The following is a 72,089-nucleotide window of genomic DNA, read 5'->3' on the forward strand; positions in this document are numbered from 1 at the left end:
CAGAGACCGACACAATGCGGGCGTTGATGCATGGCATAGCAGTGCTGATGACTTGCTTGGCCGGCACGTGGCAGTGAAACGGCCGATTGGGCCAACCTGGAAATTGTAAGGTCTCCTGGAAAAACACGTATTATATGTTGTAAAAAAAAGAAAAGAAATTGTAATTGAACTGGATGATTGTAATTCTATTTCTGCATGGGCAATGATTGTGTGAACTTTATGTAATAAAGAGAAACCATTATGTGTCATGTTTTATACTGGTATAGAGTTATGTATCGATTTTTTGAAGATAATATCTGTGTCGGAGGGTACTGCAACCGCCACAGACGATACCTATTAAATATCAAACAAAGATGATGTAAATGTATTAAACCGTGTATAAATAGTAGTGATCGAGCATAAATTTCTCTGTCGTCTTTTTGGAGTTATGTGAGCAGGAAGAGCCTGTGACCTTATATTGTATGCTTGTGTAGCATTCTTTTGTCAAGATTGAGAGAAGGACGCCATTAGGCATTGATTTGTAAAGGTGTGTAAGAATTTAATCTGTCTAAATGTTTTGAATAGAGTTACTTCGCGAAAACTTGCATTATGATTTGTAATAAGGTTGCCTGGTATTTTATTCCATCCTTTAAAGACATTTTCAGCTATTTAAATATTATTCGTGGTGCAGAGCTGCGCTACGAACGAACGAGCCGCTGCCGCGGCGCATTCAAACTGCATTAAATGAAACCAATCATACCGCAAGGAAGCAGACAGGTAATAGTGAACAAAAATTATTTCTTTCGGGATTGCAGGGCAGAGCAGCAGACTTTATGATGTGTTTTAGAGGTGGACGTGGGCTGCGGATGATGTTATATTATTAACAGTGCAAAAAGATAATTTACCTTCATGACATAAAAGAAATCTTGCTGAGCGTAGTTCTGGTCTGGCAAACTTTATAGTAAAAACATTTTTTCTCTGATAATAGTCTCATGTTCTCGTGTTAGTCGTGGTACTTACTGGTATTTTAATTTAAAAAAAAATTCCACTGCAAAATTTTGATGTTGAACAAACATTGCGTACTGTAACATCAGTATTGATACCGAAATAATTTTCAGTAACCTTTTCAATAACTGTAAAGTAAAAAAGATATATTGAACTTTATAGCGAGTTACAGTAACGAAACATTCTTCCTTTTATAGAAAGCCAGATCCACAATAATAAGAACATAACATATTTTGTTTTGTTGAAAATTAATGAGCCAAAGAAAGCCAAAGCACAGCATCCCTAAAAAGTATTTCAGGGTTCTTTTCGTAGGAACATATTTTATCTCATCCTTTTATCAATTTATTAGTTGCTATGCAAGCAATAACGAAGGAGAGTGAAAAAATACACTGACGGAAAAAAAATCGCTACATCAAGAGGGAGCTGCGCGAAATAAAGAAAAGTTGATAGGCGTGTTTCTACAACTGGAAGATGATGTCCATTTCGCGTCTCTTGCATAATAGTGGCGCCAGTATGAGGATGCAAATCAGGATTGCTTTAAATACACGCTGTAACGGTCGTGAACGTTAGTTACATTTGAGATAGCATGTGGTGAGTTTATTTTAGACAACAGTGCCTTTAACGTAACAAAGCCTCACTGAGTTTGAACCACGTCGTATAATAGGGCAACGAGAAGCTGGATGTTCCTTCTGTGGCAACGGCTGTCACGAGGATGTACGGTCACAAGAAGTCTACTATCGAAAAGCAACGTAGCACTATCTAGAGGGAAGACCTGCGTGTTCGGCGCGTGGCTCTGACGCATCGTACTGCATCTGCAGCATCAATTTGAGCAGAGGCTGGCACCACTGTGACACAACGAACTGTTACACAGATTACTTAGAGGACAGATCGGAGCCAGACGCCGTGTAACGTGTATTTCGCTGGCCCCAAACAATCGGTATTTGCGACTTCAATAGTGTCAAGCGAGAGCTTATTGAAGGACAGGGTGGAGGTCTGTTGTGTTTTCTGATGAAATCTGGTTCTGCCTAGGAGCTAGTGATGGCCGTGTGTTGGTTAGGAGGAGGCCAATAGACAAATCGAGGGCCTGCAACCAACCTGTCTGCGTGCTAGACACACTGGGCCTAGACCTGGAGTTGTGGTCTGGGGTGCGATTTCGTGTGACAGCAGGAGCACTCTCGTTCAGAAATGGTTCAAATAGCTCTGAGCACTATGGGACTTAACATCTGTGTTCATCAGTCCCCTAGAACTTAGAACTACTTAAACCTAACCAACCTAAGGACATCACACACATCCATGCCCGAGGCAGGATTCGAACCTGCGACCGTAGCAGTCGCGCGGTTCCAGACTGAAGCGCCTAGAACCGCTCGGCCACACTGGCACTCTCGTGGTTATCCCGCTGAACCGAGGTACTACTCAATTCTACAGAAAATCAAAAATTACAATCTCACCACAGTTATTTAAAGGAAATAGGAAGCCCGTGATCACTGGTGATGGACAAGCTTGTGATTGTTTTACAATTTTAATTTGACTCGAAACAGACTTTATTATAAACTTCAACTCGCACATTTGCCCTCTTACTGATGCAATATACAAATCTTCACTTTAATCGAATTACATAAACACGAATGAGAATCATATTTTGCGTCCGCAACCAAAAACATAGATAGTAGGCGCGGTGAATAATCAATCATAAACAATCGTTCTTGTTTAACAATATCTCAAAAGACTAATAACACTATGCACTTCCAACCCAAATTTACGCAGCCACATAACACCATAACTTCATTAAAAAATCAAAGATCTTAAAGCTTAATAAAACTGAACTGCCCACATAAAGGTCCACGGTGAAACATGCTTAAAACTAAAAATGCAAAGTGGGCCAACCAAGGTCGCAAAACTGGCACACAGGAAAAATAACAAGTTGCACATTCATTAAAGATACACAAATGATCAACATAAGTGTTAAATAAGAATGGCTAGTAATAACTCAACCAGTAAAATGACTTACAGAAACGCTAATATTAACAAAGTGACCTCACTTAACTAACGGACATAATGACTCAGAATGATTCCCAAATTGCACTTTAGAGAACAGCGTTAATGCCCACAGCAGTATTTGGAAGCAATAACGCTAGGGCCAGTAGTCAATAAGAGTATTCACTCCCCACGGCTTGTGCACAAGCTCACTAGCAGGTGGTAAATATTTATATATAGTCGGACCGGCCTCACAATGAGCGGTGCTGACAAAACCGCATCGACTCCAGGAAACGAGCAGACTTAACAAATGGCCTGCAGCACAAACGGTTCAAATGGCTCTGAGCACTATGGGACTTAAATTCTGAGGTCATCAGTCCCCTAGAACTTAGAACTACTTAAACCTAACTAACCTAAGGACATCACACAGAAACATGCCCGAGGCAGGATTCGAACCTGCGACCGTAGCGGTCGCGCGGTTCCAGACTGTAGCGCTTAGAACCGCTCGGCTACCCCGGCCGGCTCCTGCAGCACAAATAGATTGCAATGAAAACAAGGTCAAATCACAGCCACACTGCAATATATAATCAGCATGCCCCTAAATTCTTAGGGAGCAATAACCTAACATTACCCGTCTCCCAGTAAATTAGCAGGAAACTTAGAGATTACTTCCAATTGCCTTAAGGCATTTTCAACATTAAATGAACATACCAAATCCTGTCGTGACAAATGATTAAACCATTAACTCTACGGCTGCCGGGTGCATACACAACAGCAGCCATTCCCAAAGCGATCAATATGTCCTAAAACAAGTTAAAATTTGCATGAAAACCACTTAAAACACACACTCCACAGATGATGAGAAACGAAATGAGGAACATCAGCGTTCTTAAAAAAGCCACTGCGGAACCAAGTTCAGAACCATCTGCAGCAGCTATTCATGCCACAATAAGTTTCAACAGTCTTCTTACGTAAGTTGGAGCTTGCAAATTACGAGCTGGGAAGCTGTTCAACGTGAGACGACCAACCCACTACAACTTTTCACGTCAATGCGCCCAATGATCGGCACCGTACATCCGGCGCGACAAAAGACAAAGACGGCGAGCACGGCGACGCCCATGCACCACGATTAGGGACGCAGGCTTGTTTTCAACACAAGTTGGCTCGTTGAACGACGACCGGAGACTCTGCCGTCACACGTTCACCCGGAAAAACCGCCAGGGGGAGCAGTGAAAGATAGCAAGACAGCCGAATATCGGTATCAGCGATGCAAGTAGGACACCCAAGCGCCAGCCACCACACACCCTGTTTGCAAGTTTCTACGTCAGTCTGGTAAATTGACGTGTTGTTCTACCATTCATGAACAGCATTGCACTGGGTGTTTTCTACCGGATGACGCTCGCCTACATACCACTGTTGTAACCACGTATGTTCTATAGACTGTCGACATGTTGCCTTAGACTGCTGCCTCCAATCGAGCACGTGTGGGATATCAGCGGACGACAACTCCAGCGCCATCCACAAACAGTATTAACAGTCCTTCTATTGGCAGACCAAATGAAACAGGCGAGGAACTCCATACCATAAAATGACATCCGGTACGTGTGCCACACATTGCATGAGGTTGCGATTTTTCACCGTCAATGTATTACAGACTTCTAGGGGTTGTAGCGGGGACTAAGTAGATGAAGATTTGATAAGAAACTATGTCCAGGATTGTCCCGTGTACACATGAAAGAAGTTTGAATGTCGTATCACTTTCAAATCTCCCACTTCACGAACGCACACTGGCTGAAAAGAGGGCCTGCCGTCAGGTCCCTGTTGTAATTATGACATCACATAGCACATTCGTCCGACTATAGGAACGGCTGCAAAAAATTGGTACGTTCGATAAACGTACGTTGGCTGTGGTGCTCCACGGGCGTGCTGCACTCTCGACTTCGAAGAGGGCGTCCTTCGTCAAGCAGAAGAGAAACCGAGAATAAGTATTGTCCATGGCATGTGCTCCTACAGCACACGTGTCACTTCAGTGTCTCCGCCGTGTGCGTGGCGTGAAGAGTGAGATTTGAAAGTGACCCTATCCTCAAACTGATTTTACATCCAAACAGTACTTTTCCGGACGTGGGTTCTTTATGAAAGCTTCGCCTACTAAGTCCCCTCTACAACCTCTAGAAGCCTGTAACAGGAATTTAGAATCACCCTGTATAACTGAAGCCACTAAAGCCAACAAGACATTATTCTAAAGTTATTATAGTCAGCCTTCAAAGCGAATAAAAGTTCGTTGTTAATATTAAGAAGTTCAAAGTGTGAGATTTGCACCATGTGTAGAATCACTAAGGAGCATGACATTTGAATTAACACGATAATATGTTATGCATACGCAGAACTACCTGACAGAGCTTTCAAGTGACAGTCAGTATAGAAGTATTTATTTCGGGTGTGTAGTGATAGATCGAAGTTAATTTTTAATCAGCAGTACCACCATTCCAATCTCATGACTGTTCTAAATGCAAGAATGTGAAACCATCAAGACCTACTGCAGCTACCATTCATTGCCCTACTCGATAAAATATATTACGACAGCAGCACCAACGAATAGAAGGTGTGCGTGATGCTATATAGCCGATTGTGTTTAACAAACAGCTAAAATTTCTAAAACTAAAAAATTCTATACAGGATTTATAGCTGAGTTAGCACCCATTCTGAACATAACATCCAGAAGATCATCTCATCAAAAACTGTGCCCAACGTTTGGAAGAAAGTAGAGGTCACAACCGCCTACGACAAGGGAAACAGAAGTGATAACTGTGGTGAGATTGAAATTTTTGATTTTCTATAGAATTGAGTAGTACCTCGGTTCAGCGGGATAACCACGAGTTATTTAAAGGAGACACTTGTTAAATTGCCTTCCAAAATTTAATTAGATTTCCATGATCCCTTGATCCCTTGATGTAAATTTCATCCTTCCTATATTATTTATTATTTATTATATATTAAAACATTCAGCCCACCTCTCACAAATAACATTAATGCATCTCTACCAATTTTTTCGAATAGATAGAACACTCTGATCCCTCTCTCTGCAAATAGAGAACTCATCGGCCATTTTAATTGCCTTCATGTACGAAAACTTAAGCTCTATATGTAAACTGAAGGTGGAGGGAAGCGAAATGAATGGAAAGGGAAGTGATTACTGATGTCAGCTGCATCGATACATTACACGGAATCAACGACGACGAATGAAAATGTACGCCGACTGGGATTCGAACCCAGGATCTCCTGCTTACTAGGGAGGTGCATTACCCACTGCGCCATCCGGGGCACAGTGTTAGGGCAACTGCGCCGAGCATCTCGGCACGCTTCATGGTCAAATGTCCGAAGGAACAGACACCACACATTCATATAATTGATTTGCCTAGGTGGGCAATGCATTCACCTTCAATGCAGATGCACAGGTACATCAGAAATCCCGCGTGCGTCTCACAATAGTGAGCGTGGAGGAAATGGACAGGGACGCCAGATAGGCGGCCCTCAGTTGGAATCTGGCTCAGCTAGGAGGCGTGCCGAGATAGTCAGCGCATGTGCGATGAATACTGTGTCCCGCGTGGCGTAGTGGTTAACACACCTGCCTACTAAGCGAAGCATCCCGGGTTCGAATCCCAAGCCCATTTTCACTCGTCGCTGCAGATTATGCGTGATGTCCCGATGCAGCTCAGAACCCCTTCCCTTTTCTTTCCCTTCTCCCTCCCTTCACCTTCATTTTACATTTTCAGTTTACATATGATGTATCACAGTTTCAGATTCCGCTTGGTGTCACATTCGTATACTTGTTGAGCTCGTCATGAAAGTAGCTTCTTCTATATTTACAACTACATCCATACTCCGCAAGCCACCTGACGGTGTGTGGCGGAGGGTAGCTTGAGTACCTCTACCGGTTCTTCTTTCTACTCCAATCTCGTATTGTTCGTGGAAAGAAAGATTGTCGGTATGTCTCTGTGTGGGCTCTAATCTCTCTGATTTTATCCTCATGGTCTCTTCGCGAGAGGGAGCAATATACTGCTTGACTCCTCGGTGAAGATATGTTCTCGAAACTTCAACAAAAGCCCGTACCGAGCTACTGAGCGTCTCTCTTGCAGAGTCTTCTACTGGTGTTTATCATCTCCGTAATGCTTTCGCGATTACTGAACGGAGCGCGCTGCTCTCCGTTGGATCTTCTCTACCTCCTCTATCAGCCTTTGGTACGGATCCCACACCGGTGAGCAGTATTCAAACAGTGGGCGAACAGGTGTACTGTAACCTACTTCCTTTGTTTTCGGACTGCATTTCCTTAGGATTCTTCCAATGAATCTCAGTCTGGCATCTGCTTAACCGACTATTAATTTTATCTGGTCATTCCATTTTAAATCACTCCTAATGCCTACTGCCAGATAATTTATGGAATTAACTGCTTCCAATTCCTGACCTGCTATACTGTAGCTAAATGATAAAGGATCTTTCTTTCTATGTACTCGCAGTACATTACATTTGTCTTCATTGAGATTCAATTGCCATTCTCTGCACCATGCGTCAATTCGTTGCAGATCATGCTGCATTTCAGTACAATTTTCCATTGTTACAACCTCTCCATATACTACAGCATCATCCGCAAAAAGCCTCAGTGAACTTCCGATGTTATCCACATGGTCATTTATATATATTGTGACTAGCAGCGGTCCTACGACACTCCACTGCGGTACACTTGAAATCACTATTACTTCGGAGGACTTCTGTCCATTGAGAACAACATGCGGCGATCTGTTATCTAGAAACTCTTGAATCCAATCATACAACTGGTCTGATAGTCCATGTCCTGTTACTTTGTTCATTAAACGTCTGTGGGGAACTGTATCAAACGCCCTGCGGAAGTCAAGAAACACGGCATCTACCTGTGAACCCGTGTCTATCGCCCTCGGAGTCCCGTGGACGAATAGCGCGAGATCGGTTTCACACGATCGTCTTTTTCGAAACCCATGCTGATTCCTACAGAGTAGATTTTTAGTCTCCAGAAAAGTCATTATACTCGAACATAATACGTGTTCCAAAATTCTACAACTGATCGACGTTAGAGATATGGGTGTATAGTTCTGCACATCTGTTCGACGTCCCTTCTTGAAAACGGGTATGACCTGTGCCATTTTCCAATCTTTTGGAACGCTACGCTCTGCTAGAGACCTACGGTGCACTGCTGCAAGAAGGGGGGAACCAGCTATAATGAGCAAACGGAGCCTAAGAGCGAAAAATTTCACTACATTTCATAACTTTGCAGCTTCCTGTAACAGAGGATGTGGCTTTTCTCCAGAATTAACATTACAATTACCGAACAAATTTCGTAGCAGGTTTGTTTACAAATGAGCTTCGACGCAGCTGCAGCTGGACTCTGGTCAGTCTAACTTCCTGATCCATGTCTTACGGAATTATTATAGCATACGTTTATCGCTTGCCAAAATCCAAAAATGCCATAACTAGTAGTAGTAGTAGTAGTAGTAGTTGTTGTTGTTGTTGGTGGTGGTGGTGGTGGTTGTTCGAAGCGTTGTTCGTCTGCCACACTAATGCTAGCAGTTCTTCTAAGTGACCGTGAACGTGCTCTTCGTTCTTCCCCGAAAGTATTAATCAGCTTAGCATGTTTGCCATCTTTTCGTTAAGTGTTCGGAGCCGAGGTTGTAACATAATTAGTCAGAGAGCACTTCTGAAGTCCCTGCAGGTAGCAGAGTAGAGGCAGAGTATCCACTTCCAGGCTTCTCCTCTCATGGTTTACTAACACTTCTCGGAGAACAAAAGACGTTAGCGATTTTTCCATGTTGCCTCAGCAATAACTTGTTTTTCGCTTTCGTTGGGTAGTTAATGGCATCGAGCACGCTCTCAGTTTAGCTGGTTGTCTTCTCCGAATGAAATATTTTGTGCCTAAAATATGTTTCATTTCCCTTACTAGCGAAATCATACTATTTTGTATTATCTCTTGTTAAGTCTAACGATCGAAACATTCAAATACAGACATCTGTTCTTCAAACGCAGTACGTTTAATACTCTCTTCGACAGCTACGGTGAGGTGGGAAAATGGAGAGGGGAGGAGAATAGCAATCCGCTCTCAAATTCCCATTTTTTGGTAGTGCGTGGACTTTTCTATTTCACATTACGTTAGCGCAGGGATGGCTAACAAACCTACAGCTGATATGTTTCTTCATTCTTGTGCAGTTCTACATAGCACTTAGTAGGGACACGCAAGTCGCCAAAGTGGCGTTCAACAGAAAGACTTGCAACAGTCCATTTAACCACACGGAATAATTATTATTTTCTGTACGTACAATTGCGTTTGTACGGAACCCTCAGAGCGCGAGTCCTACTCGCATTTTCCCTCTCCATCATCATCATCATCATCATCATCATCATCCAGAATGGTTTCATGCAGCCTGTCACTGTACCATCCTGTGCCAACCTCTCAGAGTAGCATTTCACCTAAAGGTTTCGAACATTTATTGCACATATTCCAGTGTATGTTTACAGTTGTTACACTCTACGACTCTAACACCTTTTAAGTTATTCCTAGCACTTTCTGTGATCCTGTCCCTCTCGTCAGTGTTTCTCACATATTTTTGCTTTCCTCGTCCATTCTGCTGTGGAACCTCATTTTTTATCAGCACAGTTAGTTTTCAGGATCCTCTTGTAACAGCATTTCAAACACTTACTTCGGGATTTTCCCCTACCCTTGGTCCTTTTCCGCACAAGTCTTTGTTCTGAACCAAAAATTCTCAGAGATTTGTTCCTCAACTTAGGTCGTACGTTTGATCCTAGTGAACTGCTTTTAGCGAGGAATGCACCGTATGCTGATGCTGTTGCTGCTTGTTGCATTCTTCTTGTTTAATGCGTCATGCGTTATTCTGCTCCCAGCTACGTGGTCTCCAGTTTTGCTTTTAAGTTTATCGCCAATCTCATTTCTGCTACTCCCAATTACTGGCTGCACGCTCAGGCGCACTATTAAACTTTTGGTAATTTAAAGACAGAATTACCCACATTATCAACATGGATACTGAAGACTGACTATTGAATGCCGTAACTATTTCATGAAAGCGTTCAGCGGCGCACTAGTTGTTGTAAGACGGGGCGTGAGTGGCGCCTTGTTTATGTTCATTACTTGTATACACAGTAGCGTCCTCGTCCAATTGAGGGCACGCAGCCAAGCCGCCAGCCGCCTAAAGCCGACGTCGCAGCGTTTATAAAGCTCAGCTAAAAGGGGAACATCAGCAGGGAGTAGACCTATAGTCTTACTGCATTTTCGAATATATATATTCGAGTAACCGCGAATGTCGGTCTGGGGACGACCTAAAATGTGTGACCGATACCAGAAGAAAACTTCACAGGCCAAGATGACTAAAAAAAATCATTTCATTCGATGAAATGTGGTGTCAGCACAACTCTGTCGAAACCGATCATCCAGTAAAACACTTTATTAGCGATCTTTGCTTGTGGTGGTGGTGGTGGTGGTGGTGGTGGTGGTGATTAGTGTTTAACGTCCCGTCGACAACGAGGTCATTAGAGACGGTTTTGCTTGTGAATTTTTCTTCAGTTATCAAATTTTCGACTAAGTTCAGTTACTGCCGAATTGCTTGGTACGCACAGGATGTTCTGTGACTGCACGATCTGTTTTCCCCTGTGTATACTTTTCTTATAATTACATCAAATTCTGGAGACTGCAGAATCTGCAGCGGTTCTGATCGGCCCATTTTCGTCATGAAAATCTGTTACTTTAAGATGGCTAGGGGAAAAGAATGGCTAAAGACTCATGTCGGAGGACCTTTTTGACACGCTCTTCTTTAACCTATGGCTGAAACACAAACTAAAGTGGTGCTCTCTATTTTCCTTTTTTTTTTTTTTAAACTTACTTTCTTCCGCTGCAGACCTCTATAATGTATCCTATCCCTTCGTTGATAATGTCCTAGGATCCCAGTAGTCAAGCTGTGCATGCCGTCCGCAGTTTTCACCCTTGTTTTATAATTGCATGCTTCTCGCAACTAACAGCATATTCCCAAAAGGTAAAATAACGTGAACAGCTTCTCAAGTGTGTTTTTGCTACTCAGTAACAAGGAAATATACTTGCAGAGTCAGTAATAATTTAAGATGTGATTAATTTCAATTGACGGTGAATTCGAACATGAATAAGTAAACTTTGCCACCCACTTTGGACAGAGTGCGAAGTAGCGTCGTCACTGCGGGATTGACAGATGTCAGAAGTGGAATATTTTATTGTCTTTCATTGCTAGCTTCACGAGGGTGCGCAATTTGGACCGATCAGCTGCTGTCGCATAAATATCACACGGAAGTAGCTGATTCGTATATGTGCGTTATAGAGACTGTCATCTTCGGATGTGGTACATCAGAACATGTTTGTAGCAAATACTATGAAATCAAATTAAGGCTGTTGTAGTACAATGCAAGGAGCAGAAGGAAAGTTACACACACAAAACAGGTAGTAAATATTTTGTGATAGTTTCTCATACTGTATTAATATACTTATGGAAGATCTCAATTACTAAGAAGATGGTAGGGGAAGGTGTGGTAAAGAGGCATCACCATCCCCCCTTCAACAGCTCTGATGTCTGCCGAGAAGTGGTCATAGTAGTTCCAACATACATCGCCATTGTGGTCAGTGAGATTGGCAATGGAAGCTTGTTCCGTTATATTTTAGCAAAAACTGTTTTTGAGCTATCTGATGGAAGGTATGTGATTTTTTTCTTGTTATCTCACTTTTATGGAGAGTAATAGTAGTTTATAATATCGATATTTAAACAACGTCTTTTGGCCGGCAAGTATAGTTCCATGTTATTTCTTTCAGACGATTAGTACATTCTGTGTATCACTACTGCAGACAACGCATCCCATCGGGAAAGTGGCCACATTACTCATCGGGAAAAGCGGCCACGGTGTCCAGCCCCGATAACAGTTACTTTCAAAAACTTACGCAGAATACAATAGATAGAAACTGACTTCTAAACCGTTTTATAAACAAAGCAATCATACGCCATTCTGTCTCTTTGTTGCAATTTTTTAATTATCTTATTTAAAACCGTCTCTTCTGTTTGGCCTAATACGAAAGTTTTGACTGAAAAGAAGTCTGCTGAAGTCGCTTGGTATTCTTTCAGGTAATACAGCATGAAGATGTCTGGAAAATATGTCTGACAATCAGAAAAATAAGCATTATCCTCTTACATACAGAAGATTCGTCACTATGTAAGGCTTCAATAAACGCTTATAATTCCTATATCTTACGTCTCTTGCACTTCAAATAATTGGCGTGACGCCTTACAATGCTCAGATTTAACAACCACGGTTTGGAAAGTAAAAAAAAAAAGTTTGAGGACCACTTCCTCAGTGCATAGCTCACCTAAGCCGACATATCGAGGCAAGATGTCGGTACCATCCGGCTTCCATTCTGAGACATTGTGGAATGTCATTACGCACGGAGAATCTCAAGGATCACAACTTAATTCTTATCGTGAATTTGCGGCGTCCCTGATTCGAAATGCTCTTGCTGCCAGAGTTTTCCAAAATGCCTTTTTTTATTTACAAGACGGTGGTGGGAACCCACTCAAGGGTACGTCCTAGTATTTTTATGTACTTCTGTTAACTTTCCATCTGTTTGTAGACCAAATCGAGGAACAACATACCTCGTGGCTCTCTTTCCTCCACTGTGAAATCTGTTCCAGTGTGTAGGCTATAGAGAGACCTGTGGAAATCACGTTGCTGGACTCCATGTGACCAGACGATGAAAGTATCAACAACGTAACTGACAAACGGTTTACAGGCGTTCCTCCAAGAGACTTCTCTCGAATTTCTTCGCAAATATATCAGCAGCCAAAAATGACATAGGAGAGCTAATTGCTACTCCGTCTGTTTATGAATTCATCCTCATCCTTTAAAGTGGAGAGGCAACGGCCTTGCCGCAGTGGATACACCGGTTCCCGTGAGATCACCGAAGTTAAGATCTGTCGGGCGTGGCTGGCACTTGGATGGGTGACCATCCAGCCGCCATGTGCTGTTGCCTTTTCGGGGTGCACTCAGCCTCGTGATGCCAATTGAGGAGCTACTCGACCGAATAGTAGCGGCTCTGGTCAAAGAAAACCATCATAACGACCGGGAGAGCGGTGTGCTGACCCCAAGCCCCTCCTATCCGCATCCTCAACTGAGGATGACACGGCGGTCGGATGGTCCCGATGGGCCACTTGTGGCCTGAAGACGGAGTGCTTTAAAGTGGAGCGACTGCAGGCAGCATTTTACTGAATCTGCTAAATCTAAAGAGACCAGTCGAAGGTCCGGTGAGAGAGGGAGGGGCACACTTTACTATATCCATGTTAAAGACGAAAATACGAGAGAAAATCAGTGTTGGAACTTTGAATGTGCGAAGTATATAGGAAGCAGGAAAGCTGGCAAATATTATCCAAGAAATGACACGGCTCAGAACTGATATCCTAGGTATAGCAGAAAAATGATGGCCTAACAATGGAGCGTGTTCTACTGCTGAACGTACTCACTTTTGTTTTAGAAATTACGAACGAAATCATAGAAAACAAGTGAGCGCTATAGTCTCAGAGCGTTTTTCCGAGAGTTCTACAGATTTTGTCCGATATCACACAGATTTACCATGTTAAACACATTGTCTAGCTAGTGAGCCTCAACAGCACAAGCGTACGCATCAACTGCTGATACAAATGAGCAACAGGTGGTCTCGTCTATGATCAAGTCAAGAACGTACTTAGCCTCACAAGACTTCGCAGAGTTAATATCGTAATAAGAGATCAACTCCAAACTAGGAAATAACATATTTGAAAGTCTGGTAGGGTCTGGTTGAAGAGCGCTGAAAGAGGTGACGGTCCGCTACAATTCTGCCGGGAAGAAAACGTTTAAAAAATGGCTCTGAACACTATGGGACTTAACGTCGGAGGTCATCAGTCCCCTATAACTTGGAACTACTTAAACCTAACCAAGTTAAGGACATGACACATCCATGCCCGAGGCAAGATTCGAACCTGCGACCGTAGTGGTCGCGCAGTGCCAGACTGAAGCGCCTAGAACCGCTCGGCCACACCGGCCGGCGAAAACGCTGAAGTCACTAATATCTGGTTCGAATTACCACCTCGACGACTGTATACATGAAAATCTCCAGCGGACAACGAAGACTTAGTTCGTAACTAGATAGACTATATTTTAATGAACAAGCGTCCTGGTACTTTTGTCATAAAAGTATCCACTTCTGAAACAAATATATTATCCGCCGATATACTACTCGTAACTTCTCTAAAAATGAAACTCTTAAAACACAGTAGAAACCATAGTTCTGCAAATCAGTGTAAAATTAGACCATAATTATCAGTGCCTAGCGAAGGAAGAAACGAAAGACGTTCTAACAGATGGTATTTCCTGATGGAGAGAAACTAAGCAGGAATTACCGTAGGTAAAAACAGCAGTTTGTGAACCAACTGTCTTTCGTTCCAGAAAGCAAATTGTAAATATCTTTAACTGCAGATAGCTTTACTTAAGCGAAACGCGTCTGCTGAGAAAAACATTTTCTTATAACTGTAACCACGCAACAAAAATACCCCCAGTAACCGTAAATCACATACGGTCAATATGGCGAAACAAATGAATATGAGAAACTCAGGAAGTGTAGTACCCAGACAGACCTAACTGCAATAAAACGCGTGAAGTCTAAGAGTAGAGCAGCAAAAATTGTTAATGTGACATGTGACAAAGGTAATAAACTGGAACAACTAGTTCTCATAATGGCATTCTGCGGCGCTATGATTATGCAAACACCAGACACTGTCAGCGTTTAAATTTCAATGGCATGCAGCAAAGAGAATGCTTTACGTAATATTTAGAAGTGAACGGCAAGCGCGAAGAACGTACATACTTGAGCAAACTGATAAGCGTCATAGTTCGTTCACAATCACTGTAAGCAACTTTGAATGAAAAGTATTATACTGCTTAAACCGAGGCCTTCTTGAAACTATTTTCGTCGAGAGTATAATCACTTCCAATGAAGGAGCCTGTAAGTACTATAACTGCACCGAATATAGTACACTGTTTACATCTCATCTACCACTACTTACATATAAACTTCAAGCTTGGGTGTTGACATGTCAGATTAGGACACTTTATATCTTACATATTTATGAGTTAAACAGCAGGCAGTAAATGTTATTGACGTTGAAATGAACATAGCGACGGTGAACATTCATTGCTGCAGGCGTCGCGTAACCACTCCAGGAACGGTCACTACGGATTTAGCTAATAGCTACGTTAGAACCGCTTGTTTCCATTACAGCCTCCAACAACCAGAAGAATCTATTCACATTAAACTCTTTTAAAAGAATTTCTGGGTTTCTCTTTTCTATGAATATTTCCAATCCCTCCAATACATTCAGCCTTTGGCCTATATCTGCGGTGCCAAAACTCTTCAGTCTTACCTGAAGTATGATTGGTTGCCTTCAATTGTTCACCCAGTGCTGTGCGGTTGTAATGAAGGTTACAGTGTTCTTTATGGCGTATCGAACGGTCATCACGTGTGGCCGGTATACGTACTTTGACAATTTTATGTATACCTGACCTACGTATTTGTACTTACGCACATTTATTTTTTATGTTTGACTCCGGCGCTGTACAGAGCCAGATATATTTCGCTGTCAAATTTCTTTAGATGCTCGCGTATAGCCAGAGGAACATGTCATGGGAGAAAACTTGTTACTGGTGGTTTCTCAACAGTTTTAATTTGTAACGGTCGCTGATTTCTAGCAGGCGATGCCTGCGCTTGTTAGATATGAAATTGTGTGTTTAAGTGATTGAAACTCGAGTGCAGTAGTTATCTTTCCAGTTACATCGGTGGAAGAAGAAATTCTTACTGTACGATGTAACTGACACTTGTCTATTTCTCTGAAATGGCGTGTTTCTATTTCCCTGTGGTGATTTAACGCAATGGGAGAAAAAGTTAATTCACTTCATCTGGCTTTCGCTTTCTTCCGGTGCCGTAAAACTAGTTTCAAAACAATCAGGCAAAAATTGTTTATTGCACAACTCTGTATAGTTATCTGCGTAAAAAAATTTCTCATCGAAGGAGAGGTTGAAAAAGTGGTGAGACTGCCCCTAGGATTCATGATTATATGAAAAACTTACGAAGGTGGCACCACGTGCTGAAAAATAGTGTAATTAATACTAAATTTCTCCATGTACTTTCGTGAGATGAGTAGATAATGATATTTATTAAAAGCTCTAAAGATGTATACACTTATGAATACTTTTAGAAAACCATTCCCATGTACTCGGTAACGATATCTTCTTTAATTGGTAATTAAGTGTCTCGATGTCTAAAATGTCAGCAAAATTTTGGTATTTTCGAAGAAACACTGCTTGTGAAACAAAATATTACTTTCACATAAATCCAAACTGCACAAGTCTTCACCTTCACAATCTTGACAAACAGTAAAGAAGAGTCAACGTTTACAGCAACCGGTATGCACCCGTCAGCTAGTCGAGATTGTTTTCATAGTGTCATCTGCGTTCTCTCTCGTAAGATCTGAATACTACTTTTTTAAGTAGCCCCTCTTGAGATTCGTGTTTTAGCGTGTCTAGGGAACAATTCACCCTTTTCTCTCTTAACGGTTAGTCATCAACTTGTAGAATTTCGTCAATTGTATGTGAAATATTCTTTACGTGCTTGTTAAATAGATTTAGATTTTCATTTAAATGATAACCAGGTGCAAAGGAGTCAATTTAGAAAGGACAATGGATGATTTTTCATACCAGATTTGCTAATAATTAGACCAATTAGCCATTTACTTTTCCTTTGAGGCAGAAACATTACAGAACAGTATACTCCATTCTTGAATGATGAAGTTTTCGTACACCGAGGATAATCTGAACTAAATTTCAAATATCACTACCACAAGATTACTGCATTTCCATGCAAAGAAAGCAGTTTTTGAGAGTATTGTCAATATTTGAGTTCCAATACATTGGAACCGCTGACTTGAGTGGATGAAACTATTTTTCTCCTTTTTTTAAAAAAAATCACGTATCTGCGCGGAAGCTTTGCAGATCTGACGGAAAATGAAGCTCTAAGTTGTGACTGCTCCAATTCAGTTCTCTGTGCAAGTGTGAGACTTTAGCTGGCGAAACTAATGTAAAGTTTCACTGTGCAACCATGTTTTGCACTGAATAGCAGTAGTAATTAGAACTATTTTGTAAAAATTTGTTTCAAGTCTCAACATTTTATTCAATTCAGTCCGTTACTAGGCGAAGAACGTTTATCGTTAAGTCTACTGGTTTTCATTTACACCTTCAGTATCTAGAAGCAGTCCTCTCTCGACGGGTGAACAAAGATTGCCAGTAACAATCTCCATTACGAACGGAAACCCCGGTAGTGAAGGGTGTTGAGAGAATGCAGTTCACTGGAGACATTTAGTAGGGATGCTGCACGGATCAGTACTTTTAGATACGCTCTCACCAACTGGCCCTGCCATCTCGCTCTGCGCTTTTGCAAGATACTTTGTCCCAAGTCAATGGGACGTTGACGTTGATAACCTTCCTCTCTTCGTGCATTTTCCACTGGAGAGATATATATATATTATTTCTACATAGTTCGCTGCAGATGGAATGGCAGCAGTTTCACGACAACACCATAATTTACTGCAGATTATTTTTCAGAATGTGAAAACTAAACCACCCGGTACCACGTTGTTTAGCTGACATAACGGGTGTTTTAACAAATTTACCTACAGATCGAAAACGACAAATTGTTTGAAGAGGCATTCATTTTGAAAAAAATATTATAAACTAGGTTTCGATTGTCTTTGCAGCAGTTCTCTTCAGGACGACTTATTTCCCCTAATGTGTGTGGTCTTTAAATGTCCCAACGCGCCTTACTATGTAGCTGTCTCTCGTAGCTTCCAATGACTAACTTTGTATATGTTACGTTTATCAGTTTCGAAGAAGAATGTAACGCGGAGTCGACTTGACTGTACCGAACAATCTAATCTGTGAAAATAATACTAATAATCAAATTAATTTCTCGATACGGCAATACATACACTGGAGTAGGCTAATATCAGAGTACTAATTGTAGATGTGAAATTAATGAACAAACTGTGTGAAGACAGTAAATATACATGTAGAGGAAGATTTAGTTAGGTTTTCGTGCATAAACAGTGAAAGATAAGTCTCTCAGTCCGATTTATTATGACTCAACAAATTTAGGAAGGAAAAAAATCGGGTGTCATTTTACATTTAAAAGTTACGAAGAAATTACTTCTCCGTCAAATTTCACAGAAACTTCGTATTTCTTCATCTGACTTGAGCACTTAAGTCTAATTTTACGTCCATGCGTAGTCATCCCCATTTTTCACAATCTGACTGACACACGAATAATACTTCAGAGGAATGAAAACTTGTCTGACTATATATTACATTCCTCGTTGATTCGTCAAACGACATATTAAATAAGACCATGTTCGTCGTCGCAGCGCAGCTTCTGAAAAACTTCTTGAATGCTCCTGCTAAGACTAGCCTCCGCTTTGGGCAGGCCCTCTTCCAATTTCTTGGTGACTGACGACATAATTTGTGAATAAAACATGTTCAGCATCCCCATTCCTGTCGCTTGCATTTTAATCTCTCCGGGTATGCTGATCTTCACGTCCAGTAGAACGAGACTGCACGTTTCACCACCGACGTCCATTGAGACCCTGACCGTTACTGAACTGTTGAAAACTTCCCCACTAATATGACCTTTGGCCGAGAAAGGGCCAGCCTTGAGATCGTACTTATCATAACCGAACTCCATTTTTTGCAGTCCCGCGCCGAATTCCATTACTACATTGTTGCCATAACGGGATATGCTTACGTTTCCGACCCGCCGTAGGGAGGATAGATCCCTCAGCCAGCCTTCTGTGGCATCAAAGCGGACTGTAAAACCAATGGGGCCGACACCCTTGAACTTGGTCTTGTGGACATCTGGTATCTTGACTTGCTGCTTTCCTCGTTTTATAGTCTGACTTCTGAAGACGCGGAGAATAAAATCGGCGACCGGCTGAACGAAGTCCTGTTGACAGGTGTCGAGCCTCGGACCCATCTGTTCTCTCGCATAGGGGCTGACATCGCCGCTCAACGGGTGCACACCGGACACGCGGCCAGATTGATCAGTTGCAGTCACGACAGATTGTTGCGTTGTGCACATTTGACAGGCAACGAAGAGTAGTGTGAGAAAGCTCAGAAGTCTCTTCATTTTCGCCACCTGAAACAGAACAAAATACTAGTGACTAACGAGATAAAAATCAAAAAATGGATTACAATGGAAGCCTGTTAGCTTAACGTCCCCTGAATATAAATTTCATTAAAAATTGGACGTATATTAACTACCAAAGATTTGCTAAATATTTGGTCATGATATTGTTTAAGGTGAAAACAAAGTTTTTCACCCTGAAAACTTCGGCTTCATAATAACGGAGCACTCTCTTTCAGTTTGACGACTAAATTGACGATTGCTTTGCTCAAGGATCAACACAGACATTGACTGTATACAGTTTATTACGGTGGTCTTAGTCGGATTTGCAGACACGTGATTTGAATTACGTTACTTTTGAATGTGCCTTGCTCCGACCATAACTTACAATCTAAACTGCTGCTTCTTTCAGGCGCGCATTACTCCATCCCGTCTAGAGAAGTTAAGCCACCTCACTTCAGACGGGGGGCAAAAACAAAGGGAAAGAAAAGCATGACACAGATGTTGAGGTAACAATTTTACGTGCGTGAACTCTGTCCACAGACCCTGGCAGGCCCATCGGCATCGACCGACCACCGTGCCATCCACCGCCAATGGTGGCATTGGAGGCAGTATGGAGGGGCGTAGGATTAGCACACCGCTCTCGCAGCCATTGTCAATTTTCGTAACCTGACACGGAGTTTAAATCAGTTGCACAAAATGTCTGGAGAAAAATAAAGAAAAGAAAGCTATTTCACGTTGATTCTACGCTAAATATCAACTACTCTGACTTAACAAGCCATTAACACATTATCAAGCCATTGATTAATTTCTATGCGAGTAGCGTGCTCTGCATGGAAACGAGAAACTAATAGTGCATCTGAAATAAATTGTACTGATTCAGTTTATATGGAATTTCAATGTCTCTTTACACGGCACAATATGCTATTCCCATCGCTCTATGGACTTATCGGTAGTGTGTAAAGTGTGCATTATGTGAATTTTCGCTACGCGGCCGAGGGCAGCCAGAGATAAATGACTGCAGCGAGTTAGCTAAGCGCTATCTGGAACGAGCGACGCTTGCTCCGTGGGATAGCATATTTTCTTCGGATTATTTCTCCTCTAGTAAAAGGAAAAGTTTTAATCTATGAAATTTCGTCCGATATGGCAACAGCATCCACTTATGATGTTCAACGATACTGAAATTGTTAAGTGTGGAAATACTGAAAATATATAATTCTCTACATGAATCAAGGTGCATTCAGTGAATTCCTTGATAATGATTGAGTCCTATTTCATATACCAGCAACTTTCTCGACGTAGGATACAGGGATGCGTGGAAGCTGATGGGTTGGTCGAATCATGCATCGCTGTCCTTGATATTCGTGTAAACTTTCGAAAAACTGAATTGCATGTTAATGTACAACATAGAATACCCGATCATCCAGCACACAGCTTCGTCACAGCTCACTGGACTCCCTGGTTCTTAAACCAGAGGTAATATTCCACCACAGTCATTCGCCGATAAATGATTTCAGCGAAGTTTTTCCAGGTTTTTGGGAGACATGAATTGTTCGTACTTAGGTTAGTGTTGTTTAACGTCCCGTCGACAACGATGTTCGTACTTGTTGGATATCAAGAGCTAATGAACCACATTTGACGTTTCACAAAGATTCAACACCAGGTGAATGATGAAGACAATTCCTTTCTGCAAAAATAAATCTAGTGACAGTCAGCAAACATTGTAAATTACATTTAATCCGCTACACCTCTAGTAGACTATAAACATGGATGCCAAGAAGACCAGCAACCGTTTTTTTTGGTCGTTATTGTTCTGACTGGTTTGATGCGGCCCAGCAAGAATTCCTCTCCTGTATCAAACTCGTCAGTAACCTACGTCCTCTATTTGCTGGATGTATTCCAATCTGTCTTCCTTTACAGTTTTTACCCTCTACAGCTCCCTGTAGTACCGTGGGAGTCGTTCCCCGATGTATTAACATACTTCCTGTCATCCTGTCCCTGCACTGTCAGGGTTTTCCACATATTTCTATTTGCTGTTCTGGGCAGAACCACCTGATCCTTACCTTATCAGTCCACCAAATTTTCAACATTCGTCTGTAGCACCACATCTCAAGTGCTTCGTTTCTTTTCTGTTCCACTTTTCCCACAGGTCACGTTTCACTACCGTAAAATGATGTCCTCCAAACGTACATTCTCAGAAATTCTTTCCTCAAATTAAGACCTTTGTTTGACACTAGTAGACTTCTCTTGGCAAGGACTGCTCTTTTTGACAGTGCTAGTCTGCTTTTCATGTCCTCCTTGCTCCGTCCATTACTGGTTATTTTGCTGCCCAGGTAGCAGAATTCCTTGACTTCTGCTACTTTTTTTTTAAATTGTCAGCCAGCATTGAATTATGCAGGTATGTTTAAACGTTCTGGTTACATATAGTATAACAATAGCGCTGTAGTCATTATAAAAATGTTCCTGGATGCAGGTCACCACCTGGACAGCTCTTCTTCGGCTCAGATAAATTTTTATTTAGGAAGATGTCTTACTGCAAAAATGTTCTTAAAGCAAATATTTTTCTGTTTCATGAAATCTGTAAATGGTCAGTACGATGCCATATTTAAAGATCAGTTGCATTAACATTTAGTAAAATGACATTCCACATCATTACAAAAAGTGACAATGGAACGTCCAACCAATACAACAGCAATTGTGAGGTCATGAGCAGATGGGTTCAGTCGTTGCTCTGAGATCGTAAATTTAATAAATTCACTCTTGAGTACGTAATTGCTTATATTTTGACAGTGAATAAAAATAGTGAATAAAAACGAAGTAACGTTAACTGATGAGCGAGAAAACGAACGAGATTCAGCCGCGTAACGTATGGCTATAAGATGACCCTGCATGAAGTACTGAAAATCTGTCCAGATGGTAGTAGGCAGTGCTCCAGATAGGTGCCCGGAGCTCTCCCCAGTTGAGAACGTTTGAAGAATTATGGGCAGGGACCTCCTATAGCCAACTCGGGATTTCAACAATTAACGCACAAGTTGGACTATCTAGCACGATCACCCTCAGGAGGCCATTTTTACCGTTAATGTTTGGGGCACCACGCATCTTTAATAAATCTATGTCGCAGGAAACAATGTCGTCCTGGACTTCAGCGAGGAAATGTTAAGTTTCCATTGCTACATGGATGTCAGCTAAATGCCACTGCTGCTATAATCTACCATGCCGCATCGACAATAGATCTGTTGTAGCATTTCATGTGTTACCTATTGCAGAAAAGATCGAATGTGGCCCAGCGCGTAAATACTTAGTTGTGCACTCCGTATGGAAACCGAAATTATTGGAGATGTGTTGCTGTGCAGTAAAGAGGGAACTGCGTAGATACCTAAGACATGTGTATTTAGTCAGTGACAATTATCCAACTATATCCTGGAGTCTAAAAATGTTGGTCAAAAAATAAGTTAGAGTCTTAAGGTGCACCTGTCGTCTTTCAAACTAATGGTCAATAACGAAATGCTTCACGTTCCAGTTACAAGATCTTTTGCCATAATGAAGCTTTAATAGAGATATGGGCCGTAGAACTTTTCAAAGACGATCAAGTTACAAATGTTTTTACGAAGTGTCTGGCACAAATGGTTCAAATGGCTGTAAGCACTATGAGACTTAACATATGTCATCAGTCCCCTAGAACTTAGAACTACTTAGACCTAACTAAGGACATCACACACATCCATGCCCGAGGCAGGGTTCGAACCTGCGACCGTAGCAGGCGCCCGGTTCCGGTGTGAAGCACCTAGAACCGCTCGGTCACAGCTGCCGGCGGTATGGTACAGTTGAGGTTGTTACCGACTAATGAAACTTAATTATTGCCTGCCTTCGTGGTTGATAATCAGCTAGTTCTTTTGTGAAGTACGTATTTTAACCCTTAATGTTTAATGAGCATATCTTAGTTATGGGGGGGGACAGTGATTTACGTGCGCTCCATGCTGTTTCTCTGGCATTCAGCCACCCTCGGGAATCTTTTTAACGTTTCAGTTCGTGCTGCTTAGAACTATGATTAAAACATATGTGCGTATTAAAACATTAAGGTTCAAGACTTTGTAAAAGCTACAAGAAGAACGAATGGCAAAATCTTACAGACGTAATATTGGATATGTTTTATCAGTACACCTCTTCTTTTAGTCGAGCGAAAAGTTTTGTTGTTCTGCACTATTCGATTCAGTAACTTCATTGGTTTTCCGTTAAACGCAGCTAATCTTTAGCATTCTTTTGTATCAACATTCCGAAAGCTTTTCTTCCCTGTACTGTTTATTGACCGTATTTTACTTTTGTCCGTTTACCGCGGAAATCATTTTTTCGAGGTTTCGGGTGAGACACTGGATGAACTCAGCAGGCTGCCGTAAGTACGAGTAGTTCGATGTTTCAAAGTGATTGTGTTGTGGGAAGTACCTTCTTATAACGTCACTGCCCTTCGTATAACGTTAGATTCATCACTTTTTTTAACTTCGATATGGGATTTCTGCATCATAGATCTACCACGAAAGTACGTTTCCAGCAACAGAAATTTGATCAAGATGACTGTCCTCTGACACGCAACTTTAAACAACACGAAGCCGCTGTATCAGGAGTCAATGAGGTACTGCTTGTATGTATGTCTGAGAACACCGCCCAGTCGCAGCAAGAGAAGACCACTAGAGGAGCAAACGCTTCAAATGGTTTCTGTAATTTACAGCTATGTAGTAAGACTGCCGCACGAAGCAGCTGTGGTGAGAGTAGTACATTTTACGCTTACGCTCCCCAGAATATGTATCGCTGTGCTATTTGTTGCCTGTAATTGTTAACTAATTGATTAGCCATGATTTAGCTGTCAGATACTATTTCTGTTATCTATTGGGGTATTTCGCAGTTCCATAGGTCATTTGAAGGCGACAAAGCAGTCAGAAATGCAGACCACGCTCTTTACAACGCATGAATATACTTTCTACATCTACACGGATACTCTGCAAATCACATTCAAGTGCTTGGCATAGGGCTCATCTAACTACCTTCACAATTCTCTGTTATTCCAATCTCGTATAGCGCACGGAAAGAATGAACACATTTCCGTACGAGTTCTGATTTCTCTTATTTTTATCGTGGTGATCGTTCCTGCCTATGAAGGCCGGTGTCAACAAAATATTTTCGCATTCGGAGGAGAAATTTAGTGATTGGAATTTCGTGAGAAGATTCCGTCGCAACGTGAAACGCCTTTCTTTTAATGATGTCCAGCCCAAATCCTGTATCATTTCTGTGACACTCTCTCCCATACTTCGCGATAATACAAAACGTGCTGCCTCTCTTTGAACTTTTTCGATGTACTCCGACAGTCCTATCTGGCAAGGATCCCACTCCGCGCAGCGGTATTCTAAAAGAGGATGGACAAGCGCAGTGTAGGCAGTCTCCTTAGTACGTCTGTTACATTTTTTGAGTGTCCTGCCAATAAAACGCAGTCTTTGGTTAGACTTCCCCACAACATTTTCTGTGTGTTCCTTTCAATTTAAGTTGTTTGTAATTGTAATACCTAGGTATTTAATTTACGGCTTTTAGATTAGACTGATTTATAGTGTAGCCGAAGTTTAACGCGTCCCTTTTAGCACTCATGTGGATGACCTCACTTCTCGTTATTTAGGGTCAACTTCCACTTTTCGCACCTTTTCAGATATCTTTTCTAAATCTGTTTGTAGTTTGTATTGATCTTCTGATGACTATTAGTCGATAAACGACAGCGTCATCTGCAAACAACCTAAGACGGCTGCTCAGATTGTTTCCAAAATCGTTTATATAGATAAAGAACAGCAAAGGGCCTATAATAACACTACCTTGGGGAACGCAGGAAAGCACTTCTGTTTTACTCGATGACTTTCCGTCAGTTACTACGAACAGTGACCCCTCTGACAGGAAATCACAAATCCAGTCACATAACTGAAACGATATTCCATAAGCACGCCATTTCACTACGCGCCGCTTGTGTAGTACAGGGTCAAAAGCCTTCCAGGAAACCTGAAATACGGAATCCATCTGAAATCCCATCTCAATAGCACTCAACACTTCATGCGAATAAAGAGCTAGTTGTGTTTCACAGGAACGATGTTTTAAAACCCATGCTGTGTCAATAGACCTTTTTCTTCGAGGTAATTCATTATGTTTGAACACATGTTCTACAATCCTGCTGCATATCGACGTTAACGATATGGGCCTGTAAGTTATTGGATTACTCCTGCCTTTCTTGACTATTAGTGTGACCCGTGCAACTTTCCAGTCTTTGGGTGCGGATCTTTCGTCGAGCGAACGCTTGTACATGATTGTTAAGTATGGACCTAATGCATCAGCATACTCGGAAAGGAACCTAATTGGTGTACAGTTTGAACCAGAAGACTTGTTTTTATTAAGTCATTTAAGTTTTCACTACTCCGAGGATATGTACTTCTACGTTACTTATGTTGGCAGCTGTTCTCGATTCGAATTCTGGAGTATTTACTTCGTCTCCTTTAGTGAAGGCATTTCGGAAGGATGTGTTCAGTGATTCTGCTTTGGCAGCACTGTCTTCGATAGTATCTCCATTGCTACCACGCAGAGAAGGCATTTATTGTTTCTTGTCGCTAACATACTCCACATACGATCAGAATCTTCTGATTTTCTGCCAGGTTTCGAGACAGAGTTTCGGTGTGGAAACTGTTATAGGCATCTCGCATTGAAGTCCGCGCTAAATTTCGAGCTCCTGTAAAAGATCGCCAAGCTTGAGGATTTTGCGTCTCAAAACGCTAGCAACGTATTTAGCATGTACTACTGTGTTTCTTGCTATCTTCATCGTTCTAAATAGCCACCAGAAAGTAGGTAACTCTGGTGGACTCATTAAATACACGTTAATTATTTCTCATACCAACTCTTATTTGTTTCCACAAGAAAGCAATGTTAATGTGTTCTCAGGTTGACTAACAACGGTACCAACACGTGCTTAGCAGTAGAATTCCTATGATGTCACTCGTGCGTGATGGATATTTATCTACATTCGTAGAAGTCATGTTCAGTGAGAACTCTAGAATTTTCCCTTCAGTATTATGGTCTATTGTGGACAGCACAAAAATTTTTCCTTGAGCCATGTATTTCATAATTTCTTTGATATTCCTTTCTAGAACTATCAGAGCTTGGCGGAAAAGAAAAGATCATTCATGGAATTAACGTGTTGTAGCTGCCTCATGATTTTTCAGTGTTTCTACATATAAAATGATGTATCTAACCGATTTATTTAACCTGTGAAATGCAGTACATTTTTACCCGTCTCCACATTCCTCACGATCTGCTGCATCTTACACCTATGCTTTTTTCATACATATGATCTTACTCTGCTTTGTCTTGCGGACAATTTCAACAAAGCCTAAAGAACACTGGCATGGTCACCCGCAACTTAACTGGTAATTAGAGTAATGGAAGGCAGACAGTACATGCAACTGGATGTAACCACAATATGCTTATATAGTTACTAAATGTCAAATTGAACATACTGTCGCAATGCCCCCTTCATTCAGAAATATTGCAGGTGTCTGCAGTAATGATTCTTGTGAGGTAGGGAGTTAATATCAATGCAATACGATTTCCTTTTACTTAAATACATTTCATCGACATGTGCGGTACCATAAGCTCGCAGTACAACTCCACAATGATCAGCCTCTACGTTATTTTACAGAATAATTGCGATGTCTGTCCGCAAAATAGCGTAAATTCTCATCACGTAAAAGTGCTTACAGCAAAACTTCATTTATACACTCAAAAGAATTAAGTAATTTGATGCTATTGAGTTTTAGATACGTTCGCCATTGATAACCGTCATAGCTGAGTGTACGGACTTAGTAAAAACTAATTCGAGCCGGGTGCAGTCTCACCGTCAGAGCTTCGGCACACACAGCGGGTGAAGTGATTTACGAAATTTTGACAGCCGCGTTTGTTGGTTAAGTACTCAGCCTTGCGGTCGAGGATGTGGTTGCGGGAACATTCCCTTATCTTTGCTAGTCTCTAGCTATAGAAGTTCGGTTTAGCTGTGTTTTCACACACTACAAATCGCTGTGGAAGTATGGCTGATTCATTCAAAACGTTTGAAGTGCTGCCATGGCATATCCCTATGCTACTTTGTATGTTCTACTCCACTATTACTGTGCTCATGGAGGAAGCCTCTCGATATTCCAGTGTTCGTCACTGTGGGCGTCATATCACCATAAATTTTACGAGATTAGCTATCTCATCGAGAGTATGTTACTGCAGACAAACAGTAAACAATTTTTGTTAGTCATTTATTATGTAGTAATCTGTATAGGAGGTGAGTAAGACCTGTTAAATGCTTTCTGGATGTTATGATTGACTCCAGAAACTATTAAGACGAAATAATCTATTAGACATACTGTTTTAAATGTACCAGAATAGTAGGTTCTCAGTTTCGCAATAAATGTTTTGTCTGAACAGTGTACTATACAATGATGACAAAATACTTATTACACCATAAGGCATTTCATTCGGGTGGAAAGCTACGCAATTAGATATCTGGTTTCAGTAACAATAATAAACGTGTTTTCCCCTCACTACTGGGAGTGTTGCTACGTAATTTTTCTCCTGAAGATGACGTGAACCACTGAACTGTAATGGTACAATAAATGACTGATGCAGAGAACTTGTGTTTAAGTATCACTAGTGGGCCTCATGATACCGTTCTTTATGTAGAAATTAATTGCTCTAGCATATCTAGCATATCTAGCACAGTTTTGCATCTTTAACAAAGCTTAAAGCCAATGACTGTCTAGAGATTTGAATCCTACGTTAGCTCAGTAATGTATCAAAACGTTCCAACAGACCGATAAAACATTTTGAAATCTGTTACTTTCTGGAATTAACTGATTTCCTATCAATGAACAAAAACAAAACTAGCTCTACTGCAACCGTACTGAATGATCGCCCTGTCAGTAAACTTTCTCCATTGGTGCTTCTGAGTGTGTCATGACTTGTTTCGAGTAGGCTGTCGTCAATTATTACTGCACTTTAACGTTCTATCCATATGATAAAATCTCCTCGGGTTGACAGATTCATTGCATCGTTCTCTGGTAACGATTCAGCAAGTTTCTTACTAGCCATCTTCAGGCGAAGTGTCGGGTTCACGTCGTCTCCGCATCTTCTATCCATATAATGAATAACTCATTATTCCTACACCAGCCCAAAGCCGCGGCTAGAATAACTGTACAGGTCGCCTTCTTCCGGTAATACTTTCCACGTTGTTGTACCTCTTGCCAAGTCGTCAATACCTTACGCGAATTTTATCACTCATATCTTTAGGGTCACTCGAAATTATGATTGTGTGTTACTAACACGATCCAGTAAGAGTCTACTTAATGATCTCACTAAATATTCTGCGTAATTTATAGAAATCAGTATGTGTGAAATCTTATGGGACTTAACTAAGGTCATCAGTCCTTAAGCTTACACACTACTTAACCTAATTATCCTAAAACACGCACACACGCACGCACACACGCACACACGCACACACGCACACACGCACACACGCACACACGCACACACGCACACACGCACACACGCACACACGCACACACGCACACACGCACACACGCACACACGCACACACGCACACACGCACACACGCACACACGCACACACGCACACACGCACACACGCACACACGCACACACGCACACACGCACACACGCACACACGCACACACGCACACACGCACACACGCACACACGCACACACGCACACACGCACACACGCACACACGCACACACGCACACACGCACACACGCACACACGCACACACGCACACACGCACACACGCACGAGGGAGGACTCGGGCCTCCGCCGGACCAGCCGTACAGTCCATGACTGCAGCGACCCAGACCGCTCGGCTAATCCCGCGCGGCATGAGGAATACAATCGTAAGTAGCGGGATGATAGGACATGGTTTGAGACAACAGGGAATAACCTCCACGAAGCTAGAAAGAGCCATAGAGAGCACAAATTTTAGGGGTGGACAGATATTGGAATTTGTCCGACAAATAATTGAGTGCGTTGAGTTATTACTTCCCGAGATACAAAGGTTGAACAGGAGAGGAAATTTTTGCGGTCCGTATCAGTCAAAACGGTAATAAAGATAAATTTAAATGCTCTCAGAAAATATCGAGAAACATAGAATTCGCTTATTTAATATTCGATGGGTCGCTTGCACGACATATAGTAATGAAATGGATCCAGCCAATTAATGGGTCAAAGTCAACTTGCATCTGAACGTGGTTGCACACTGACCAATTACAAACGAATTAACAGAAAGTGTTGTCTTGTAACAGCTGTGATACTTTTGCAATAAAACAAGTGCGTCAGTAAACTATTTCTCTGGTGTACGTAAAGAGTTGGTCGAAACAAAATTTTTAATTTATTTGCAAATTAACTTCACACAGCTAATAGCACTGGACTTCTCAGATTTTGTTGGCAGCATAATTTATCCCTTTCCTGAGCAGTACATCTCCGGAACTGTGAATCCCCCCCTCTCCACTCCCAGTATGTTGAACGTTAAATGAACTATCAGAAAATAATGCCTTTGTGATAAACTAAACGGACACACTGCAGAAAAATGAACACGCGTACAAGCTTAGGAGGTCATAAAGGTGTTCAGCGGTACATATCCTACGACACGAGCTGTTCAGAAATGGAAATGTCAAGAATTTCAGTCTACTAACAGCTTCGCAAAATGAAACTTTGATGACCTTCGAATCCCATTATTATTTTCACCACCACCACCAGCAGCAGCTTAAAAGCTACTAACAACTTTATCTAAGGAGACAGCATCACAGTTTTCCCACTCCCGTTCCCGTCGTAAATTTTCCCCAAACATGAAAACATCTATACTAGTTTCATTCGCGGAACGGTAATTACTCAGTCAAGTAGCAGGAAGAGTCCTATACTGGCAATTATAAAATTAAAAAGAGAAGAAGAGTAAGTAGACTGAATCAAAGTAACACACACACACACACACACACACACACACACACACACACACACACACACACACACACAAACCAAAACTTGCCAAATAAAATCACAACAACAGTTTAATTAACGTAGAAAGTGAAAAGATGTAGTGCACTATTTGACTAGCGCAGTACGAAGCAAATTGAATAGCAGCAATAGATTTTAGTCGCCTTAGTTCAAGAATAACTGAAAACGTAAGGACGCTTTTAAATATCAGTGAAAATACGTACGAGTATTATATAACTTCGAAGACTGCTATAGATGTTGGCAGCTACCAGAGTACAACCGCAGTGAGACGCGAGACCGAACTAACTGGCGCGCTAGCTTGTGCGCTTCGTCAACGCTAGCAGCTTAACACATCACACGTCATGTGCCGGAGAGGAGCGCCTTATTATACAGCTGTGGCGCAGCGGTCCCATTTGAAGGCCAAGGCCGCGTGCCGTCTCACTTAAACGCCTCACAAACGCACCGACCGACCCCCAAATTGGACGTGTGTAGGCGTTTTGACCGACCGACCGAAGAACTATCCTTGTTAGGATGTTGAGCGAGTAGGACGACTTGACAGCCGACATCTGTCCCCCCCCCCCCCCCCCTCTACACCAAACACATTGACTGGGTGAAGTCGGACGAAACTTCAACGACAGAGTTTCTGGAAAAATTTAAAGACTGCGGATGTCACGCACAGAGAATAAAAATCCTTCGAACTTCTGTATGTATTCAGGTTTTACTTCCGATGCTTAGCGGAAATGAAATCTAGAACCGAAATATCGACATTCAACGGACGTTATTCATGAAACATTTGCTTCGTTACTACGAGTGTTAAGAAATTCGATCCTACATCCAAGCCCTCTACTATGAAAAGCAAAGTGTGGCATTCCTTTTTTTTTCAGTTCTAACAGTTTCTAAATGCTGTTGTATTTCTTGGATGACATGTGCCACCTTTCTTCTTTGAATCTTAAATGAGTTTCTTAAACTTACAGGTCACCTTTTATGCTACACACATAAATTAATTAATAATGTTTACATGAACGTATCTTGTTTTATTTTCTTCGCTTTATCATGATGTATTTGCTCAGTGAGCTATAAATCACACTGCAGGTTTCGCGAATCATTTTTGTTAATAATTATGGGGATACAACAGCAGTGAAAATGAGATCCTATTAGTCAGTTTCATGTTCCAATGATAATTTTGCATAAATCGCAGTGTTGCGGAACAAGTCATTTTACATTCACATCGTAAATTAATTTGTAAATACAAACCTCTGCGAGTGGCTGGAAATCGTAATGGAGCTAACAGCCTCTCCTCGCAGCTTAAAGCCTTACACATGACAGTATTTTTTTTTTCGTAAAGAATGATTTTATAATGTCCAGCAGCTCCGAAATGTACGATCCATCCATTCTTCGATGATTACGCAAATAATTGGCTCTCAGCTACTTTAGTAACAGAGCGTGGGTAAATTTCTTTCCTTGAATTATCCACTTCTTTGCCTGCAAAATTCTCTCGGCCTTTTACGGTTTTGTTACCTCTAAAAGAGCCAAGGCAAACCTCAATTTTTTGTTCTTGGGCAAAGCCAAGCGGGATCTCGTAGAACATATATCCAATGACCTACTATAAGCAAATCATAACATCAGGACGCCAAGTGCTGTTGATCGGGACATGTGTAAGCTGTCACAACATTGATTGGTCGGTCGGTCGGTATAGGGGGGCCTTCGTCCGTGTCTCAATGGAGCGGTGTGTGTGTGCGCGCGCGCGCGCGTGCACGTGAGAGAGAGAGAGAGAGAGAGAGAGAGAGAGAGAGAGATAGAGTTGATAACTAGCACCCGCGTAGGCCTACTTCCTAGATATTGCCATCCAGGAGAAAACCGCTCTTGTCATGTCAAAAGCGATCCTCACCTTGCTTCGCGTCCCTTCCCGTAATACTTTATTTCCACGTAAGAGAGTTGGGCTGTGAGAAAGCGTATGAAGGCCACTACACAGACGTCAATTTCTCGACCGACCGTTTTCGTGGCAGCCGACCCATGTCCCGACCGACTGTCCTCAAGAATTACGGCGCCACAATGTTTTTGTGATGTGCTTATCTGAAGTTCATTGAGTTTGTTTTACGGGACCCCCTTTGTTTTTACACAGAAAAAATTTAGGTTTACCTTGGCTGTTTTACAAGTAAAAAAAAGCCCAGAGAAACTGTGGGCGAAGAAATGGCTTTTTTTTGTCATCAGCCTACTGACTGGTTTGATGCGGCCCGCCACGAATTCCTTTCCTGTGCTAACCTCTTCATCTCAGAGTAGCACTTGCAGCCTACGTCCTCAATTATTTGCTTGACGTATTCCAACATCTGCCTTCCTCTACAGTTTTTGCCCTCTACAGCTCCCTGTAGTACCATGGAAGTCATTCCCTCATGTCTTATCAGATGTCCTATCATCCTGTCCCTTCTCCTTATCAGTGTTTTCCACATATTCCTTTCCTCTCCGATTCTGCGTAGAACCTCCTCATTCCTTACCTTATCAGTCCACCTAATTTTCAACATTCGTCTATAGCACCACATCTCAAATGCTTCGATTCTCTTCTGTTCCGGTTTTCCCACAGTCCATGTTTCACTACCATACAATGCTGTACTCCAGACGTACATCCTCAGAAATTTCTTCCTCAAATTAAGGCCGGTATTTTATATTAATAGACTTCTCTTGGCCAGAAATGCCTTTTTTGCCATAGCGAGTCTGCTTTTGATGTCCTCCTTGCTCCGTCCGTCATTGGTTATTTTACTGCCTAGGTAGCAGAACTCCTTAACTTCATTGACTTCGTGACCATCAATCCTGATGTTAAGTTTCTCGCTGCTCTCATTTCTACTACTTCTCATTACCTTCGTCTTCTCCGATTTACTCTCAAACCATACTGTGTACTCATTAGACTGTTCATTCCGTTCAGCTGAACATTTAATTCTTCTTCACTTTCACTCAGGATACCAATGTCATCAGCGAATCGTATCACTGATATCCTTTCACCTTGTATTTTAATTCCACCCCTGAACCTTTCTTTTATTTCCATCATTGCTTCCTCGATGTACAGATTGAGGAGTAGGGGCGAAAGGCTACAGCCTTGTCTTACACCCTTCTTAATACGAGCACTTCGATCTTGGCCGTCCACTCTTATTATTCCCTCTTGGTTGTTGTACATATTGTATATGACCCGTCTCTCCCTATAGCTTAGCCCTACTTTTTTCAGAATCTCGAACAGCTTCCACCATTTTATATTGTCGATCGCTTTTTCCAGGTCGACAAATCCTATGAAAGTGTCTTGATTTTCCTTTAGCCTTGCTTCCATTATTAGCCGTAACGTCAGAATTGCCTCTCTCGTCCCTTTACTTTTCCTAAAGCCAAACTGATCGTCACCTAGCGCATTCTCAATTTTCTTTTCCATTCTCCTGTATATTATTCTTGTAAGCAGCTTCGATGCATGAGCTGTTAAGCTGATTGTGCGATAATTCTCGCACTTGTCAGCTCTTGCCGTCTTCGGAATTGTGTGGATGATGCTTTTCCGAAAGTCAGATGGTATATCGCCTGACTCAGATATTCTACACACCAACGTGAATAGTCGTTTTGTTGCCACTTCCCCCAATGATTTTAGAAATTCTGATGGAATGTTATCTATCCCTTCTGCCTTATTTGTCCGTAAGTCCTCCAAAGCTCTTTTAAATTCCGATTCTAATACTGGATCCCCTATCTCTTCTAAATCGACTCCTGTTTCTTCTTCTATCACATCAGACAAATCTTCACCCTCATAGAGGCTTTCAATGTATTCTTTCCACCTATCTGCTCTCTCCTCTGCATTTAACAGTGGAATTCCCGTTGCACTCTTAATGTTACCACCGTTGCTTTTAATGTCACCAAAGGTTGTTTTGACTTTCCTGTATGCTGAGTCTGTCCTTCCGACAATCATATCTTTTTCGATGTCTTCACATTTTTTCTGCAGCCATTTCGTCTTAGCTTCCCTGCACTTCCTATTTATTTCATTCCTCAGCGACTTGTATTTCTGTATTCCTGATTTTCCCGGAACATGTTTGTACTTCCTCCTTTCATCAATCAACTGAAGTATTTCTTCTGTTACCCATGGTTTCTTCGCAGCTACCTTCTTTGTACCTATGTTTTCCTTCCCAACTTCTGTGATGGCCCTTTTTAGAGATGTCCATTCCTCTTCAACTGTACTGCCTACTGCGCTATTTCTTATTGCTGTATCTATAGCGTTAGCGAACTTCAAACGTATCTCGTCATTCCTTAGTACTTCCGTATCCCACTTCTTTGCGTATTGATTCTTCCTGACTAATGTCTTGAACTTCAGCCTACTCTTCATCACTACTATATTGTGATCTGAGTCTATATCTGCTCCTGGGTACGCCTTACAATCCAGTATCTGATTTCGGAATCTCTGTCTGACCATGATGTAATCTAATTGAAATCTTCCCGTATCTCCCGGCCTTTTCCAAGTATCATACACTTTCTCTATGTGTTCATCTTCAGCTTGCGACGTCGGCATGTATACCTGAACTACCGTTGTCAGTGTTGGTCTGCTGTCGATTCTGATTAGAACAACCCGGTCACTGAACTGTTCACAGTAACACACCATCTGCCCTACCTTCCTATTCATAACGAATCCTACACCTGTTAAACCATTTTCTGCTGGTGTTGATATTACTCGATACTCATCTGACCAGAAATCCTTGTCTCCCTTCCACTTCACTTCACTGACCCCTACTATATCTAGATTGAGCCTTTGCATTTCCCTTTTCAGATTTTCTAGTTTCCCTACCACGTTCAAGCTTCTGACATTCCACGCCCCGACTCGTAGAACGTTATGCTTTCGTTGATTATGCAATCTTTTTCTCATGGTAACCTCCCCCTTGGCAGTCCCCTCCCGGAGATCAGAATGGGGGACTATTCCGGAATCTTTTGCCAATGGAGAGATCATCATGACACTTCTTCAAATACAGGCCACATGTCCTGTTGATACACGTTACGTGTCTTTAATGCAGTGGTTTCCATTGCCTTCTGCATCCTCATGTCGTTGATCATTGCTGATCCTTCCGCCTTTAGGGACAATTTCCCACCCCTAGAACAAGAGAGTGCCCTGAACCTCTATCCACTCCTCCGCCCTCTTTGACAAGGCCGTTGGCAGAATGAGGGTGACTTCTTATGCCTGAAGTCTTCGGCCGCCAATGCTGATTATTTATCAAAATTTAGGCAGTGGCGGGGATCGAACCCGGGACCGAAGACGTTTTGAGTATGAATCAAAGACGCTACCCCCCTTTTTTTTATCTGCTCGGGGCGGCCGTCGTAAGACATCCGATGAAGTTCGTTGATGATCGATTAACTCAGTTTTTTTTATTACAGAGGGTACGTAACCCTCTGACCGAACATGCTGAGCTACCGTGCCGGCGAAATCTCATCACTGGACAGTGACGCTGCTCATTACGCTAAACCAACGACAAATCATTTTGTTCGTTTTCGTTCGTTGTGTCTGCTCGGGGCGGACGTCCTAAGACATCCGTTTAAGTTCGTTGATGATCGATTAACTCAGTTTTTTTATTACAGAGGGCGCGTAACACTCTCACCGAACACGCTGAGCTACCGTGCCGGCGCTCCTAGACCACGGGGCCTAAGAAATGGCTAACAACAACAAAAAATGGTTTAAATGGCTCTGGGCATTAGGGGACTTAATGTCTGAGGTCATCAGTCCCCTAGACTTAGAACTACTTAAGCCTAACTAACCTAAAGACATCACACACATCCTTGCCCGAGGCAGGATTCGAACCTGCGACCGTAGCAGCAGCGCGGTTCCCTACTGAAGCGCCTAGAACCTCTCGGTCACAACGGCCGGCCGGCCAATGCCTAACACAAAGAAAGAAATTCACCTACACTCTGTCACTTAAGGACGTGGGGGTCGATGATTTTCTTAACTATGAAAGAACAGACGAAACATGCTTTTAGGAGCTTCTGAGCATTCTTAACAAAAACAGGAGTCAGCCATGAGAGCGGCTATAATGTGCAAGGAGAAGCTGTTAGCTACATTACGGTTCCAAGCCACTGGCAGCCGCGCGGGGTTAGCCGAGCGGTCTAGGGCGCTGCAGTCATGGATTGTGCAGCTGGTCCCGGCGGTGGTTCGAGTCCTCCCTCGGGCATGGTTAAGTAGTGTGTAAGCTTAGGGACTGATGACCTTAGCAGTTATGTCCCATAAGATTTCACACACACAAGCCACTGGCAGAAGTTAAGAAGACCTCAAATTCAGTGCTGTTGTATCCCCACAATTATTATCTAAACTGATACCTGAAACCTACAACGTGATTTACAGATGCCTGAGGAAATATATCTTGTTAAAATGGAAATGAGCGTTTGGAGTTATTGGCCGGGAGGCCCCTTGCGGGGCAGGTCCGGCCGCCTTGGTGCAGCTCTTATTACATTCGGCACCACATGAAGCAAAATAAATAAAACATGTTTATGTAAACTTTATTCATTGATTTACGTATATAGCATAAAAGATGCCCCTGTGAGTTTAAGAGACCCATTTCAAATGAGAAGAAGAAACGCTAAAAATATATGAAGGTAGTATCTGTTCCAGAAAGAACAGATACGAAGCGTGTTTTTTAAGTAAGGCCCGTTTTGTTGTAGATACTAGTAGTTCGCGTGCATACCGCAACGAGCGCGTGCATCGTGTACCGGCATGCCTCGGGAACAACTGTGCTCAGTTTCAGCTCTGTAGCTAACCTGTACGGTTTTGTTCTGTGCTTTAAAATGTTTAAGACTATCAACTCGCCTGCCGCGAGTGAGGTTCGCTCAGTGATACGGTTTTTGTCAGCAAGGAACCTGTCTGCTACAGAAATTCATCGACAGTTTTTCGAAGTGTACGATGGCACTGTTATGAATGAAAGCAAAGTGCGTAAGTGCGTACGAGAATTCAAGGATGGCCGTGACACCTCAATGATGAGGTCCGCTCCGGTCGCCCTTCTTTGATTACAGACGATCGGGTGGTTTCAGCTGAAATGAGGATTCGTGAGAAAAATCGCTTCACAATAACAAGTCTCTCCAACAAATTTCCTGACGTGTCGAGATCAGTGCTTTACAACATTGTTTCTGAACATCTAATGTTTGGGAAACTGTGCTCCCGTTGGGTCTCGAAACTCCTAACAAAATGGTTCAAATGGCTCTCAGCATTACGGGACTTAACAGCTGAAGTCCTAAGTCCCCTAGAACTTGGAACGACTTAAACCTAACTGACCTAAGGACATCACACACGTCCATGCACGAGGTAGGATTCGAACCTGCGACCGTAGCGGTCGCTCGGTTCCAGACTGAAGCGCCTAGAACCGCTCGGCCACACCGCCGGCCGAAACTCCTAACAGTGGACCACAAAAACCAGAGGTGTGAATGTACAATGAAGTTCTTAACTCGTTATCATGAAGAAGCTGACGGCTTCTTGAGTAAGATCGTAACTGGAGACGAAACGTGGGTTTCGCATATCACGCCCGAATCGGAACAACAGAGCATGGCATGGAGACACACACATTCGCCTGTAGAAGTGAAGGCCAAACAGACTCTGTACCAGCACAAAATCATGGCGTCAGTGTTTTGGGATAACATGATGTTTTCTTGGTCGACTTCATGCAACGAGGAACCACTGTCAATGCAAAAGGATACTGCCAAACCCTGAGAAAGCTACGCAGAGCGATTCAAAACAAAAGACACGACATACTGACGAAGGGAATTGTCATTCTACATGACAATGCAAGACCTCACACTGCAGGTCAAACCCGCGATTTATTGGACAGTTTTGGCTGGGAAGCTTTAGACCAGCCACCCTACAGTCCTGATCTTGCGCCGAGCGTTTACAATCTGTTCCTCCACCTCAAACAACACCTCAGTGGCAACCGTTACAATGATGACGACGTGAAAACAGCAGTGAACTGTTGGTTATCGGAGCAGGCGGCAAGTTTTTATGAAGAGGATATAGTTATGAACTGTAGATTAAAACTGAAGAAACTGCAAAAAGGTGGGAATTTAAGGAGATGGGACCTGGATAAACTGACTAAACCAGAGGTTGTACAGAGTTTCAGGGACAGCATAAGGGAACAATTGACAGGAATGGGGGAAAGAAATACAGTAGAAGAAGAATGGGTAGCTTTGAGGGATGAAGTAGTGAAGGCAGCAGGGGATCAAGTAGGTAAAAAGACGAGGGCTAGTAGAAATCCTTGGGTAACAGAAGAAATATTGAATTTAATTGATGAAAGGAGAAAATATAAAAATGCAGTAAATGAAGCAGGCAAAAAGGAATACAAACGTCTCAAAAATGAGATCGACAGGAAGTGCAAAATGGCTAAGCAGACATTGTTAGAGGAGAAATGTAAGGATGTAGAGGCTTATCTCACTGGGGGTAAGATAGATACTGCCTACAGGAAAATTATAAAGAGACCTTTGGAGAAAAGAGAACCACTTGTATGAATATCAAGAGCTCAGATGGAAACCCAGTTCTAAGCAAAGAAGGGAAAGCAGAAAGGTGGAAGGAGTATATAGAGGGTCTATACAAGGGCGATGTACTTGAGGACAATATTATGGAAATGGAAGAGGATGTAGATGAAGATGAAATGGGAGATATGATTCTACGTGAAGAGTTTGACAGAGCACTGAAAGACCTGAGTCGAAACAAGGCCCCGGGAGTAGACAACATTCCATTAGAACTACTGACAGCCTTGGAAGAGCCAGTCCTGACAAAACTCTACCATCTGGTGAGCAAGATGTATGAGACAGGCGAAATACCCTCAGACTTCAAGAAGAATGTAATAATTCCAATCCCAAAGAAAGCAGGTGGTGACAGATGTGAAAATTACCGAACTGTTAGTTTAATAAGTCACTGCTGCAAAATACTAACGCGAATTCTTTACAGACGAATCGAAAAATTAGTTGAAGCCGATCTTGGGGAAGATCAGTTTGGATTCCGTAAAAATATTGGAACACTTGAGACAATACTGACCCTATGACTTATCTTAGAAGCTAGATTAAGGAAAGGCAAACCTACATCTCTAGCATTTGTAGACTTAGAGTAAGCTTTTGTCAATGTTGACTGGAATACTCTCTTTCAAATTCTGAAGGTGGCAGGGGTAAAATACAGAGAGCGAAAGGCTATTTACAATTTGTACAGAAACCAGGTGGCAGTTATAAGAGTCGAGGGACAAGAAAGGGAAGCAGTGGTTGGGAAGGGAGTGAGACAGGGTTGCAGCCTCTCCCCGATTTTATTCAATCTGTATATTGAGCAAGCAGTGAAGGAAACAAAAGAAAAATTCGGAGTAGGAATTAAAATCTATGGAGAAGAAATAAAAACTTTGAGGTTCGCCGATGACGTTGTAATTCTGTCAGAGACAGCAAAGGACTTGGAAGAGCGGTTGAACGGAATAGATAGTGTCTTGAAGGGAGGATATAAGATGAACATCAACAAAATCAAAACGAGGATAATGGAATGTAGTCGAATTAAGTCGGGTGATGCTGAGGGAATTAGATTAGGAAATGAGACACTTAAAGTAGTAAAGGAGTTTTGCTATTTGGGGAGCAAAAAACTGATGATGGTCGAGGTAGAGAGGATATAAAATGTAGACTGGCAATGGCAAGGAAAGCCTTTCTGAAGAAGAGAAATTTGTTAACATCGAGTATAGATTTAAGTGTCAGGAAGTCGTTTCTGAAAGTATTTGTATGGAGTGTAGCCATGTATGGAAGTGAAACATGGACGATAAATAGTTTAGACAAGAATAGAAGCTTTCAAAATGTGGTGCTACAGAAGAATGCTGAAGATTAGATGGGTAGATCGCATAACTAATGAGGAGGTATTGAATAGGATTGGGGAGAAGAGAAGTTTGTGGCAGAACTTGACTAGAGGAAGGGATCGGTTGGTAGGACATGTTCTGAGGCATCAAGGGATCACCAATTTAGTATTGGAGGGCAGCGTGGAGGGTAAAAATCGTAGAGGGAGACCAAGAGATGAATACACCAAGCAGATTCAGAAGGATGTAGGTTGCAGTAGGTACAGGGAGATGAAGAAGCTTTCACAGGATAGATTAGCATGGAGAGATGCATCAAACCAGTCTCAGGACTGAAGACCACAGCAGCAACAACATTTTAAAATTAGTTGAGAGGTATGATACGTGTTTCAACAAACTTGGCAGCAATGTCAAAAAATAGATTGAAGTATATACTTTCTGAAAATAAATTTACTTTTTTGAAATAACCTTTCGTTTTGTACTTATGTTCAAACGGACCTTACTTAAAAAACAAAAAAATGGTCCAAATGGCTCTGAGCACTATGGGACTCAACTTCTGAGGTCATGAGTCCCCTACAACTTAGAACTACTTAAACCGAACTAACCTAGGGACATCACACACGTCCATGCCCGAGGCAGGATTCGAACCTGCGACCGTAGCGGTCTCGCGGCTCCAGACTGTAGCGCCCAGAAACGCACGGCCACTCCGGCCGGCACTTAAAAAACACGCCTCGTACCATTGATGACCATGCAATTCTCTAGAATGAAATGCTAACTAAATCGACACCCTAGCTGCAAACAGGCGTTGGTATACACCATGGGGGACATGTTGAAAATGTGTGCCCTGACCGGGACTCGTAGGGGGATCTCCTGCTTACATGGCAGATTCTCTATCCACCTGAGCCACCGAGGGCACAAAAGATAGTGCGCCTGCAGGGACTTATCCCTTGCACGCTCCCCATGAGGCCCACATTCCCAACATGTCCACTCCATGGGACTTGGTAGATTAATCTGCCACGAGTAATGAGTGAGATGGGAACACATCAATTAGGCACACTACGAATGTAGTGGAGTGAACATGTTGGGAATGTAGGTCTCATGGGGAGCCTGCAAGGGATAAGTCCCTGCAGGCGCACTAACCTCTGTGCCCTCGGTGGCTCAGATGGATAGGGCATCTGCCATGTAAGCAGGAGATCCGAGGTTCGAATCCCGATCGGGGCACACATTTTCAACATGTCCCCAATGATGTATATCAATGCCTGTTTACAGCTAAGGTGTCGATTTAGTTATCATTTCATTCTAGAGAAGCTGCACGGTCATCAATAGTATCTGTTCTTTCTGGAACAGGTACTACCTTCATATATAATTAAAATATGGCTACCCGGCCATTGACCTTCTTGTGCGAATGCACACGCTATCCCCAACTTCTACAGGACTTAGTAGATAAATCTGCCAAAAAAATGGTTCAAATGGCTCTGAGCACTATAGGACTTAACTTCTCAGGTCATCAGTCCCCTAGAACTTAGAACTACTTAAACCTAACTAACCTAAGGGCATCACACACATCCATGCACGAGGCAGGATTCAAACCTGCGACCGTAGCGTCGCGCGTTTCCAGACTGTAGCGCCTAGAACCGCTCAGCCATCCCGGCCGGCTTAATCTGCCACGAATAACGAGTGTGATGGGCAAACATCTATTAGGCGCACTACAAAAATAGTGGAGTGGACATGTTGGGAATGTGGGTCTCACAGGGAGTGTGCAAGGGATAAATCCCTGCAGGCGCGCTATCCTCTGTGACCTCGCTGGCTCAGATGGATAGAGTGTCTGCCATACAAGCAGGAGATCTCGGGTTCGAGTCCCAGTCAGGGCACACAATTTCACCATGTCCCCAATGATGTATGTCAACGCCTGTTTGCAGCTAGGATGTCTATTTAGTTATCATTTCGTTAAAGACTAAAAATGCTGGTGGCATACAGCGTCTAAAATGGTTCAAATGGCTCTGAGCACTATGCGACTTAACTTCTGAGGTCGTCAGTCGCCTAGAACTTAGAACTAATTAAACCTAACTAACCTAAGGACATCACACATATCCATGCCCGAGGCAGGATTCGAACCTGCGACCGTAGCGGTCGCTCGGTTCCAGACTGCAGCGCCTAGAACCGCACGGCCACTCCGGCCGGCTACAGCATCTAATCAGTACAACATTGAGGGACTTGGTAACTTTCAGAACTATAAAAAAATATCACATTTTGCTCTTCATATCGAAAGGTTTAGATTTAGGCCAGTAAATGAAACAAGTACATTTTGTGAATAAATGCCTGTTGACTGTCTATATTTCGGCTCTTAGGTGTTACTTTCGATACGCATCGGATATAAAATCTAATCTCTAATCTGTCTATATTTTGATTTTTAGATTTAATTCTCAATGAGTTTCGAAATAAATTCTAAAAACCGAAATACTGAAGGTCGACGGATTTTTAATCTTAAAACATATATCTTTTAGTATTTCTGTGTTCCACAAAAACCACTACAGATTCGTTAAGACAAATACGTGCTTCATTTCGTTCAGCTCTATTCCTATATTCCTCACACGACATGTCCCACAAAAATCTTGTCTCCAAATTTCTTCAGTACCTCTTTCGAAGTTTCGTCCGCCTCGCACTCTGTAGTAGAGAGTTTAATTCCACGCGAAGTGATAAAAGAAGAACTTCTGTCGGGGAATTGACACAACATAAGTTGTTGGTGAAGTGTGAAGTGGTAGGGTGGGGGGGGGGGGAGGGGGAGAGGGGAGCGATGCCGTGTGGTCCTACCCGATAAGATAAGTTCGTCGGTCGGTCTCTGAAAACGCCTACACACATTCAATTTATCGGTCGTTCGGTCGGTTGTTGCTTGTGTAGAGCCCTTCACTGATTTTCAACCAATATTTTTCCTAACTGAAAGTGTTACTTAAGATAATTAACAGAGAAATTACACGAAATATTACGATCAAGATACTGAAGGTTTCGTTTATCGTGGTATGAAGCTGCTTAGTGCTGGTAACTGATGAACTACTAGTGGTAGAGTTCGTTAGTATGCTTACATGGAGTTCCAAAAGCAGTTTTCACTTGTGATCGGACACGTCGATTCTAGACATGCAGTTGTGGCTGCCATATTTCATTTTTCACAATCAGCATTAGGTTCCATGTAAGCGCTCTGCCACATTTGAGTCGCGACTGGGTTGTCGTGCTCCTGCATGCTTTCCAAAATCTGGTTTCTGTGAGCGAAGTGATGATGTGGACTGAAGAGAAAGAAGTGTGGGACTGACTAAGAAGTTATTAATTTCCTCTATATTAGACGAAAAGTACATTCTTTCTTATGAGATGAAAAGAGATGGGTGAATGTTGATCGTTTTACCAAATAATGAAAACAGGGATGCTTGTCGACAACGCTGTATACTTCGTAGTGAGCCAGTCTGTAAATTGTTGCTCCCCCTCTCACCCTCTTACCTTCAGTGTAAACTGATAGTTGGTGACAAAACATTCGCTATGCACTGGGTTAATAATGGCTTTTCCTTTAGTAAGCTTTTTAATTCTAAATCTCCAAAACGTTGTTGGGTATTAGTTAGCGATTCGCCCTTCCTCAAGGATACAATTTGAGTAAGTGGGCTAAAACAAATTTGCACACGTTAATTGGTAAAATTGCTGTTATTTTGAGTTCCAAGATAGATATGTTTTGACGATAAAATATTCTGAGTCGTTAGTCCACGTCATATTTCTCTTCAAATTTCTTCAGTGATCGAAGTTTTGATTCCTCCTCTGGAATCTTCTGCGAGATTCTACTGATGTCCGTAGATGGCTCGACACTGCCGAAAGGAGTGCCGCGTTCGCTTATAAAAGACTATTTTCCCACGCATTTTCAAAGAAATGTAATTAACGGGTAAAAATTTCCCGGTTACTATTGGTGGACCGTCGTCGTTGTGTAAATGGTGAAAGCAGATACTGACAGAGTGGGAGAGAGGGTACGGGGGGTGGGGAGTATCCAAAATGTCACTTGTTCTGTCGCTTCAGCCTTGGTTGTTTCCTGTTACGTGAAGGAGATTCCTCGTTATTCTTATTTGCATTATTAGTATTATAGCTTTGTTTGAAGACTGTTGTTTATGGAAAGGCCTCATAGCCGTTGGCCGTCAGTGTTTCCATAAGGAAATCTATCTCTGATCGCAAGTTTCTACCGTCACTGTTGCGAGACGCACGCGGAGACGGAGTATTCACAGCAGCTCGCTTCTGGACTGGATGGCGGTGCGAAGCGGCGTCTAGATGCCGATTTGTGTTGGTAAGTTTCCTATAAACTTTGTGCGCTAGAGTTTTATCCGGTCTTCTGTAGACCAACACACCTATAAACCGGAGGCCAACTTCACTCTCCATCGCCATGGTGAAGCTGATCTTTCGATAAAAGTTGTTCAGAAAATCGAAGAATTTATGTACCTCTTCCTTATTGTGTGTCGATACAACAAACGTCTAATCCACATTGCTGAGCCAGCAAGATGGCTTAGTTCCGTATTACTTAAAGCCTTTTGTTCGAATTGCTCCATAAAAATATAAACTGATAAGAGGCGACACGGGTAAGTCCATAGCAATCCCGTCACGCTGTTCATAAAATGTCCCCTTATATTTAAAGTAACTCGACCGCAAGCATAATTTGACCAGGTCACATAAGTCTCTGGCAATTTTACCCCAGTGATCTCCAAGGTATCTGCTGCTGCAAGATTTGACACGAAGCTCGCCATTGTGTTAGTTGCTGATACCTTTAGTGTGCGTGTTTTTTCCTATAAATGTTTTGGACACTTCATAAAACAGTTCGTTTTTTCCGACGAGATGCTTCTGCTTTCCCGATAAATGCCTAGCTGAAAAGTACGTTAGAGGATGATCCCGTTCTCCGCAGGTCTCAGCAGACATCCTTCTTTATGAATCTTTGGTACCTGTTACTGTTTGGGTGAGAAAGGTAAGAGAGATCTTCATTCTGGAGTCTGACAACAGATTTTTCAGTTTCTTTGTGACCTTGTTCGCCAGATCATATTAGAGGATACAGTACACCAGCTTCACCAGTAGTTCTTCCATCTTCTTGGAATATTCAACTATATCCAAAAAATGGTCGCATTAACTTCATCCACCTTAGTGACCACGATACGTTCATTTCTGTTGAATCCATTTAGAGCTGTCCTTTCTTTGGGTGGTTTCGCTTTACACAGAATTCTTGATCTTTCTCGTCTTATTTCTCCACCTGAACCTTGTGAAGAAAAAGCAGAGATGCTTCGACAGCACTAATGATTCCTTCTGTGGGTAATCTCTTCAAGAGTTTTGCACAGCACAGCGATAGCTTACTCATGGAGTTCCTCAGACGAGAGGTTTACTACCAATCGTTTTGGGTCGAGAATGGCGTCTTTCCTGTGCATTTCAGTCACTTATTAACTAACTCACTTGACGGCCAGAATAATAGAAGCCACAGAGGTCCGATGAGAACTGACAGACATTGAGAAACTGAAATATTGTGAGATAAGTGTGTGAGAGGGAATGTCAAGTATGATGAGTAGAATTAGGATATATGCACTGAAGAGCCACAGAAACTAGTACATATGCCTATAGCGTGTTGTGCCCTCGCGAGTACACAGAAGTGCCGTAACACGATGTGGCACTGACTCGACTGTTCGCCCCTGGTATCTGAGTGGTCAGCGCGACGGAAGGTCATACCTAACTGCCGGGGTTCGATTCCCGGCTGGGTCGTAGATTTTCTCCGCTCAGGGACTGGGCGTTATATTGCCCTTATCACCATCACTTCATCCCCACCGAAGCGCAAGTCGCCGACGTGGGGTCAACTCGAAAGACTTGCACCAGGAGAACGGTCTACCCGACGGGAGGCCCTAACCACACGGTATTTCCATTTACATTGATTCAACTAATGTCTGAAGTAGTGCTGGAAGGAACTGACATCATGAATCCTGCAGAGTATCCATATATCCGTGAGAGTACGAGGGGTTGGAGCTCTCTTCTGAACATCACGTTGCAAGGCATCCCAGATATGCTCGATAATGTTCATGCTTGCGGAGTTTGGTGGCCACCGGAAGTATTTAAACTCAGAAGAGTGTTTCTGGAGACACTCTGTAGCAATTTTGAAATGTGACATGTCGCATTGTCCTGCTGGAATTGCCCAAGTCCGTCATAAATGGATGAAGGTGATCAGACAGGATGCCCACGTACATGTCACTTATCAGAGTCGTATCTAGACGTATCAGGGTTCCCATATCACTACAACTGAGTAAGCCACACGCCATTGTAGAGCCTCCACCAGCTTCAACAGCCCCCAGTCGATTCGCAGCCGTACACGTGCATCCGCTCGCTACTATTTGAAAAGAGACACGTCCGACCAGGTAACATGTTTCCAGTCAGCAACACTCCAACATCGGTGTTGACAGACCGAGGCGAGGCGTAAAGCTTAGTGTCGTGCAGTCATCAAGGGTACACGAGTAGGGCTTCGGCTAAGAATGCCCATATCGATCATGTTTCGTTGAATGGTTCGCACGCTGACACTTGTTGATGACCCAGCACTAAAATCTGCAGTAATTTGCGGAAGGACCGCAATTTCGTCAGGTTCAACGATTCTCTTCTGTCGTCGTTGGTCCCGTTCTTGCAAGATCTTTTTCCGGCCGCAGCGATGTCGGAGAGTTCATGTTTTACCGGAATCCTAATATTCACGGTACACTCGTGAAATAGTAGTACGGGAAAACCCCAACTATAAGATTCTGTGTCCCATCGCTCGTGCGCCGACTATAACACCACATTCAGACTCACTTAAATCTTGATAACCTGTCATTGTATCAGCAGTAACCGATCTAACAACTGCACCAGACACTTGTTGTCTTATAAAGGCGTTGCCGACAGCCTTTTACATATCTCCGTATTTGTATATACATGCCTATACCAGTTTCTTTGGCGGTAGACTGAATTCACCATAAAGAAAATAGGCAATGCAAAAATATTACTTGTTGAAGTGAATTGTGAGGCAGCTGTTTTCCAACAAAGGAGACATCAGGGGAAAACAATAACTTCTTAGGGAAGTTATACGTCTTTTGGACAGAGTCTAACTTTTAAAAAAGGGAAAAAATTTAAAAAAATATTTGGTCAGTGCGATTCTATATTGAAAGACCCCAGGATAAACGAACTGCAAAGTGCGAACGGAATGACTGAACAACCAAACTGGATTTTTAAAACAAAATGAAACACCGGAGTCGAAACAGCTGTAGATTTCTTTAGATGAAACGTATATACACAGCTTAGACGGTGAATCAGTGCAAACGAAGCGACGGAATGTAACGTGGTTGTGAAATAACAGTAGGAGTCAATGTTTAATTGACGTGCCTTCTCCAGTGCATTCAATAAGATAAGTTCCCAGAAACATATTCTAACGTTTTTGGACTTCTTCTTGTTTATCAAGACGAAATCTGTAATTGAAATATAATATGTGTACATTAAGCGAGAACGAGACTACGTTCATAATAAAAAGAAATAAATGTCGATAGTCTCGTTCTCGCTTAATGTAGATGCGTTGTTTAAGTTATATACCCATCCAATGGTGATGCACCATGTGATGATAGATATACATGACTGCATTTTTTTTTAAGTGCGTACGCTGAAAGACAAAATGTGAGTACTATGTCGTTTTATAACTGCCATGTGCATGTTGTTATGTAAGTTAAATGACAGGAATCTGTATGCAAAGTCCGTATTCGCAGTACGGTATGCTCCAGTTAAAAATGTTCAAAGACCATATTTGAAGCAGTGGACTTTAAAATGATAATATTCAATTAAAGCTGACGATGATACCACTAAAATATTATCAGTTTCATTTAATTGCATACAGTCTCGCAATTGTCCCTGACTAAGCAAATCTCGTATGAGGTTTTACACCAGTGGCAGAGCATTATATACCACGCTGTCCGTAGTTCCCCTTAATGTAGTTAGGCCTACTTAAATTTGAGAGACCGCGTAGATAGTATAGAGATCGCACCACTTAGACAAACTCACACACACACACACACACACACACACACACACACACACACACACACACGGCCACACACAAGTGGAAACCCTAGACTATGAACTGGAGTAGGGGGTGAGTATTTAGATTCTTCTAATGGTGCTAAAAGTTTGTGAAACAAAAATGAAAGCTCCAACGGAGGAAATCCAAAACGGACGAAGTTATTTTTGCTGATGACTACCTGCGACGCTTTTTGTCCGGATTTACCTTGGAGAGAAGAGCTTCCGTCATATACAGAAGAAGCTACAAAATTGTAGCGGAATGCACGGATACATTGACGCTTTGTGCAAACATATAGTGAGGTGACAAAAGTCATGGGGTAGCCTTATGTACATATATAGATGGCCGTAGTATCGCGTACGCTCGATTGTAGGCCTTATGCTATGTGCTCAGGTGATTCATATGAAAATGTTCCCGACGTGATTATGACCGCACGCCGGCATTTAACAGACTTCGAACGTAGAACGGTAATGGGAGCTAAACACATGGGACATTCCATCTGGGAAATCGTTAGGGAATTCAGTATTCCGAGATCCACAATGTAACTAGTGTGCCGAGAGTTCCAAATTTCAGGCATTACCTCTCATCACGGACAGCGCAGTGGCCGTCAGACGTAACAGACAAGCGACACTGCATGGAATAACCGCAGAAGTCGATGTGAGTCGTACGACGAACGTATCGGTTAGAATAGGGCGGCGAAATCTGGCGTTAATGGGCTATGGCAGTAGACGACTGACGCAAGTGCCTTTCGCGATTGGTTTGAAGAACATTCTGGACAATTCGAGCAAATGTTTTGGCCACCCAGATCGCCCGACTGAATCACATCGAACATTTATGGAACATAATCGGAAGGACAATTCGTGCATAAAATCCTACACTGGCAACACTTTCGGAATTATGGACAGCTGTAGAAGCAGCATTGCTCAATATTTCTACAGACGACTTCCAACAACTTATTGAGTCCATTCCACGTCTTCTTGCTGAACTATTCATCGCAAAAGGAGATCCGACACGATATTGGAAGGCACCCCATGACTTTTGTTGCCTCAGTGTAATGAAATGTCACTTACTGCATTATAATATTGCAAAAAATGATTGGTAGAGCAGCCACATCAGTTCAGGGACTATATGTAAGGAGAGGTTTAAAGAACAGCCACCACATAAAATTAATCGCAGGTAAGGCAGACGTCAGAACGAGATTCATTGGAAGGAAGTCCATCCTCTAAGGAGGCAGGTTATAAAACCCTCGTTCGACCAGTGCCTAAATACTGCTCATCAGTCGCCATCCGAGCCAAATATGATAAATAGAGGAAATAAAGAGGATGCTAAGAATGGCAGCACGTTTCGTCAGACGTTCATTCACAAAGCGCGAATGCGTCAAGGAGATGTTAACCCTACTCCACTGAAAGACAGACAATATAAGAGGGGCGTTGCGCACCACAACGTGATTTATTGTTAAAGTTCCGAGAGCGTACTTTCCTAGAAGAGTCAACAATGTATAATTTCCTCCCATATATGTCCCTCTCGAAGAGATTGAATTTGTTACAATGATACTATTTACATTGAAACACTTCGGGAAATATGGATTTATCTCGAATGCCACTTTCATGGGCAACAGTGGTGAATAACATAACTTTCAGATATTCAAAAGAAATAGCGAGATTTTTAAGGTCAAGTAACAGTTACAGAGAACATTGGTAGACAGCTTGTCCGCTCTGTGGCAGCAACACCGTAGAAGAGCGAAATAGAGGCGAACTACGACAAGAACCAAGACGGGCAGTCTATAGTCGTCATCCGTAGATCTCTTTTTACAGGGATATAGGACATGTAAAATTATATACAAGTTTAGACCAATTTAAAATAAGATAATTCGTACACACATACATGTACAGACTTCTAGTTAGAGACAATCATTAGATTTACTCCTAGTATAAATTTTTTTTAAATTTTTTTTTTACAGGTGACTTGTTAAATAATGTAATGCCACACGGTTCACTCATATCTCACTATCAATCACTCCACACACACACACACACACACACACACACACACACACACACACACACACACACACACACAAACAACACAAACACACACACTGGTGATCTCTGGGCCATTTTCTGTACCACAGCTTCCCATTTGCTATCTTGAAAAACTGAATCAGCATCCCACTATAATGAGTGAAATGTCCAGCTCAGAAAGAGGAAGAGGTGTTAGCATTGTGCTATGCATAGCTTGGGGGTAAGATTTTGTAGAAAAGGGAAAAAAAGAAGGAAAAGACGTAGTGTGGAGGTGTTATGTGGAATGTTGGATGTTTTATAATCATTATTATTATTTATTTGTATAACATTCTTTTTACCAAACCCCTTCAATGTATAAAACGTACTGCATAACAGGTACTTTTTAGCTGCCTTTTTAAATAAGTGTATTTTGGCAATTACTTTAATCTCTTTTGGTAATTTATTGTACAGTTTTATTGCTTGGTAGAGAATGCTGTTTTGAGTTTTACGTTTAGAGCAGAGGAATATAAGACAGTTTCAGGCAGACAGCCTAAATCATTTGCCCTTACAGCAAAATCAAATTGCAAGAGACGCAGTTGGCTGCCGCATGACCGCCTTTCCAGGTTTTCTGATTGATCATTAGAAGAGTGCTGAGCTGTACTGCATCTCTTCTGCCTCTGATTCAGCATATGTGCCTTACTGCAACGACTGATTACGTAAGGTAAAATCTTATTGAGAAATGTAAAACTAATAAAAGCATATCAACTTCTAGAGGTCCACATTGAGACTAGTACCAGGGAGTGTACACCTTCTCGCAGAATTGGGAAACATTAGGAGGCCATTCTTTGTGAAAACAAACACGACATTTTGGAAAAGCCTGGAAGTATGGAAACTCTGGTGTCGAACGGCAGACTAGTGCACGAGACAACCGTTAGATTTCAAGTCCCAATGTCTCGTTCCATGAAATCGTCTTGGTGGAGGCCATTTGGAAGCGCCGTAGAGCAGAAAAATCCTAAGAAATCGTCATCAACCGTTGTGGGTCTGGTTCACTCATTTTCTGTGACAAAGCATGCCCCCACCTAGTAGGGCTTTCGGAACCCTGTACCCTTGACGACTGCACGACGCAAAGCTTTATGCTTCACCTGGGCCCTTAAACACCGACGTTGATGATTGGAAACATATTGCCTGGTCGAACGAGTCTCGTTTCAAATTGTATCAAGCGGATGGACGTGTACGGGTTGGAGACAATCTAATGAATCCATGGAAACTGCATGTCAACAGGGGTTGTTCAAGCTGGTGGAGGCTCTGTAATACTGTGGGGCGTCTGCAGTTGGATTGCAATGGGACGATACGACTCTGACAGGTGAAACGTACGTAAACATCCTGTCTGATCACCTGCATCCATTCATGTCCACTGTGCATTCCGACGAACTTGGGCAGTTCCAGCGGGACAATGCGACACTCCACACGTCCATAATTGCTACAGAGTGGCTCCAGGAACACTCTTCTGAGTTTAAATACTTCCGCTGGCCACCAAACTCCCCAGACATGAACATTATTGAAAATATCTGGGATGGCTTGCAACGTGCTGTTCAGAAGAGATCTCTCCACCCCCAACCCCCTCATTTATGAACAGCCCTGCAGGATTCATGGTGTCAGTTCCCTCCAGCACTACTTCAGACAGCAGTCGAGTCCATGCCACGTCTTGTTGCTGCACTTTTGCGTGCTCGCGGAGGCCCTGCGCCGTATTAGGCAGGTGTATCAGTTTCTTTGGCTTTTCAGAGTATAAACTACTGTATTATAGCAATAATTAGAAATTATGAGTGTTTAGCTCATTGCTTTAGTATTACTTCCAAGACAATGCAATTAAGAGAAATACAATATCTGAAAAATTTCCTTCGAGAATTTGCAAAGTACATGTGTCATGCAGTTGATTTAAGAACTGTAATCAAAGGCCGGTTTGAGGCCCAGGCGACACAATTGGCAGCTCCAGGCACCATTCCGAGGGGCGTCAGCGGCGGCCAGAGAAGGGGCGGGGGGGGAGTGGAGGTAGATAAGAGTTTAACGACCCTTCGATAGCGCTGTCATTAGAGACGGAACACAAGCTCGTATTACGAAGGATGGGGAAAGAAATCGACCATGCCTCTCGAGACGGTCTCTCCGGGTTTCAGAGAGTTTACCTCTGTTGCGCGTATTTTGCCTCTCCCCCAGGTGGCGGGAGGGGCAGCGCGAATCCTTCAAGAGCGATAGAAGAGTCCGTCTTGCAACAGTTGGTTCCTGGTTCGCCTGTGTGCGATTGCGGGGACTGCGACCGCAGTCGACTGCTTCATTGTCAGTTCACTTTGTAAGAAAAGCTCGCGATATTACTCGCAATGTAATAGTCATGCTGGTGAAACCGTATGTTCTTGCTGCAGGGTGCTCTTCGCAGTAAACTAGACTTATGCCTTGGCTCGAAGTGTCCCTCAGAGCTTGGGCGGATTGAAACACTAGATTCCAGACGGATGGGTGCGACTAGGTAAAGTGTTGTACTATGCTGTCGGAACCACACGGTCGCCGCCGCGCGGAAGAAGGTGCTGACCTATGTTTGAAATTTCCACCTGGCTTCGAGGTGTATGAGAGCCAAAACCAAGGAGTTCTTACGTAATTGGATTTTATCGTGAGCATCGGTTCTTGTAATCTCATGGGAGGGAATGAGTGAAGCCTGTTTACTAGTAACTTTCAGTGGCGCCTGGAGCACCCGTTGGTTAAAGAGCGAGAACTGAGTTCTTGAATTCGAATGCTTTACTTAGGGAAGAGTTTTCTTTGTCCTTGTAAACTGCCTTAAAACAAAAGGGCTGTAATGTGTAGCTATGAAATTTCATATGTGTTTTTCAGAATAGTGCAGTTGTCCCTTTTTTACTTTATTTTAGTTAATTGCTTTTCTTTTTTTAATAAATGCTGGCCAAGGAAGTTTCTTCCTATTTTTTTTTTAATTTTTGGGTCAGTTGGTAAAATAAAATAAATTAATAAAGTTCACTCGAGCGTTAACCTCATTTAAGTGACTGATGTCCTGTAAAATTTTGTTTATGAAAGAGTTTAAATGGTATCTTGTTTCTGTTTTAGGCTAATTGCTATTTTAAGGTTATTCCAGTGTTACTTTCTCGAGGGGCGGCCGCTGTCGGTGTCATGTTTAGGAGGTCTTATGGTACCCGCTTGTGGTTAATGCGAATATTAATTTAAATTGTAGAAAATTTTGATTATTTGTTGTAAATTAATTACAATAAAATGTCAGTTGTTTAACTTATGGCCTCCGGGGATCAGTTAGCTTCTACAAAAATGGTTCAAATGTCTCTGAGCACTGTGGGACTTAACATCTGAGATCATCAGTCTACTTAAACCCAATTAAACTATGGACATCACACACAACCATGTCCGAGGCAGGATTCGAACCTGCGACCGTAGCGGTCGCGCGGTTCCAGACTAAAGCGCCTAGAACCGCTCGTCCACAACGGCCGGCTAGTTAGCTTCTACATTTGAAAGGAAATTGTTCTTCCTACTCTCTTCTTATAATTTCTTCTGGTCGTAGGTTGTGTTGCAAGAATGAACAGCATAGAGACGGAAGTGATGCCAGTTTCTGCAGGACCTGACCATCATTTTTCAGGACAATGCTCAAGCAAGTACAGTGCAAGCTGTTACTGATTTGTTTGACTGAAGGGTCTGCTAAGTGCTATACTACCTACTGCATTCCCCTGACTCAAGCCCTCGTGAGTTCAACTCCATTTCTAAACTGAAGGAAACACTTCACGGCATTCGCTTCAGAACGGCTACAAATTCGTCGAGTGATAGACCGCGGCGCTCGAACTGTCAACACAACTGGCACTGCTAAGAGTATGCGACGACTTCCACATCGCTGGCAACGGGTTACACACAGTGCTGGTGACTACTTTGAAGGTCAGTAAAACTTTGAAACACGTATCTATTTTGTACGAGCTGTAAATAAATAATTGCCACTATTAAAGTTCCAACCTTCGTATATACATGGTAATTCCGAGATGATGTGGCAAACTTTCAGGGATAGTGAAGAAGGATAAATGTATCGATTTGAGGTAAGGGACCGTGGTCCCGAAACTAACGAGTCGAAAGTTATAAGCGAAAGCTGTTCTGATACCTATGACAGTGGAATAAATGCATCGGTACCCGTTGTTGCTAAGATTGCAGGGTAGGCAACTTTCAGAGGTGGCAGAATGGAGAAAAGAAATGCCTAGTAAACATGGGCTGTAAAACATCTCCTCATTGAACAATTTAGTCCTTATTTACCAGACTTTTTTCTTGCTTTGGTCCATACTGCCACCACTGAAAGCTGCCTGCCCTACAGCCATAGCAACAACATACATGTGACATGCATTCCAGTGTCAGAAGTATCAGAAAGAATTTCGCGTATAACTTCCGACTCGTTCGTTCCGGACGAGGGTCTCTTGTCTGAAACTGATGGTTTTATCCTTCTCAATCATCACCGAAAGTTTGTATCATCATCAAGGAATCACGTTGCGTATAAATATATATAAACACGCCAGCGCCTGTATCTTCGACACTCTGTAGCGTCGTTGGACAGGGGTTCCTCAAGACACCTTCTGCATCACCTCGAACTTTGTCGGTGTAATTTTGAAACACCCTGTAAAATAAATTAAATTTTTTTATAAAGTTTATAGATAAATACATAATAAATCCATTGTGGCTCACAGCTTGGTGCAAACGTTTCCACATCAGACCATTTCAGTAACGAACTTGGCAGTTAAAATTGGTCCCGTCTCCAGTAGTCGATCTCAGATCCACAGCGTGATAAACTGAATGTTACCATTTAGCTACAATGGGGGATTTTTTAACGTATGACAGGAGTAAAACTACATTCGGAATATGACTAAAAGCTCAAGGAAAAACAACTAATATCTGAGAGAAAAGAAGGGGGGGGGGCGCAAAATGATAAGTAGCTTATGTGGAAAAACGTTCTCGAACAGACCCTGACTGTAATAACATCAAACTTTCACAGTTTTGACAATATTAAAATGTACAAAGTATAAAATCGAAATGTGCATTCAGCCAAATCAGTATTTCATTGAGCACTAAGATGGTGAACACATGTCTATAGATTATGGGTATGCGAGCGCGTAAATGAAGAGAATGCTGTTTTTGTCAGAGATTTCCGCCTACGTACAAGTAGTCAACCTTTATGTTGCCAATTTCTTAGCTGAAGGCCCTTTCCTTTCTGTTTCGCCGTTTTGATGTCTGTAGCCGGTACGAAGTGTGACCAAAGAGTTAATGAATTTTTTTAATTTCGCGGGCTTTATTACATCTGATTTTCAATTTTTTTGCCTTGTTGGTAGACATGTACCTTATCCAGGTTTGCATTTTCAGCTGTTTTGAATATTTAATTTATTGTTGACAGTCAAAAACGTTATAAATGTTTTCGAGTGCTTAGAGAATTTTTGCTTTCGAAGAAGATGGATCAAAGAATCTGCATCAAATTTTTCTTGAAAAATAAAGTTCAGCACCGCATTCGAAACGTTGACTGCGCCTTTTGGTGAATCTGCTATGAGTAAGACAATAGTTTACGAGAGGCATAAACGTTTCAGAGATGGTCGAGTAGACGTCGAAGACGACGGGCACCCTAGGCGCTCCAGCACATCAATTATTAACGACTGGAAGAAACAAGGAAAATGGTTCTGGAAATTCACCGAATCGCAGTCAGAGACGTTGCTGATGATTTCGGCATATCGACTGGCTCATTCGAAGCAATTTTTTCGATGCTTTGGGCATGTATGCCTCGTGATGACTGGGTGTTGTGTGATGTCCTTAGGTTAGTTAGGTTTAAGTAGTTCTAAGTTCTAGGGGACTGATGACCATAGAAGTTAAGTCCCATAGTGCTCAGAGCCATTTGAACCATTTGGGCATGTAACGTGTAGCAGCAAAAGTTTGTTCAGAAATTGTTGAATTTCCGCCAAAAACGACATGGCTTAGGAACTGCTGAATGAATTTGACAACGATCGAGAACTTCTAAAGAACGTTATAACAGGTGAAAAAACATGGGTGTACGGGAATGACATCGAAACCAAGGCCCAGTCGTCCCAGTGAAAACTGTCTGAAGACCAAAGACCGAAAAACATTCCACAAATTCGATCACACGTGAAGCTTCTTCTCACTGTTTTATTCGACTAGTGCATCACGAGTTCCTGCCTTAAGGTCATATGGCCAGTTAGGAATACCATACAGAAGTCACGTGCCGTTTGCCCGGAGCATTCCTAAGAAAACGAACAGAATTGTGACAAAACCGTTCGTGGAAATTTCATCGTGATAACTTTCCCTCTCATACCTCAGTGCTTGTTCGTGATTTTTTGTCAAAAAACAAAATCGTTATGTTGCCTCAGCCACCGTATTGGTTGGACATGGTCCCCTGTGTCTTCTCCCTATTCCCGAGGCAGAAGAGAAGCAAGAAAGTACGTTGTTTTGCCACTGCTGATGAGATAGAAACAGAATTGGTGAAGGAACTGAACACTATAATGAAAATTGAGTTCCAGAAGTGCTTCCAAGATTGGAAAAGGCTCTGGCACGAGCGTATTATGTCCGTGCGGGGATTAGGCTACTTTGAAAGCGACAAATTTGATCCTGATTAATAAATCCTCGTATGGTGAGCCAGTGAATGGGCGCCATTACCTAGCTGCAGTGATCCCCGCAGGGATCAAGACAAAGCCCATCCATGTCCGCAAGCAACTGTTTGCAAGACTCTCAGTTTCTGTGCTAGTTTATTCTCAGAAAGTTAGTGCAAACATTTGTACATCTATTTAAGTTAATATATAAACATTTTTTCTAAAATATTTTTTGGGGGGGGGGCCATGACTCCCATCAATTCAGCCCCCCCCCCCCCCCAACACTGCAATCATCGCCTGATTTCGGGCAGCTTATGAACTCCGTGAAACAAAGTTGAATTCTGAAGGAACATGGAAGCTTCCGCGTCCTGTGTTATTCGTTCACCATCAGTAAGAAGTGTGAAAAGCTACATAGCTTGCATTAATGTACACTGGTAACAACAAATCATCGAAAGAAATTTTTGGGAATGACCTCAAGGATTCCCACATTTTGCCAGTGACGAAATTCTAGCAGAGTTATTAGCCATTACTTTCTCGTGCTGAATATATAATATACATACGAGTAATAGGGTTCACGTTAAAGAATGATTGCGAACTGGTGTTTTTTGATCCTATTGTACTGGACGATACACTGGAAATAACCAAAAGGTTGAGGTACAGTTGGGAGCATAGCGTATCCCTCTCGAACAGCACCAAGAAATCTGTAAGACTTATGATTTGTGAATCACTCCAGCGAAAAGGATAAAGACCCAGAAGAAGGCCGCTGCAACCGTGGCCGAAACGTTGGTTTTTCTCCAGCAGCAGTAGTTTTTTACATTATGACGCGGTACCACACCCAGAAAACTTTTATGTCGAAGGATAAAGAGGTCTGAAAGGTAATCCAGAACGGTGACACAGAATCTGCTGATCAAGATCTACACGTCGCCACCTTCCAAGCAAGACTCTTCCATTTGAACCAGCATGTCCACCACCATTTTTCAGCGTCTGCCACGGAGGTAAGTTAAGTCTGAATTTAATCAATATGTTACGTGATAAGAACGGACAGCAAACCTTTACTCTCTCTTATGATAAAAGTTCGGAACAATACAGCGCACGTCAAATACAGGACATGTCCGCACAAACGTTCGTCTCTGCAAATCCAACAGTCGGAGGAACTATTTATGCATTGTCCTATTCATTGTCTGTTCTGCTCTTATTATTAGCGTTGGAAAAACTCAGTGTACGTGGACGCACAGATGAATACGTCCGCACTGAAATGCACCAGCTGCAAGAACTGTTTACGCGTTGTTCTGTTCGCTATCTGGTCTTCAGAATTTACATGCTGAGTTTTGTTAAGTTATGGATGAATTCCAGCGCGTTCCATTCGAAACCGGACGAAGGTGTGACGATTCACGTAAACTGGGATCGCACTTCTAAGTACTCTGCTTCTCGTACGGTACACATCACATTTCTTGGGAAACTATCCGGATATCTGGAACGGTCGTTGACAGTTTTTCGTAAATGATATAAGTAATTCACTATCTGATTCATTCATGCAATAAACAGTCACATATAGAACATGATTCCTTACTTTTAGTTTACAGTTCCACGCCAAGGTCATGACGACATCGTTCAAATGATTGTGTGACCATGTGGAAGGAAAATTACGGTCTAATGCCGTCAAAAGCACTGAGTTAACAAACACATCTGAATACAGCGAAACTGCTTATTTACTCTTACTCCTAACTTTGTAGTTCCGGGAGCGAACTGCCAGAAGACGACATCCCGCGAAGTGATTTGCAGCACACAGCTTCTTGCAGCGGCGCGGGGCTGTATTTCAGGTTGAGCCAGGCACTATCCGGGAGGACGTTTGTAGACACGATGACGTCAACTGAGACGAAGAGGCACGAATGGCTGTTGTGTGGAGCCCGAAAATGCACAGCTTCTGCTGTGCTACAGGTGCCATTATTTGGAGATAATGTAGCTAACCATAGAACACTAACTGGAAAAAAGCGCAGGTGACTCTTGTCTATAAAAAGGGCGAAAGAACAGAACCTCAAAATTACAGACCATTATCTCTAACATCGGTTTGCTGCAGAATCCTTGAAGATATTCTCAGTTCAGATATAATAAATTTTTTTGAGACCGAGGAGCTTATCTTCACGAATCATCATGGTATTAGAAACATCGCTACTGCGAACTATGGATGAAGGGCGACATACAGATTCCATATTTCTAGATTTTTGGAAAGCATTTGACTTGGTGCCCCACTGCAGGCTGTTAATGAAAGCAAGAGCATGTGGAATAAGTTCACAGATATGTGAGTTGCTCGAAAACTTATTAAATAATAGAACCCAGTATGTTGTTCTCGACAGCAGGAGTTCATCAGAGATAAGGGTATTGTCAGGAGTGTCCCAGGAAAGTGTGACAGGACTGCTATTGTTCTCTATATACGTAAATGATTTGGCGGACGGGATGGGCAACAGTCTGCGGTTGTATGCTGATGATGCCGTGGTGTACGGTAAGGTATCGAAGGTGAGTGGCTGTAGGAAGATACAAGATGACTTAGACAAAATTTCCAGTTGGTGTGATGAATGGCAGCTAGCCCTAAATATGGAAAAATGGAAGTTAATATAAATGAGTAGAAAGAACAAATCTGTAATGTTCAGGTACAGTACTACTAGTGCCCAGTTTGACACTGTCAGATCGTTTAAGTATCTGGGTGTAACACTGCAAAGCGATACGAGGTGGAACGAGTATGTGAAAAGTGTAGTAGGGAAGGCAAATGGTCGACTTCAGTTTATTGGGAGAATTTTAGGAAAGAGTGGTTCACTTGTAAAGTAGACTGCATACAGGACGCTCGTGCGACCTATTCTTGAATACTGTTCGAGTGTCTGGGATCCGTAACAGGTCGAATTAAAGGAAGACATCGAAATAATTCAGAGACGGGCTGCTAGATTCACTAGCGGTAGGTTAGAACAACACGCAAGTTTTACAGAGACGCTTCGAGAACTCAGATGTGAATCCCTGGAGGGTAGGTGAAGTTCCTTTCGAGGAACAGCATTGCGAAAATTTAGAAAAGAGGCATTTGAAGCTGACTGCAGAACGATTCTGTTGCCTCCATCATACATTGCGTGTATGGACCACTAAAATAAGATACGAGAAATTAGTGCTCATACGGAGACATATAGATAGTTGTTTCTCCCGCGTTCTGTTTGCGAGTGGAACAGGAAAGGAAATGACTAGTAGTGGTAAGGGGTACCATCCGCCACACACCGTAAGGTGGATTGCGGAGTGTCGATGTAGATGTAGAACTGGAACAGTGTTTTGCAAAAGCGGTGAACATTACGCTTTACGTCAGCAAACATGCGATTAGTGTTAGTTGATTACAAGTTTGGCTTATAACTGACTTGTATCCTTGAAGGTACTATCTGTTAGACAGTGTAAGACGTAGCTCCAACTGCATTCTGTCCTATCCAGTCATTGTTTTCTGTGAAGGAATGGAATATCTTATAAAATGGAATAGTTTGACTCTTACCAGTAGCTACATTACAAAGAAGAGAGTGACAGTGGAATTTGCTACAACTGCGTTAGCTCTGTCCACAAGGTGAGTAGTAGATGACCTCAGAAAGAAACGGCATTTATTGAAGGAGTCTGTAGTTGGAAAAAGGCTGCATAAAAGTTCAAAATACGGAAAACAGTCTTATTCATTGAGAGTGGTTTGAAATTACTTGGTAATGTGAAAGCAATGCACATGCGATCAGCCAATTCCTGCAAAGTTTGCTAGCTGAACAGGAGAGAGTAAGAACCGCTTTACTAGTAATTATCAGTTCACTCACGTTTCTGAATCGATCAGGACACGCACTGAGAGGCCATAAAACGATCGCTGGAAACCTCATGACACCTCTCGATGAGAGGAAGAAGACGTACCAAAACTTGAGATGCGGCTGAAGCATCATAGCACTGGGTTGGTGCCAGCGATACAAAACTCGCATGAGACATTGTGCAATACATAAGAAATTCTCCATTTAGGGAATTTCGGCACATTCAATGACGGCTGTCCAGGGGCAGTTCACTGTCTGTATATGTTGCGCTGATTCTGACACACTCGATGTAAAAGAACTGTTTCTTGGATTATACGCCAGGGCACAAACGGCTGGCATATACTATCAAAGACATCCTCCTAAGACTCTCACTAGAACGGAGTTTTCTACGCACCCATTGTTTCGATGGTGCAGCTAACATATCTGGGAACAACAAGGAAGGACATTCTTCTTAAAGAGCAGCCAAGAAGCTGTTACACCCACTGCAGTATTCACTGTTAGGATATTGCACTACAGGAAGTTTCAAGAGGTTGTGATCCAGTGTGTGATGTCTGGGAAACTATTAAATATGTCTCAAATATAATTATGTAATCCATAGAAAGGAAAAATATATACACAAATGCTGTTCTACCACCTGGTGTCGACAAGACGAATCCATATCCAAAAGTTCATAAGCCGATACCAATGCGTCTGAACCAATAAGACATATTTCGAGGGGCATAAGGCATCAGAACTGCTGACTGGGTAACTTTAAGGCAGCTTGCTCATTCACTAATCAATAAATAACTCTGCAGTCAGGTTATCATGATCGACAAACTGGTAGCCTTTCTAGCAAAGTAAAGCAGCAATTTACTAGAGCTTGAAATGGTACTTTCATTACCATTTTAGAAGCTATTGATGCCTTTTATTACTTTCTAATTGAAATTCAACTTTATTCTCACAACTTATATGAACCTATGTTCCCCCACAACTAAACTACTATGTGCATGCAAACCATATGTTTAAACTAAGGTGCCAATCGAGTCTGATGGCTCCATCTGCAAATAATGGACAACTACAGTGGAGGTCTAATGTTCAACCACACATGAGTGCTATCATTTTCTTAATCACTTCTCTGAATGTCTGGTGTTTTTTTATCTCTGCAGGTTTGTTAATGTGGAAAATGACAGTGTTATGACTGAATCCAGAAAACAGTGACCAAAGTACTGAATGCACCAAGCTCAGTTGAAAGGAGGGCAGTCCTGTTCAGGTTAAAAATAGTATGTGGCTTTCTCAGGTGGGCAAAACCATCTGAATTGCAATTTATCAACAAGAGTAATCAGTTCTGAAAATATGATCTAATTAAGATGGTCTCATCTTATTTAGTAAGTTTTCTCTGACCCTGGGTTCTGGGCTACTTTTCTGTAATTCTCTCCATTTCCTAAACTTCACCAGTATTTTTCCTTCATCTATCTTCCTTTCTCTTCAACACTTATACCAGAAGAAAGCTTGGAAATTTCCTTAACGTTCATGTGTCTTCTCCTGCTGCTGCTTGATGAATAGCTTTTTTGTCTGTCCAACTTTACTGAATTGTGATTTAGTAAGAGTACCGTATTATTATCAAGAAGCTATGAATTATTTTTGAGGTCTGTTACCTTCAACAAATAGGAGAAGGAAATTAGCAAATAATCTCAGCAGTACAGCTGGCGAGAAATTACAGGTGCATGGCTCTATAGCAAAACGAGAGTTTCACAAGGTTTTGAGTTCCTGTTATTCTTCAAATTTAAGAGCACACTTTCATGCACAGAACTATACAGGCAACCGAACTCATTAATACATGATATTACTTCTATATTGTATGGTACTTTATCCAATTTCCTTTATTACATTTACCAAAAGTTAAATAAAATACTTTTTACTCATAACTTAGCTTTTTCAACTTTTCAAGTTAAAAAATAAATAAATAAAATCATCAGCTGTTGAATAGGTTTGGTGTTGCCATCCATTCCATCTTGAGCAAAATTCTACACACACACACACTCACACACACAAACACACACACACACACACACACACACACACACACACACACACACACTACTATTACTGATGGGGTATGAGATATTACATTAACATCACTGTGGTTCTTCTGTTAGGGGTTTGAATAGATTGATTTCCTTCCATATTTTTTTCCAGCATTACTTCATTTTTCAGTTTCTTGATATTTTTAAATTACTCAGTTTCATTTAGCCACATATCATGTTCAACAAAGGAGAGCCAAAATGGATTAACTAGTAGAAGAAATTCTAAACTACTCAAATAAAAAAACATCAGAATTACTGTAATATAGCAGGAAAGCAGCTACTTTGAAAAAAAATGCTACTTTTACTCTTAAAAAAGTCAGCTACTTCTTTTATCTAATACCTTTTTAAAGATCTGTATGCCCTTTTACATCCACCATTTGCTGTATTTATGTATTTCCTGCTTGTATCAATTAAATTCAAGATCACATCCAAGAATTTCTACAGCACCTTGCTTTTTATCTTTTGCCTTTACTATTGCCTCTCCCAAAACCCTCCATTCATCTACAATTGTATTCTTTTCACCTGTTTCAGTCAGTAGCTGCCTAATGTACCCTCAAAAAACACTCAAGAACCTCTGTTCTTTCAATTTATTCAGATGTCATGATCAACAGATATCACAGTTTTTGAAGACTCTTCCACTGTCTTTAGCAAATTGTTTATGCAGATCAGGAACAAGGTTGTACCAAACACACCAAACACTAAATGTTTTAGACACCATATTTAATGTTTCCCCAAAACAAATTTAGTTTCATTCATGATGATTTGTTAATGTTACACTCTGTTTTCTGTTGTTAAAATATGACTGAGAATTTTCTGATATGCTATTGAAGGTTTACACCAAGCTACAGAAAATTTCTACATCATAACTGATCTTATCTAGTTTTAGTAGAACTAATTTTGTGCCTTAATTCTTTCTCTGTTGGAAATCTCTTATGAAAGCCAAAGTGGGCAGGAAAGTTATTCAATATTCAACTATAAGCTACATTATTCTAGAGAACACAAGAAGGAAGAAGTTCATTGACAATCACAGGTCACTAACATATCTCTACTTTCATAACTTGCATTTGAATATTTCAGTCTCTCTGGAAATACACCTTGTTATGGTAACTCAAATGGGGCACTATCATGTCAGCCCAAGTTTAGTTCTTCGGTTTAAATACAATTGAAACTGTAAGAGTTGTGGCTTTTTTCAGTGATTTAATGATTTTTTTTTTATCTCTTTACTAGTGAACTGGTAAGATGTATGCTGGTGTAGTACACATACACAATGTCTGTCTAAGTAAACAAAATTGATCACTTGCCTATTAGTGTTTTCAGTGAGAATTTGTTGTCAGGAATAATTCATTTAATTTAATGATCGGTAAATTTAATCTAATGGAAATCAATTTCACAGCTGCTGTTATCTACAAGTCTAAAACTATTTACGATATTGAGTTTATTCATTTAATGTCTCACAATGCTCAGGATTCTATTTGTTTTGCTCTTGGAATTCTGAAGATTTAGTGTGTTCTGCAGGGTGAATCATTATGTAGTATTTCTTGTATGTATCTTTTTGTCTTGGTTGGAGCTAATTCTCTGCATTAAATGAAACTGTCTTTTTGGTGAAAGATGTATTTATCCTAAATGCTAACTTCCTTGCTGTTAGTTTCCACTATAAATGTCCCTGGCCTGTTATCAGCTTTCTGTAGTACTGAACTGTACATTCTTTCTTCTTATTGTGGTCTATATTTCACTCCTGCAGTATACTGTGCACCAGATGTACATAGAGGAACTTTTTTCTCAGTCCAGTCTCAGTGTTTGAAGTCAGCATAGTTCTATAGCTAAATAAACCCTTCCCACTTGAAAATTATTTTTGTGACTTATATTGTGCTTGCATAGGTCAAAGGTCAGCAGAATGTGATTTATACTATCAGCAACAAAAATCATTAAGAAGTAAATGTATGGGGAAGTGAGTGTAAGAATTCCAAATTCTTTAAAAAGACTTATATAAGATGCGTGGTTATTCACTTCACACATCATTCTTACCGGCTCACTTCTGGTGAATAAATACTTTGTTTACTTTAGGTGCACTGCCTCAGAAGATAATATTGTAAGACTACAGGCAGTGATAATAGAGGGTGTCCAAAAAGTCTTTCCCTGATTACATAAATTGATAACTTACGCTAGAAGTAAGATACAAATATGAAACTGGTGTCTAATTGTTTACAAACTATCAAAGTTTTTCTCACACATCAGTAAACTTCCACATGAGCACCCTTGGTAGCATGTAGCACATCTAGGCGATATTCAATTTCTGTCCACACATTAGCTAACATCACTGGAGGGATGGATTCAATGACTGTAGTTATCCGTTGATGCAGGGTTTCAAGATCTGGTACACGTGTTAGGTAGATCTCACCCTTGACATAAAAAGAAGCCCGATAGGGTTATGTCAGGAGAGCATGGAGGCCAAACCGTTGGCCCATAATGACCAATCCATCGCCCAGGAAAGGTCATATCAAGATAGGCACGGATGTCCAAACCCAATGAGACGGTGCACCGTCTTGCTAAAACAAGACATCGGGGTGATACTGAAGCAGCTTAGGAACAGCATACAGTTGCAACATGTCCATATACACTGCAGATGTGATGGTAGCCTCAGCGAAGAAGAATGGCCCGATAATTCGTTTGTGCAATAGCATGCACCAAACATTCACCTTTGGACTGCCTCTGGTGCACTCCATGACTTCGCCAGGGGGTTGTGAACTCCAAATGCGCACATTATGGTGATTCACTACTCCACTGACAAAAAAGGTTGCTTGGTCGGAAAAGGCAATTTGTCTGAGATAACCATCATCGTCCTCAATACGTGATAGCATTTTGACCGCAAAGTCATATCGACATGTACTGTCATTGGGCAACAAGGCCTGAACGATTTGCACTTTGTATGCATGAACCAATAAACGTTTGTGTAAAATGTCATGGAGAGAGCTTTTTGGCATCTGTAATTCACGTGAGGCCCTGCACACCGATTTCTTCAGACTTCGCAGAAAAGACTGCCTTACAGCTTCCACCCTGTCTGCTGAGGTTCTTGGTCAAACAGACATCAGAAGGTCAGCAACCGATCCTGTGTTCTTGAACTTCTCATACCAGGCTTTAATGCTCTTGACATCAGGTGGATTCCTTCCAAATGTTGTCTGGAAGTGTCTCTGCGCTGTGGTTGGTGATCGTGTTTCATGGTACCACAGGACACACTGTGCCTTCTCCTGATTGGTTAACACAGCTTCTTGGGCACTGAACCTCATCCACTACTTACGTACTGTGAACCTAAAACAGAAAAAAAACTTTGATAGTTGTAAACAATTCGACACAAGTTTCATATTTGTATCTTACTTCTAGCCTGCTTTATCAATTTATGTAATCAGGGAAAGACTATTCAGACACATACGAAATAAGCCAACATCTAGTCTTTACGCAAACCTCAATCTGTGGCTGAACCTCTGGTTACTATTGAAAATCTAAATGAGTTTCTCATCACCTCTACATTTCTCTTTACCTATTCACAAAGACACAAACTACAGATTCCCTTGAAGTATCTGTGCTTGATGCAAATGAAATATTTTTTCTGCAGCCAGTAAGCCATAACACAATCAGGAAGTTTAAGTGCAGTCATATTTACTTGTGAAAATATACCCTGGGTAGCTGTGAGACTGTTGAATCTGATGGAAAAGTGATTGCTGACTATAAGCTATTTTAAATGATATGGTCCATACCAGGTTTACAGTCCAAAATACTTTAAAGTGAACTTTGATATTAAATAACCCTTGGTTTATGGCCAGATTGAATCTCATATATTGTAATTTATGCACAGATAAACAGCTAGCTACATACTACACTCAACTGATTTCCTATAACAAGATCGTTTGACTGCAGGAACATAACACTAAAGCAACCTGAAAGTTGAAGGTGGCATTCCCTAATTACACAGTCCTTGCAGTATAATAGTCATATTAACATGAAAAAAAAGATTTGCACAGTAGCTGTAATTTGCAAATAACACAATTCACAGTCCAATACTATTCTCGCAGTTTGCAGAATGCCGTTATTGAGGATTATTACAGTTCCTGAGATTAACTGCAAATTCACAGTCAATCATTTTAAACAATCACTGAATTATAGAAAGATCTCCCAGATGTGACTATAGATAAAACTTGGTACATTGTAAGTTTTAACTTGTGCCAACTCATTTGTGGTACATTTTTGCACATAGATCTTGCACATTTCATCATCATCCAAAGACTGACTAAAATGGTTTCTAGCAGCCTCTCTTTTATAACATTACAATAATTAGAAATACTTTCAGCTACTATTGTCTGCTGTCTTTTTGCAAATTATAATTAAAAATTTCTGTCTCTGAATAACTGAATAGTGGAATAAGATTTGTTTGACTGAGGACTTTTAAATAAAACAATAACTGCTACTGGATTATGTTGTTTTAGATGAGGGTGCTAGCTGCTCTGAAACTAAATGAGTGCAAAATTTCTTAACTCACAATGTTTCCAGCATTAGTTGTCTAGATACTTCAGTTATTTTCATATACTTTTGATTGACTTTATCTGAATGTTAGCAACTAAGTACATGTTTACATAGGAACAATAATAATGACATTTTATGTTATTAGTATTTTGCAGTTAGCATAGTTTCTAGGTAATCTAATCACAGCAGTGGTTTATAATTAACCAAGTGAATGTAATGGTTAATAAAGTGAAGTTGAGTATCCCCCAAGTTAATATTTGAGAGTACTGGTAGTGTGCACCTTGTCATAAAAACAACACTATCAAAAATATCTGTAAAAAAAGTTGGGGAAATCTACCTGTTTTGCTACAAGGGCATTAGCTGCAGAACATGTCAATACTACAATACAAATGACCAGCTTCCTTGTTGATCCATTACTGCCCATAATAACAGACATTTTTAATCATTCTCTGACCTCCAGCATCTTCCCAATGACCTGGAAAAAGGGACTCATAAAATATCTACCCAACAAGGAATCTGCCAAAGAACCTTCTGATTACAGGTCCATTTGCATTCTATCAACATTATCTAAGACGTTAGAATATGTAGTTCACAATCAACTTACTGATTACTTAACATCAGATAACCTTCTGGGTGCATAACAATCTGATTTCTGGAAAAAATCACAGCACAACAACTGCTCTTATAAAGGTGACTGATGATCTCAAACAAGCTACAGACAAAAAAGAGGTGACTATTCAGCGCTTTTTGGATTTCATCGAAGCATTCGGCACTGTTGTCTTAGATATTCTACTTGCTAAACTCAAAAGTCAAAACTTGTCTTCAAATGCTCTACAATGGTTCCAGTCATATGTTACAGCCCACCAACAGTGGGTAATGATTAGAATAAAGAGGTCACAATTGGAGAAAGTAGTATCAGGATTCTCACAAGGATCAGAACTGGGCTGATTACGTTTCTCATTATGTGATAATGACACATTGACTATTATCGCTTATACTTACTTTTCTCATTATATGATAATAATGCATTGACTATTATCACTTATAAGCTTATAACCTTCAGTTATTTCTAAGTGCAAACCCAACAAATCTGTGCACAGCCATCACTCAGGCTCAGGCTCTTGGTTGTGATACTAGTGCATCTACAGAGTGGCAAGTTAAGTTTTTATCCTATCCTGTGTTTTCACCACAGTATATTTATTAAATTTCGTGTATGTTTCTCTGTTTAAGAGGCTTAATCTCACATTTTTGTAAGTCTAAATTCACTCAGTCTTGTGTAATAGTTGCTCCCTAAACAGCCAGCTACATAGCTCATTAACGCATTGGTGTCCATTGTGACATCTCACAAGGGTAGTAAGTCACATATCTAGGATTGTCTGCTTTCACAGTTCACTTCTTCATTTAGTCTTTCTAGGATGGGTAGGATGTGTGTATGCTGTTTGTGAACATAGGAGGAGCTGGTCACATTTTGCTGGTCACATTTTGTGAACAGCTGAACGTGCTGTTGGATATGGTCAGTCAACTTCAGGCTGCTGCCTCAGTGTGCAGCATGATGGAGACTCATGCATTTCGCATGAGACATCTCAGGCATCATTTGTTTTTCCCATGGGCTCTGCTTCCAAGGCACCTCCTAGTGCACACAGTGTGGTGGATCTGCCCTCACAGTAGGGTAAATGGTGGAAGGTAACACATTCACATCGCTCGATGTTGAGGACCAATGTGGAGACTGGCTGCCTGGCCACACCCATTCATCCTGTGAGTGGACAGGTGGCCACCCCTTCAGCAGGGTCTGACCAGGCACATCGGGGGAAGGGTTTAATGGTTATTGGGAGCTCCAATGTTAGGCGTCTCATGGAGCCCCTTAGGCAGTTAGCGTTCAGGGTTGGAAAGAAAGCCAATGTTTACTTGGTATGTATAATAAGGAATAAGATATACCCATGTAAGGAGAAAAGAAAATATATGAATAGTTAACTGAAGAAAGGCTTTGATCATTTAGTTGGTTGCAGAAGATAAAAGTATTTTTCTTTCAGTTTTAGAGTGTAGCCTAAACTGCCAAGAGAAGAAGTTTGATATAACACAGCACTTCAAGCAGATTAGCTGGTCTAGAGAAGAATTACAAGACAGAGGTGACCAAATTTTATTTAGTTCCATTGTGGAACATGGACAAGAAGGCTATTAATCTAGACTTAGTCCACAACAGACAAGACAGGAAGAGTTCTCATTGTAAATTAGCAATTTTTTTTAAATTACTGCAACTAGTTATTAACAAATGTAGTTTCACATAATTTTACGTAAAATGTACACACAGCTGCTGAAATTACTAGCATAAAGGATTGTATTTGTAATTTTATTGATTAATACTTGCTTGATTTTCATAAACTTAAAAATCCTTGGTTGTAAAGTTATAAAAATATGTTTGCAACAAAGAAGTGTACACATTGTATTGTTAATATCTTATATCAAGCAGGTGGCTGAAGAAAAGAGAGTGTGGCAGTTGTGGAACTGTCTGTGTGACATAAACTTGTGCATATCTCTGTCATTATTTAAGTGTTGTAATAAATAATTAAAGTCAAACTCTTCTGTGTTGATTATATTATTTTGTAATTAATATGCCAGAAAAATTGTACTGGCATTACATATTGAACCAAAGCTTCCAATTATGTGACAAATTATTTGTATTTCATCACATAGAGCTACACCACACACACACACACACACACACACACACACACACACACACTGAACTGCAGATTTTAAGTTAAGTGTTGAATGTAACAACATTGGCACATTTCACATTCTTAGTTGGTGCACCACTTGTATGTCACCAGCAATGAAGAAAATTATTACACAAACCATTGGGATATTGATATTCATAGGAGCTTGCAGAATGTCTGCAGAGACCTGGCAGTGAACAGTGTGTGGACACTCTCATTTGAGGAGATCAGTGGATCACAATCCAACACTTGGTCACATGGTTGGGGGGCGGGGGGGGGGGGGGGAGAGGGTGAGAGAGAGGGTGAGAGAGAGAGAGAGAGAGAGAGAGAGAGAGAGAGAGAGAGAGAGAGACGAATTAATGAATGTTGTGTGGGTGTCTGTGTGTTATATCTCCACATTGCTATGTATACCGAGGTTATTAATTTTTCTTCCTGCACGTCGCTCTGTGATTCCATTTGTGACTTGAAAATGGCAAGTTGTGCCCTGTCAAAATATCAGCAGTTACCAAGGACATTCACTCACCTTCATTCCTATAAATTATTTGAATATTTTATATACCAGGAGAAACTCAAGTTTCAGTTGTGTCTTGCTTTACTTTGTCATGTTGCAGATATGGCTGCTGGGGATGTGCCAAGCACCACAAAGCTGCAGAAGGAAGAGTTGGTTTATTAGGTGTCCATTCAATAGCAGACTCGCAAAAGCACTGTGGCCAAGTTGTCACAACAACTTCTATGGGAGATGGGTGAGCCGCTACAATTAATAACAGAGAAGTGGATATGCATGAGTAAGGACCTCAACATTCATTTGACCCTTGTGGAGATAGAATTGATTCTTAAGTTTTTTGGAAGTAGGAAACATTCACATGTGTAGCTGTATAAATTACAGGTTAGGACTATTCATTATGTAAACAGGGTAAAACATTTGTTACTTTTAGTGAAGGAGGGAGAAGGAATGGAAGCATTAAACGATAGGGCAGTGTGGGTAGGTGTTCTTTTGTGTGTGTCATTGTTGGCATCATGGTCACATGGTAGCAGGATGGATTGATTATTGTATCAAGAGATGATTTAATTTAGTGCAGCAAATTAGAGCCCTTGGGCCGGAAGGTAGACTGTTGGACGCCGAGTTGTTTGGTTTTCATTCCTACTATTTTATTCAGGATGTATAAGTGTGCTAAAGTAGTGTGCTTCTTTTGGGCAGTTGTGTTTGCATTGTGCATCTCAGGCCCTGTTTGTTTATGTTGTAGGTGTGTGGCTGGGCTTTTTGGCCAGTCACTGGCCTATATGACAAGGAAGTGGTGTGGGCATGGCAGGCACAGCTTTAGTTCTTGTCAGGTTTTTAATGTGTTTTACTATATTATAGTGTATCTCTGAGGATGGTCTTGGGAGGTTGTGGTGATAACCAGAATTTTTTGGTGGGGGAAAAAAGAGGGGAATTTGCACAGCAAAGCTGAAATTTCACAAAACTGTTCTCTTCCCATTGGCGTGGCAGGGCACAGGTGCATGTGTGAGCAGCTGTTCTTGCTCCAGAGGGCACATTTGTGTGTGCAGTCTGCAGTAATTTTGTATCTTACACAGGAAGTACCTTTTGATGATTTGTTTAGATGTACTGGGTTTCACTATTTTGCAAAGACTCATAATTATTTTGGAAATTAGTAATTGTGTGGGTTTCTGCATTGGTATGACAGAGTGGGAAGGTAGTCTCCTTTACAGAGAAATACTATCATCATCCGGAGGTCAATGCTGTGGCTACTGTGAAGCAGCTGACAAACTCATGATGTGTCACTTGGATCCAAACATTGGCAAGATGCCCAGGTTTGTCCATCAATGGGCAGGTCAAAAATGTTCCAGCTGCCTGTATGGCTCAGATGTGGCACCATCAACTTGAGTCGCCACTGGAGACCAAGGTATCCAGGGACTGACAAATCATGGGACATTACTGGGCTGCATTAAGATACAGGTTTGTTGTTGTTGACCCAGGTAGTTACCACAGCCTGCAGTTAGGAGGAGGAAAAATTCATTTATGGCCATCAACATGACAGAAAATTGAAGACACATCAGTGTGGTGTGCCTTAGGGCCAGGGAGTGTATGGAGTGTGAGATATGGCCAGGCAATATGTTGACATCACCTGCTTGTAGAGTGAACAATAGCTTTTCCTGGTGTTCAAATGTAACAGACCAGTTTGTAAAGCATAATGAAGA

The 72,089-nt window shown here is 41.7% G+C and overlaps 1 protein-coding gene and 1 pseudogene across 1 annotated transcript; one reads left to right on the forward strand and one right to left on the reverse strand.

Moving 5' to 3' along the window:
• The first annotated feature begins 12,916 nt into the window (after positions 1-12,916).
• On the forward strand, positions 12,917-13,033 carry LOC124778338 (annotated as a pseudogene).
• Positions 13,034-18,196: 5,163 nt separating this feature from the next.
• On the reverse strand, positions 18,197-30,695 carry LOC124777143. Its single transcript, XM_047252443.1, has 2 exons — positions 30,544-30,695; positions 18,197-19,270 (listed from the first exon to the last, which is right to left on the reverse strand). Exon 2 carries the CDS (start codon positions 19,259-19,261, stop codon positions 18,476-18,478), a length of 786 nt encoding a protein of 261 aa, XP_047108399.1. The 5' UTR covers positions 19,262-19,270; positions 30,544-30,695; the 3' UTR covers positions 18,197-18,475.
• Positions 30,696-72,089: the final 41,394 nt, after the last annotated feature.

This window comes from Schistocerca piceifrons, chromosome 2, assembly GCF_021461385.2.
Source record: "Schistocerca piceifrons isolate TAMUIC-IGC-003096 chromosome 2, iqSchPice1.1, whole genome shotgun sequence".
Taxonomy (NCBI): domain Eukaryota; kingdom Metazoa; phylum Arthropoda; class Insecta; order Orthoptera; family Acrididae; genus Schistocerca; species Schistocerca piceifrons.

What these genes read in the sequence shown, in the direction of transcription:
- LOC124777143 (XM_047252443.1), bottom strand. Translation starts at nt 19,261, where the DNA reads ATGAAGAGACTTCTGAGCTTTCTCACACTACTCTTCGTTGCCTGTCAA.